Below are 69,131 nucleotides of genomic sequence, written 5' to 3'. Positions count from 1 at the left end.
TCTCTCATCCTTTCTTTCTCTCTCCTTTAGTGTTAGAACGTCCTTTATCTGAAGAAATGGCGTATTTTTTCCTTACTTGGAAACAAAGCTAGCTACACAACATCTCTCCCCACTATTAGAAAACTGCCTCAAATATCCTATGTAGGCTGCTACTTTTTTCCCTTTGGCAGAGGGCTGACCCCAGGACTTCTGCATCAGAGGGGCAAAGGTGGTGGTTTGGTTGGGAGGAGGAGGGTGGGAGAATTGCCTTGAAGCTGGTTGCGTAACTATTAGCCTTGGTTTGGAAGCATTCACGGAGATTTTAGAGAAATGAGAGCCCCACCCATCCACGTGCCGCCGCAGCACACCAGCACAATGTCTTCTGAGAAGGAACCCCGAAGTGCTTGGACAGGCAGCACCCTCCCCATGTGGTCCTTCCCTGGCCAGTTAGAAAGTCGTCTCTGCCTTTTCTCTCTAAATGGTTTCCAGCAAGTCTCATGGGGAAATTTTTGGGTTTGAATGAGGAGTGTAAAAAATGTGGTCAGCATATTGGCTCTGGTATTTTTTTCCCCATGCAACCAGCCCCAGGAGGTGACTGACAAGCTGGGCCAAGTGCACTGAAGACCTTGTCTCTGGTCACCCATAACTCCTGAGCCTTCCAGACCCCGCAGGACCCCGCAGGACGGCAGAGAGCCATAAATCCAGCAAGCTGGGGCTGGGAGCTCTCTAATTGCACTGGGGGAAACGCGGCCGATCTGATTGTTGAAAATACGACCACTTCGGAACAAAATGAAGCAACAGAGGAATGGCAGGAGGGATTGTGCGTTTTTTCGTCTGTACAACAAAAGGGCTGGATTACACATTGATGAAATTCTGCGTTCCACTTTGTAACTAAGGTCAAGCCTGATCAAGCAGATATGGGAGATGTCAGGGCAGGAAAGCAGAATTAGGGGACCCAGGGAAGCTGCTGTTCCACACTGAGCTTGTTCCCCTCAGACTAGGGCGGCTGTGGGAGGCACACTGGAGGGCCAAGGACAGGGCTCTCCGCTGTCATCAATCTGTCCAGAGCCACTAGCTTTGCGGACTCGGCCAGTGCATCCGAAGGCCCTGGGTTTTGTTCCTCGTCCTCTGACATTCGTCCTCTGAAACCTCAACAGCCCATTCTGGGTGGCCTGGCAGGCCCTCTTGGTGATCAAAACAGAGAGGTGTCTACACGGCTGCGCTCCCCGCTCCCCTAGCAGGTGATTGGGTGGACAGGGCAGCGGAGGACAAGGGACCAGCAGGGGTCCCGCGACTGCCAGGTCCAAGTGCACCTCCTGCTCACCTACTCAGCCCCTCTGTCCTGTCTCTCCCCCTCCCCGGTTCACTGCCCCATCTCGCCCCCTCCCTCACAATCCCTTCTCTCTTGGTGGGAGCAGGGTCAGTGACGCTAGTCTCTTCTTTGGCTATTTCCCTGACCCTGGTCTGAGCATCAGTCTCCTACACAGGCAAGGTCAAGACACACAGTAGGCTTTCAACATCAAGGAGGGCAGAGACTGGATGCTTAATCCTTAGTATCACATCGGTGGTTTTTTAAGAATACTGAGCATGGGGACACCTGGGTGGTTCAGTCAGGTAAGCTTCCGCCTCTTGATTTCAGCGCAGGTCATGACCTCAGGGTCGTGAGACTGAACCCCACATCGGGCTCTACGCTCAGCAAGGAGTCTGCTTGAGATTCTCTCTCCCTTTCCCTCTGCCTTTCCCCCCACTTGCACTCACTCTCTTGCTTGCGTGCACTCTCTCTTAAATAAGTTTAAAAATACTGAGTAGAGAATTACCTGGGGAGCTTGTTAAAATGCAGATTCCCGGCCCCCACCCGAGTCCACTTGAAATACAGTCTCCTGGGTGGATAGCTGGAAATGTCATTTATAACCAGCTCCAGCAGCTGCTGGTGCATGCAGGTGGTCTGGGTGGACATTTTGAGAAACAGTGCTCTGATTGGGGATTCCTGTCTCTATTCCTACTGCATACCTGGACTTGTGGGAAAACCACAGGAAGCTTACAAAATGCCCCACCCTCGGGGCACCTGGCTGGCTCAGTCAGTGCAGCATGTGACTCTTGATCTCCTGGTTGCGAGTTTGAGCCCCGAGTTGGGTGTAGAGATGACTTAAAAAAAAAAAATCCTAAAAAAAAAAAAAAGAAGAATTTACAAAATGCCCCACCCTCAAAGGGTTCACAGTCCAGCAGGAGAAAGAAGATACCACAGGAGCAATTAGTGCTCAGGTCCTGACAGATGCCGTGTGCTGTGAGAGTCTAGCAAAGGGCTGGCTGAGTCGGAGGCAGCTCTGGGAGGGAGGCGAAGTCCAGGCAGGGTGAGGCCAGTCAAGAGGACAGTTTTCTTCCCCAGGCAGCCAGGATAGGCTCCATCGTGGAGGTGCTCAATTAGCCACACTCATGAATCCAGCCCGGTTAACTGGCTTTCGTCCACCCCCACCTCCTCCTTCCAGATGGAGCCCTCTGCTTCGCGGGACATAATTACACTCTCTGGCCTGTTTTAATGAAGGCAAACATATTCAGTATTTGTATGTGGCTTCTCCTGTGCCGGAGAGGGTTGGAGCGGGCAAGGGAGGGAGGCGGTTCTTGGGGAGAATGAGAGAGTAATAATAACCTTGCTGCTCACTTGCACAGCCTCTTCTTTCTCAGCAGTTCTGCCCCCTAGCGCTGGGGCCATGCACTATTTTATTTTATTTTATTTATCTTATTTTATTTATTTGACAGAGCAAGAGAGAGAGAGAGCACAAGCAGGGGGAGGGGCAGGCAGAGGGAGAAGCAGCCTCCCCACTGAGCAGGAAGCCCGATGTGGGGCTCGATCCCAGGACCCTGGGATCATGAACTGAGCTGAAAGCAGACATTTAACTGACTGAGCCACCCAGGTGCCCCTGGGGCCATGCATTTTAGAACTGTGTGTGCCAGCAAGGTGTGCCTGCATGGCTTTACGATGATGTTGACATTGTGTCAGTTCAAGTCAGTCAGTAATTCCATCTCGGCCGACTCATTTAGCTGGGAGTTCACATACCAGGACACGGGTTAGCTCACACCATCCCACCATCAGAAATGTTTTATTAGGGAATCAGTTTTTATTTCTCCTATGGTTCGTAGTGATAGTCACTAAACTGTGCCTAACATGTTACACAAACCTCGGACCATACGATAAAAGCACAATTATTTTACAAACCACCAAGAAAATGAAGAGCTTTGCCAATTACTATGCAACTACCAGTTGTATGCTGTGTGCCGATTTCAAAGATACTAAAATGTGAAAAATAACGCATATTAAGATCAGCGAGATGGTATAAATGACAGAGAACACAACACGACACATCAGTCCACCTGGCTTTGGCATTTGAATCTTTTTATTGAATATTTATCCCAAATTCAATAGCAAATGGGAAAAGAGAGTACAGAAAGAGAGAGGGGAGAGGCTGTTTCCAATTTCTCTGATGCTCTCAAAGGGCAGTAGAGACTTAAAACGTTATAGTTTCATTGTGCAAGTGAAATAGTCAAGGTTCAAAGACATTACATGGCTCCCGAAGGCCACAGAGGTGGAGGTGGTATGGGGCATAACGCTAGGACTTCTGTCTCAAAATCCAGTGCCTAAGCTACCCAAGTGTCCATCAACGGACGGATGGATAAACAAGATGTGGTATAACCACACAGTGGAATATTATTCAGCCAGAAAATGGAGCAAGGTACAAATACGTGCTATAACATGGATGAACCTGGAAACCATTGTTAAGTTAAAGAAGTCAGACATAAAAAGCCACATATTGCATGATTCCACTTACATGAAATGTTCAGAATAGGAAAACGTATAGACATGGAAAGTAGATGAATGGTTGCTAGGGGCTGGGGGCTGAGCGGGGAATAACTGTTCATGAGTATAGAGCTTCCTTCTGGAGTGATGAAATTTCTGGAACTAAAAAGTGGCAATGGTGCACAATCTTGCGAATATACTAAATGCCACTAATGGTAAATTTTATGTTATGCGTATTTTACCACAATTAGGAAGAAAGACAGATACAATGTGGGGGGGGGGAAATTCCATTCCTTTTCCTCTGTGATACTACAATAGCAGCAAGGGGGGCGCAGGGGAGAAGGAGAGAGCATGGGGGTACCAGAGCAGAGGGCACCCAGGCACTTGGCAAGCCCTGCCCCCATACCTACCACATACCCCGTCGTGACTTTCCCTTCTCCAGCAGGAAGATGAGCAGAGCTGGCCTGGGATCATCCGTCTTCATTACACCATCTCTACCAGCTCCGTCACTTCTTGCCAGAAAACGCATCAATATTCCCCTGTGGCTTGGCAGACCCAGCCCCCCTCCCTACCCTACCCCCACCCTGGTTCTTCTTCCTCTTCCCAGGTTATGGGCCTGGACCAGCTGATGCACACAGCCCCAGCCCTCCACTCTGGGGTCCCTGCTCTTCTTTCTCTCCTCTGGAGATCCAGTCATGCCCTCCCTCCCGGGCTGCAGGGGTCCCTGGATACACGCCCTGGAGGTGTGGAGGGGGCTCTGGGAGCCAGCCAGGCTGAGAGGTGCTGAGCGTTGTCAGCCTCTTCTAGAAGCCATCCTCACCCCTCTACTTGGAATTTCTAAGCACCTCCTCACACTCTTGGACTCCCTGTGTCTACTTCATTTTTCTCTAGTCTAAAGCATTGATCATTTTCTAATATGAGTTACATATTAATAGCCTATAGTACATTCTTACGCTGTTTACTCATCCCCCATTAGAATGGATGCTCTGTGAGGGCAGGGCTCCAACCCACGCGTTCACTGGGGCATACCCAGAGCCCAGACAGGTGCCGGAACTAATAAGTAGAATGAATGGATGTCTGGGGACTGGGTCTGGATGCCCAGCAACAGTGTGTTAGCAACTTCTGGTTTTATCTCTGTTCTTTCCTTCTCTCTGCCTCAGTCACTCTTCCAAAGCTACCCTGGACTTCTCGAAGTTCCTCCAGCTTACTACCAAGGTTATTGCCACTCCGGGTCTTAGCGCTTGCTGTTTCCACAGCCCTGATTCCAGTGCTGTTCTCCATTCCCCATTCAACCGGCCTTCAGATGGCCTGTCTCTCACTTCATTTGGGTCTCAGCCGAAATGTCATCTCCTCCAAGAGATGCCTGCCCTGACCTCCTGAGCTAACACAGCCTCTCTCATCCCCCTCCACCTTCTTACCCAGATGCAACCTGGCTATGTACTACGGATCTTCTTCGTTTACATCTCTCTCATTAGACTGTAAGCTCCATGCAGGCAGGAACTTTGGTTCTCCCAAGGTAGCAGGTGCTGTTGGTGCCCCAGCTCATCTCCTTTGCCCTACCACAGTCAGTGCACAGCAAATTTGACTCCAGCTGTGAGCATCTGCATTTCTTTGCATGATGGCTTTCTCCTGCTGTGCCTGCTTAGCTTGCACCTGCATCAAGCAAAAGGGAATTAACAGGAAATTAACACACAGATGCAGACACACACAGAAGACTCAAACAAGGCTGCTGGCAACTGGTTTATACATGCCCCTGCCCCCTTCTCCTCTGGTAGGATGGCTCAAGGTACAAGTCCTTCACGGACTCCCAGTTAGGCAGTGGCCTTAAGCTTCAATTACTCTCAGTGGTAATTTGCTTGACAATAATCCCTTATTGGCTGCCTTCCCTTCTCTTTCTCCCTCCCCTATGCTCCTACTGGTGTTTCCTGGGATCACTTCCCAAATAGAATCCTACAGTTAAAATCTTATCTAGAGTTGGAACACTCATGCCTTGCTAGTGGGGATGTAAAATGGCCCAGCTGCTTCAGAAAACAGTTTGGCAGTTTCTCAAAATGTCAAACATGGAGTCACCATATGACACAGTAATCCCATTCCTAGGTATAGACCCCAAAAGAATTGAAACCATATGTCCACACAGGTTCATAGCAGCAAAATGTATAATAGAACATGAAACAACCTCAGTGACCACTAATTGATGAACGGAGAAGCAAAGTGTGGCAGATACATACAGTGGAATACTATTCAGCCAGAAACACGAAGGAAATACTGGCATATGCTGCAGCGTGGCTGGGTCTGCAAACACTGTGCTCAGTGAAAGAAGCCAGTCACGAAAGGCCACATGGTGTATGATTCCTTTCATAGTGGTTGTCCAGAAGAAGTGTTTGTCTAGACAAAGCACATTCGTGGCTGCCGGTGGCGGGGGGTGGGGGTGGAGGGGTGGGGGGGGCAGGGAGAGAGCACAGCAGGGAAAGACTGCTAAGGGGTGCGGGGTTTCTTTAGGGGTTATGAAAATGTTCTAAAATTGAGTGCGCCGATGGTTGCACAACTCCGTAAATATACTAAGAATCGCCAAAGTACACGCTGCAAATGAGTGAATTGTATAGTAAATGAATGATATCTCAATAAAGCTTTTTAGTTTTTTTAAAGCCCTTTCTTTCCTCAAGGCCCCCTTCTAAAGGAACCCAAAGTAAGGTCATCAGAACCTGGGATTGTGCCTGGCACATAGCAGGTGTTCGATCAATAGCAATACACGTGAATAACTGAACGAGTGGGAAAGAGCTGCAAGCGAAGCCTTGATGACAATCACACAACTTCAAACAGAGCCACAACTCTTCCCCCGAGCTCGTCCTCAGCCATCCCCTCGTGTGCCACTGGGAACAAATTGCAAATCTCACAGGCACGTCGGTTTGGGATTATCTCTGCCTGAGAAGGGAACAGAGTGGTGTGGGTATGTGTGTCCATGAAATGGTGAGGGTGGAAAGGGGTGTGTGTGTGTGTGCGTGTGTGTGCAAGTATGTGTGTGAGGGTGTGCCCATGTGTGAGTGTGGACACGTGCGTGAGCGTGTGTTTGCGTGTATGGGGTGTGTGTGTGTGTGTGTGTGTGTGGTGATGCAAGGGTCAGTGTGGGAGCTGGCAGGAATCTAAGAAGGGAATCACTGGTTGTTGGGGAGGGAAGGCTCTGAGCAGCAGGGACTACCTCCTGCGAGCTGAGAGCCAGTGAGTGCCTCCCCCCAACTCCCCGCGGGTGTCCTCTGGGCCCATGAAGTGGACACTGTCACTTTAGCAGGATGTTCCTACCTGCAAGGGCTTGGCCAGCATTCTCAGTGGCTCATTGCTGGGTGGGACCCCTGTACAGGGGTGGAGGGCTGAGAGGGGAAAGAGGAGCCCAACTCTGAGCAGACTGAGAGAGCAGAGGGAGCCCTCCACACCCGTAATCCAATATTTCAGACCTTTCCTCGTCCATTAACAGTAAGACCAGTTCTTGATCAACTTAGAGCACAATCCCCGTAAGAATGCGCTTCCGATTATCTGTCACTCATCATTCCACTCGACAGAGTCCCCTGCCCCAGCCGCCCGGGGCTCTGCCAAGCTTCGGGGCCTAACATGCAAGGCGCCGCGCCGTGTCTCCTGTGAGGCTGCGTGATGGGTGGGAAACCCACGGGTGACAAGAGTGTGAGCCCTGGGAGGCGCTGGGCAGGTCTCCCCAGTGTGGCGAGGGCACGGGGCCGGGAGTCTGCTGACACTGACATTCCAAGTCCTGTGCGGCACAGGACAGCCTCCACCTCTCGCCACCTTGGCAGCCACTGGGACCACCCGCTCCTTCTTCCCAGCCTCGGCGGTCCCAGGGGTGCCTGACCAGCTGCCCCGTCACATTCGGCAGGGCCATGTGGACTCTCCCTCTAGCTGTCCCCGGTCCAGGAGCTCAGTGGCTGAAGACTAAATCCTCTAGGCTGGCTCTGGACTCTACCTCCCTGGGCACCTGCCCTTCCCGCCCCAGCAGATGGCCACAGCACCCTGGGGAGCTGAGAGCAGGAAAAGAAGAAGCATGGCGCCCGGACCAGGTGTGCCCTGACGTTGCCTCCCGTGACCCCGGCATCTTCCGTCAGACCCCTCCCCCAACAGAGAGCCCTGCTCCTGTCCGGACAGGGCTGGCTCTCGGCCCCAGCCCATCCCAGTGCTCCTACTGACCGTTTAGTCAGTCGGCACTCAACAAACATTCTTGGCCTGTCTGCTCTGAGCCAGGCACTGTGCCAGGTCCCGAGGAGACCAAGATGAGGGAGGGAGCCGGAGGGTCCCTGCCCTCAAGGACCTCGGGAGAAGCAGACAGGTAACACAGAACATGTCGTGGTAAGAGCAAGGAAAGTGCTCCTAAAACACTGTATGAGAGCTCGCTGCGCGCAAGCACTGTGCACAATTACTGTGCGCAATTACTGTTTCAGGCACGCCCATATTAAGTCACAAAATCTCACAACAACGCCCTAGCATGGCGATTCCAAGTGGAAGCTGAGGCTCAGAGAGGTTAGGTAAACTGTCCAAGGTCATCCGCTAGTACAGGGAGTGAGGAGGGATTCAAACCCACGCCATCCACCTCCAGAGTGGAACTTTTATTTATGTATTTATTTAGTTTTTAGAGGGGGAGGGGCAGAGGGAGAAGGAGAGAGAGAATCTTAAGCAGGCTCCATACCCAGCACAGAGCCCGATGCAGGGCTCGATCCCCCGACCCTGAGATCATGACCTGAACTGAAATCAAGAGTCGGACACTCAACTGACTGAACCACCAGGCACCCCTAGAGTGTAACTTTTAAAGAATGTTAGATTGCTTCCAGATGAGTACAGGAGAGAGACACACAGGGGCCAGGCCAGCTCAGCTGCCCGAAGGAGTAGGGAGGGACTACTGGATACTGTGAACAACCTTAAACTTGGCTTTAAACACAAGGGTGGAGGGCACCTGGCTGGCTCTGTCAGAGGAAGAGCATGCAACTCTTGACCTCAGGGTCCTGAGTTCAAGCCCCACGTTGGGTGCAGAGATCACTTAAATAAATAAATAAAGGGGACTTTGAGCCTCCCAATATTAAGCCCTTAATGGTCAAAGACTTTTCATGAACTGAAGGGCAGCAACGTGGTCCTTGGTATAGGAGAGCAGGGAGGGGGCAGGGTCATGGTGCCAGGACTTTGCGACCATGAGAGACCACAAGACACCATGTCTTTGGCAGCCGGTACCACTGCATGAGCAGAGGGCAGTCCTGGGACCCCAGCAAGGATTTCCTTCGCTCCCATTATACTCTACACTTTCTTGGTCATCATTCACCACACTTGAACTTCACTGTTTCATTGCCTGTCTATCTTGTAATTCTCCAAATTCCCTGGGAGCAGGGGCTATGTGTGTCTTACTCCAGGTCATGCCCCCTGCTCCCAGCACCCTTGCCTCGTATGGAAGACACACAGTAAAGTTATTGAATGGATGGGTGGGTGGGTGGATGTTGGGTGAGTGAATGAATTTGAGCCTTATAATCACTCTAGGAAGGTAGAGTAGGTATTATTCTCCCCATCTTACGGGGTTCGGAGTGGAGGCAGGGCAGAACTGCTGGACCATAGTGTGGGTCTGACTCCAGCCCGGGGAACTTCTTTAGGTCACACCGGGGGCAGATCCCCAGTGTTACAAGAATCAGGCGACAGCAGACTTCTTGCCACCCCAGGCCCCATTTTCCTTCCTCTTTGTCTCCTCCCTCTGTTGGTTCCTCCAGCAGCGCGTCCACAGACCCCAAAATGTTGCAGTCCCTTCCCTTGGCCTGGCTCATCATTGTGTTCTTGATGCCCATTGTAGTGGACCGGACATGAGTCTGGTGGAGGGACACGGATATTAACATGGATCCCTGAGGCCATGGTGACACCAGCAAAATCCTCCTATGAGCCCCTTCACTGCAGTGAAGACCCATGTCCCATACTCTCAGGGAAATCGTTTCACTCATTCATTCATTCACTCAACACGTATTTATTAAGGGCACACGGTGTACCATGCACAGTTCTAGGCACCAGGGACCCAGGCCCGACCTCAAGGGACTCCCAGTCTAGCAGGAGAGACGGACAGGCAGTCACAAGCCAATGGGCAACAAGCACTGGGGTGGGTGTACTGAGGAGCGTAAGAGGAAGTCACCTCTTGGAGGGGCCCAGACACAGAGATGAGAAATAACACAATTTGCAGGGTGTGTGTGCGCGTGTGTGTATGGGGTGGGGAGGTGGGCGGCACGGGGAATTATAGGAAAAGCTAAGCAGCTGAAGCAAATGAGTGAGGCAGGAAGGGGCAGGAGAGGAAGCCGGAGGAGGAGATGGTAACGATCCCAGTTGTCGGAAAAACTCATTTAGTTCTCACAAGTCTATGAAGCAGGTACTCTTAAAATTCTGATTTCGGAGATGAGGAAACGGTAGCACAGAGAGGTTCAGTAACTTGCCCTTGGTCACACAGCCGGCAGGATGTGAACCCAGGAAGTCAGGCTCCAGCATCCGTGCCTCTGATCACACTGCACGGCCTTGGCCACTCCGATCACACTGCACGGCCTTGGCCAGCAGGAGGCAAACCCTAGGCACCTTTGTGGTCATGCTAAGGAGCCCAAGATGATCCCCCAAGGGATGGGGAGACCCTGCAGATTTAAATGGGACAGAGGGCTGCTCAGCATGGCCCTTTGGGGGATGAGCCTGGAGGCCACGTGGAGGATCGGTTTGGGGGTGAGACAGAGAGAGCCGGTAGGAGGTGAGGAGAGGGAAATGGGTTGGTGGGAGAGGGGCGCTGGGTTGAGATAGGTTGAGAAGGTAAACTTGGCGCAATGTGGTGCCTGGCAGGAAGTGAAGAGTCGGAAAAGAGGAGGTGGGGGGAGGATCTCCTGATTTCTGGCTGGGGCCTGGGGGCTCATGCTCCTCCAGGCAGGAAACAGAACCCAGGAGAAAGGTGGGGAGTGCCAGAGCTCAGGCAGGGACACGTTATCCCTGAAGAGCCTTTAGGACACCCAGGTGGTGATGTCCCACCGTCCCGCTGCTGCCTGCCAGGCCCTACTTCCTCCCACCCCCCCTGCCCTCTCCCCCAGCCAACCGCCATCCCCTGTCCAGTCTTGCAGAGCGCCCCAGAGCCACCAGCTTGTTGGAAAGCCCCTTCCAGGGCCCTGCGGTTCCCAGGGCCCCTCCTTGCCTCCTATGGATGGGGGCACTGCGGACCTTCCCCCACTTCCTGCCTGCCCTCTGATGGTGGGATGGGACTTTTCCGCTCTGGTTTCCCCTGGCAGCTGCAGAACAGTATCTTCCTTTATGGGACCCCACCCCCGATAACTGAACCAGTGCCAAAGTGAGGAAGACCCCGCACCAGGGTGCCCAGGGGAGTGCCCACAGGGCTCCTAGAGGGTAGCCCCCTGGTCTGTGCTGGGAGATGGGGAAGAGCGGAGTCTAGCAGGCTGTGCTTGGAGGGGACCCGAGGTGCACAGCGGGCACCTCTCACTGGGGATCTGGAGACCTAGAGGCTCTCCTAGCCCTTCTGCACACTCGTCATGCGACCTTGGGCAGCACAGTCACTTGCACAGGTCTCTTCTGTACCACTGAGGCTGCATGACATGAGCTCTGGGCCCTACACCTCTGCCCTCACCTCCCTGTGGGGAGCCTCTCCCACCATTAGGAGACGGGGAGCCCAGAGGGCCACACGGTGCTGTTCCAGAGGGAGGCAGGGCACTTGGCAGAAAACTCGGCAACGTGTTTTAGCAACAAGCCGGACAATAGAGCGGCTTAGAGCTGGGAGCTTATTCTGCTATTTCCCCCGTCTGAGTGTTGGGACATGCCAGGGTTGGGTGTCTGCATTTCGGTAAGCCTCTTGCTACAATAGCATTCTCTGCAGCTTCAGTCACTTAGACCACAAGGGTAATCCGCTCAGGAAGAGCCCGGCCCCGCCCGCAGCGCAGCGCAGCGCAGCGCAGCCCAGCCCAGGGGCCGCGTTTGAGGCAGGGAGCCCGCCTGGGGTGCAGCCACTCCTACTTCTCCGCCTCCGTCTCTCCCTTCTCCCCTCGCCCAGTGTGTCACCTCTAGATTCCCTACATGCCCAGCAGCAAGCGCCTGTCAGTGGGAGGGCGGCCAGGTCACTCTCAACTGAAAGGAATCAGACAGTAGGAAGAACTGTCCCAGTGTTGGGGTGGTTGAGTAAGGAGCAATGTGGTCTCTCTTTGTCTAAAGAGTTTTAAAAGCATGAGATGTTGGGGCGCCTGGGTGGCTCAGTTGGTTAAGCAACTGCCTTCGGCTCAGGTCATGATCCTGGAGTCCTGGGATCGAGCCCCGCATCGGGCTCCCTGTTCAGCAGGGAGTCTGCTTCTCCCTCTGACCCTCCCCCACCTTGTGCTCTCTCTCTTTCATTCTCTCTCTCAAATAAATAAATAAAATTAAAAAAAAAAAAGCATGAGATGTTTTCTTGCCTGAGGTACAAGTTAGCTGAGTGGAGGTTTGGCAAGGGAGCAAGGAGATGGCCATTAAGCCTTCAGAATTTCCGGAAAGGAGTCAAGTGGGGGTTTGGGGTGGGGGCTATATCAAAACTGTGGATGAGGAATAACCCCAGGCATAGCTCTCCAAGACTCAGCTCCTCCCCTTTGCCCCTTGAGGTAATGAACTTGAGTGTGAGTCCTGAGTCCTGGGTGTGAGTTTGACTACAGGAACCTCTCTGGCCCACTGTTTCCTCTTCTGTCACACAATTGTTGGATGGAAAAACATCTCTGACCTGACACCTTCAGCATTTGATACTATTCATTCTCCCTCCATTTTTTAAAAAATATTTTTATTTATTTATTTGACAGAGAGAGAGAGCAAAAGAGGGGACACAAGCAGGGGGAGTGGGAGAGGGAGAAGCAGGCTTCCCGCCGAGCATGGAGCCCGATGCGGGGATCAATCCCAGGACACTGGGACCATGATCTGAGCTGAAGGCAGACGCTTAACGACTGAGCCACCCTGGCGCCCCCTCTCCCTCCATTTTGAAATATTCTCCCTTGATTACCAAAAAGTGGCATTCTTTAGGTTCTCCTCCTTCTTCTGTGTGAATTAGGGATCTTGCATTTGCAGGAAACAGAAAACTCTATCTTACTGGCTTATACCACAACGGACATTTATTCATTCACCAATGGTTCAGGCAAGGATCGATGGGACAACTCCAGAACGTCACCAAGGGCCAAGTTTCTTTCCATCTCCCGCTGTCTTCCTCAGCCTAAGGCTGGCTCCCCTGGGGGGTCCCAGATGGGGGTCAAGTTCTCTTGGTCTGACATGGCTCTTTGTTCATGTACTGATGGAAAGAGCTTCTTTGTTCCACTGTCCATCAAAGTGCTGTCCTTCTCTGATTGGCCTGACTTAGGACAAATGTTCCCCCTGGACCACTCATGGTTGCTAGAGGGGCTCTATGCGCTCTGCTCAGGAGCTGCTGGAATGAGGAAGGGGGCTGACTGTTGGGGAGACCCATACACACACCCTGTCCATGGGCCCTCCCCTTCTCGCCCCTCTCCCTGCCAGGCCTCAGCCTCCCCCCCCCAACACTGCCCACCTGGCATCCGTACTCCCTCTCACAGCTCCAGAGATCAGGTCCATGTGGCCGATTCCCTCCTACCCATGTCTCGAGCCCTCTCTTCCAGTATCCATGGGGGATACATCCCCAGACCCTCACCGGATGCCTGAAACCACAGAGAGTACTGACCCCTAAGTATGCTGTGTTTTTTCCCGTATGTACATACCTATGATCAAGTTTAACTTACAAATTAGGCACAGTAGGAGATTAACAACAACAATAACAGAATAGGACAATTATAACAGTAGACGGTAATCAAAGTTATGCGAATGGGGTCTCTCTCTCAAGATCTCTTACTGTACTGTACTCACCCTTCCTAGGATGGTGTAAGATGATAAACTGCCTACGTGATGAGCCGAAGCGCGGGAATGACGCAGGCTTTGGGACGTCGCGTGAGCAGCTACTGACCTGCTGATGATACTCAGAAGGAGGGTCTTGTACTCTCGGACCCGCGGATAAGGGGGGCTACTGTATCCTGAGGTATTCACAGAGCATCTCTATGTCCTCAAATTCATCCTCATATAAGAAGAATTATTATATTATATAAGAAGAATCTTTCCCCCTCCATTGACCCTTCACTCATATACACCACCTGACTGTCCAGTTGGTCCTAATTTGGGCTGGTCCTTCTCCTGCCCATATCCTATTAGGCTCGACACCCTGGCAGTTCGTCTGGACCCCGTGCCTTCTCCACTGTGTCCATAGTCACCTTAAGCCTGTACCATAGAAACACCCTCCTCTGCTTCCTTCCTAATGTGCCCCCTCTCCTCATCACTTTCGTCTCAGCCTTCCTGAAACACCATTGCTTCTCCAGAGCCTTCTCTGTCCTCCCCCGCGCCCACACAACCAAATCCGCCCCCCCTTAGCCTGGCATTCAAGGCTCTTCGCCAAGCAGCCTCCTCTAACTTCATGGGCTCCTATTTTGCCCTCCAGTCTGCAGTCTGTTCTAGGCCCCGTCTCGTTCGCTGCAGACCCTGAAAGACCATGAGCCTTTCTGCCTCTTCACCTCCTTTCTGCAGCTTCCCGAAGGCCATCCTCCTGACAGCCTTCCCTGACCAGACTCTGTCGCAGTCTGCTGCTGAGCCTCCCGTCTGCATGCGTATGTGTCAGCCTGTCCCCATCTTCCCAACTGCATCCATAGCCCCCGCACAGAACAGGTGCTGCCTCAAATCCCTGGGGAGAGCCTGGTCTCAGCTGAAACGAGCTCACGTGTGTGGAAGCACCTGAAACGTTCCCGAGCCCCACAGAGGAGTGGCCTGCGGTTTGACCAGCAAGAGCAGGACACGGAGAGAAGCTGCAGCAGGTGAAGCCTCTGGGAGAGCATGGCCATGAAGGACACCCGCTGACCAGGAAAGAGCCCCACCTGGCATTGGAAGACATGCTATGAGCTGCAATCCCAGCCACCCCGCTAACAACCGAGGAGAGCTTGGGCAAGTCACTCCACTCTCTGAGCTTCAGTTCCCTCACTGGGATGACATTATCCCATCTGCTCTGCCTGCATCCAGGGGCACTAGAGGATGACATGAGGTGGGAGGAGTGTTTACCCAGCAGTCTGGTCTCAGCCCAGCCTGCCCGAGAAAGAGCAAGAACGAAGCCTGACTTGCCCCCATTAGGAAGCTCTGTGCCAGTCTGGCCCTCAGCAGGCTGTGGGGAGAGCAGGAACTGATCAAAGGCCAGGCTTGTAAACAGCGGGGAGAGCACCTCTCCCCACGCAGGGAAGCTGCAGACCGACTCCATCTGACACCTGCCTGGCAGCCAGCAGGGCCCTCCCGCCCTCTAGTGGGCACAGTTGGGAGGTGCACCCGCTCCTACCCTAACGGCAGCAAGGTCTACGGACTGCAGGATGCCACCGTGCACGGGGAGCTGTGCTGTGAGATCTGTCACCTTATAGAATCCTCCACAGTCTTCCAAGGTCTGTGTTATCATCCCCTTCTTACAAAATCCTAGGGTTTAGAGGTTATGGAATTGCGTAAGCCCCGCAGTTCATAATGGTGGAGCCGGGATTTCCAGACTGGAGACTGTGTGGAGGGGTCCAGGTCACTTTAGGATTCCCCTAGGGAGCTAACTAGGAGCTGGCAAGATGCAGGTTCATCATCGGGGAGTTTTGTCACGGGAGAATCAGGGCAGCTGGTTCTGGCAAAGGCCTCCCAAGAGCCCACCTCCTTCTTCAGCTCCTTGGTCCTACCCACCCCTCTCCTGCGGTCTGCAGCCTGAACATGCCACCATCCTTTACCCCTGACCCCATCCGCCACCCCCACCCCAGCCCCCACCCAGCAGCCAGGCTGCTTCCCCTCCAACATGGGGGCAGATCCTGTGGCTCAAGGCCCTTTTTCTCTAAGGTTGGGATCCCCAAACTTTTCTACAAAGGGCCAAATAGTAACTATTTGAAGCTTTGTGGCCATACGGTCTGTGCTAGAATTTAAGCCTCCACTGTAGCAGGAAGCAGTCATAGAGAATACATGAGTGAATGAGCACGCCTGTGTTTCAATAAAACTTTATCTCCAGACATTGGGATTTGAATTTCATTTAATTTGGGGTGTCATGAAATATTCTTCTTTTGAATGTGTTCAACCATTTAAAGATGTAAAAGCTCTGAGGGTTGGCCAGCCCTCCAGCTTACATGATACTCCCTTACCTGTGCATTTTAGAAGGCATTTCCCTTCTCCAAACCCCCAGCAGCGATGTGGCATGCTGCAGAAAGCGCGCCGGTGTTGCTGCCCTCTGAGTGGGGTCTAAATCCTGACTCTGGCACCAGCTAGCATGTGATACCGATCTTGTCCTTCTCAGGGGCTCTCATTGTGTCCGTGTCCCATGTTTCGTCGTTGGAGAAGCAGTGCGGTGCTGAGACATGAGAACTGAGTTAGGAGCCAGCACACCGGGCATCTGGTCTCGGCTCTGAACTTGAGGGAATTACGGGGTGCTGGGGTGTTAAAGCCATTTGCATGGGGACACACAGACGTGGCTCTCAGAAGAGATGAAGATTTGGGCCGAGAATAGATCTTAAGTGTTCTCACTCTCCCCATTCAAAACCTAACTATGCGAGGCCATGGATGTGTTAGCTGACCTTATTGTGGTCATCATTTTTCAATATATACATATATCACATCGTCATGTGCGTACACCATGAGTTTACACAATATTATATGTCAACTACATCTCAATAAAGATTGGAAAACAAAACCTGGAATAATTATATATATATATATATATATATTTGAGAGTCAGCAGCATATAGATGGTCACATAGCCCTGGGAGAGGATGACATCCCTGGAGGGAAAGTAGAGGAAAAGAGAAAAATCCTGAGAAACACCCAAAAGGCCAGTCTTAACACTTTGTGGCCAGGAGGTGGCAGCATAGGCCATTAAGGAGCCTTCTGAGGGGCAGGAAAGGGGCTGAGGAGAGAGAGGTAGGCCCCCCAAACTTTAGATTTGCCTACTGGTTGGGCAAGTGCCTGGCACCCAGGTATGAGAGGGGAGGGGAGCTGAATCAGAAGGTATATGTATATGTTAGGTAGAAAGTATAGGTAGCTTTTTCTAACTAAAAACTCACTGGATGGGATCAAGCAGGTATTATATTGCCAGCAGCACGGACCTAGGAACCCAAAGGGCAGCTCTCATTTGGAGAGGGCTGGGGGAGCACGAGTTACCCACTCCCAAGCTGCCTAGGTTCAAATCCCAGCTCTGGTGTTGACTAGCTGTGTGATCTTGGGCAAGTTACTTAACTTCTCTGTTTCAGCTTCAGCTATAAAGTAGGAACAATGATAGTATCTGTATCCATAGGGCTATGTAAGTATTGGATGAATTGATACGTGAAAAGCTCTTAGGATTGTGCTTGGCACACAGAAAATGCTTAAACATGAGCAATTAATGTCATTAACTTTAAGATTCCACTCCGAATGGGAACCCCCAGGTCCCCACGAAGATGCCCCACAGTCTCAGCCTGGGGACTCAGAAAGGTAGCAGCCATGTCAGATCAGCCCCTGGGAGAAGGGTCCCGGCAGAAGCATAGCACGGCCTACCAGCTCAGGAGCCTCAGATTTCAGAGGCCATGTGCATAGGAGGGTCAGAGGGCACATCCCTCCAGACCCTGATCACTTTTTACCTGACCTGGGTCCCCACCAGTCTCCAGGAGGAATTAGAGCTAGACTAGAACAGAGGGGTGTGTGTGTGTGTGTGTGTGTGTGTGTGTGTGTAAGGATGGGGTCGGGGGGGAAGACAGTGTCTCCACCCCTCACTTCCCCTGCTACCCCACTTTGTCGCTGATCCTGAAGTCAAATGATGAGGTAGAAAGACCCCTGGGCTGGGCATTAGTGACCCCGGTTCCAATCCTGGCTCTGTGACTTTGGGTGACTTACCTTCCCTCTCTGATCTGTTTCTCAAAGGTCCCTCCTGGCTCTGGTATCTCATGGTCTTTGGGTGGGCTTATGCTTCCTCTCCCCCAGTCCTGCAGCTCTATCCCAGACTCCTCTTCCACTGTCTTCTCCCTCAACCTCCCCCACCCGGCGTCCTTGCAAAAGGCTCCTAGGTCTAGAGATGGGATAAGTCTTTTTTTGAGAGCGAATAAGGGGAGACAGACAGCCTCCCAGCCAATCAGTTTCCATCTCCCCCGCAGCAATACTTCTCAGGGGTCAGTAGGTGGGTCCAGACTGCCAATTTAGCAAACACTGGGCCCCTGGGAACAGGAGTCTAAAAACAGCTAAGGGGCAGACGCTGTGGAGGTCAGATGCCTCAGAGCAGTCGGCATCCAAGGGAGGGAGGGCTGGCTCCAGCTCAGGCTCCACCTCGGGTTCCAGTCCTGGGACATCAGTGTCTGGAGTGCCTACCCTGGCCGTTATTTCCTGACCTTATTGCTCAGAGCTCTGTCTCTGCCCCAGCCTGCAGCCCTCACCCCAGTGGGTACCGAGGGGGCCACAACCCTGCCGAGCCCCAGGGAGGAAGTGAGTTGGGGGAGGTAGAGGCTCCCAACCTGGTGGGGTATTTGATACGTCACGGGGCTGGTGGCATCAGGGAGAGTACCCTTGCTTGCCAGAAGTCAGGACTCCAGGTTCTCCCCCAAAAGGCCCTCTTGTCAGAACACGCAAGAGTGTGACCTTCTCCCTCCACCACGGAGGTGCTAGAAGTGGAAGAAGAGAGTGGTTCTGTCTGGCTTTCTCTGATTTCTTGTGAGCCAGAGCAAGATGGGGAGAGAAGAGGCCAAGAAACTTCGCAGGCATGGAAAATCATGAAATGATGCAGCAGTAGCTTGCTCCAGTTTGGGGCACAGTCAGTCCCTTCTGGATTCAGGGAACTGAACCCAAACCAATAAGCAGGATTGGCTAGATAATTTGCCAAAACAAAACGAAAATGCAGGGTCCCTTGTTCAAAAAGCATGAAGAATTTCAAGGCAACAACATGGGGCACCTGAGTGGCTCAGTCGGTTAAGCGTCTGCCCTTCAGCTCACGTCATGATCTTGGGGTCCTGGGATCAAGCCTTATGTCTGGCTCTCTGATCAGTGGGGAACCTACTTCTCCCTCTGCCTTCTGCTCCCCCTGCTTGTGCTCTTTTGCTCTTGTCAAATAAAATCTTTAAAGAAGAAAGAAGAAGAAGAAGAAGAAGAAGAAGAAGAGGAAGAGGAAGAGGAAGAGGAAGAGGAAGAGGAAGAGGAAGAAGAAGAAGAAGAAGAAGAAGAAGAAGAAGAAGAAGAAGAAGAGGAGGAGGAGGAGGAGGAGGAGGAGGAAGAAGAAGAAGAAGAAGGCAACAATAAAGCATTAAACCAGGTGTGGGGCCTTCTGTGTGTGGGACCCCCTGGGCACTGCATGAATGCATGTCTGTGAAGCCAACCATGCCAAGAACTATCATGTATTAAGCACCTACTGTGTATTAGACGTTTTATTTACATTCTCTCATTTGATCCTCCAACGACCCTATGGAGTAAGCACGATTAGGTTCTCTTTATGGATGAGACAATTTAGAGAAGTTAAACCACTTGCCTAAGCTCACACATGCTAGTGAGTGGTAACTGCATCCAGATTCTTCCAAGGCCAGAGCCTGTGTCTTTTCTTGAGTAGTGCTGCCCCTGATCCGCAGCATCGAGGGGCTGCCAGGATCACGGAGTTCGAGTGTGGGCGCCCTGAGGTGGGGGCAGAGACTCCCTGCCCCAGTGTGGCCTGCCCCATGCCAGGCTGCTGGAGTCTGCAGGGGGCCCGGAGCCAAGCTGGAGCATCAGGGCCCTGCTGATGGTACACGGGCCCTGACTCAGACCTGGATTTGTAGTCAGCTCTGCCTTGCAGTATGTGACTAGTAAAGTCACTTAGCTGCTTACAGCCTCAGTCTCCTCATCCGTCAAATGGGATAACACTATCTAGTTCATGTTATCATGAGAACTAACTGTGATTTAGATAAAGTGCCTGACACATAATAGACCCCCAGGAAAATAAACACATTGACGGTCTCCCCCCACACACACCCCCCCCCCGTTTCCTCTATCTTCTGAAAGCCCCACTCTCCACCTGTTCCCTCTCCTTCCAAGAAGCAGCCCCAATTCCCTCTATCCCTAGGGCTTTTCCTCCGGGCCTGGCTGGCCAGGGAGATCCCCTCAACTACTTTTCTCCTAAATAACCTGGTGGCAGTGTGCATTGGTTTATTGCTAATCATGCCAGGGACAATCAGAACATAAACGTAGGTAAATGACCAAGTTTCGGGATTCTTACAGAGTCATGGCGGGTCCAACTCCTCTTGGGGGTGGCAGCTGCTGGTCCTGACGCTTGTGCCTGCCTGCTTTCCTTCCTCAGTGGGGTCTCAGTCCAGGGCACCTCCTTTCCTTGTCCCCATCCCCTTCCAGGGAAAGTGAGCTGTCCCCTTCCTGCAGGAAGGCCTCCTGCCCTGGAAGCCTCCAACTGGGTACCAGGGCAGGATCTGGCTGCCTTCTTGTTCTCAGGGAGGGGCTTGGAGTTCTGGCAACTCCTGGCTTAGGCCCCTCAACTCCTTGACTTCGGGAGTCCCTCCCAGCCCGCGGCAGCAAGAGGAGGTAGGTGGTTGGGTTAGGAGATACCTAAGGTCTGAGAAACACTCTAGGAACAGTTGCTCTGGGAACACAGAGCAACTTCTCCCTTCCTCTCCCCTCCCCTCCCCCAGAACCCAGCCAACTGCAGCCTCAGGCTGCCTGGGGTAATGCCTGCCCCTTTGCCCTCTCTCCAGGAGTAAATATTGGATCAGCTTCAGTCACCAGCTGTTTAACTAAGGGCGAAGTCGTGGGTTCACAAATGGCTGGGATCCTGGGGAAGAAGTGCTGGGCAGTATTAACATCCCAGAAGAACGGTGGGCCAGCTCCCTGGGACAGACAGTAGGCCTGGGGGTTCCAGACTGTTCACAATTCCTTTCCGTCTCCCCCCACCCCCACCTCTGCCAGGCACTGCTAGATACCAGCCTGCAAGTGGGGCTGTCACCTGGAGCAGCCAGTGCCCTGGAATGGGTCTTTCTTGCCAGGTCATTTGGTACTCCAGTCTAATTTGGGGCAGCCTGATGGTTCCAGATATTGTGCCTGGTCATACCTGTTCACTCGGCTTGACTTATCACCTCTGCCTGGCCGCTCAGGTGCATTTTCACCTGGTAGTACCTGACATAGTCAGATGTATTTTGATGGGACATACCTGTTCATTCAGGTAGAGGGCCCCCCCTGACGCCGGCTGATCATTCAGGTGTGTCTGTCCAGAGCAGGCCCGGTATCTGCTCCATCACTCACAATCACTCACACAGGGTGTGTTCCTGGGAATCCCTGGTAATCACACCACTCAGGTCACAGGCTCACCCCAGAGACAGAGGATGGTGAGTAAATCCTTCCTCACTCCACCCGTTGTAGCCCCAACCCTGGGCCCATCCAGATTCCTTCTGGTTCCTGACCCCTCCTGACCCCTCCCGTCTGCCAGGCCCCACTCTCATCCCCCGGGCCACACCTCGCGGTTCTGGGGCCTCCACCCATCCCCAGGCAGCAGGAAAAGGGGAAGTGGGTCTGGGAGGAGCCCCCAGGAAATAAGCTGTGACTCCAGGGCTGGGTTCACACGGTGCGGTGTGGTGGCCCAGGGCTCCCTGCTGATCCCAGCGGGCCACAGGCACATCCTGCCCAGGCCTTTCTCAGGGCCATGCTAGCCTCAGAGGCCAGCGTGTGAGTCACCACTGTAAGGCTGTCCTGGCCTCTACCCCTTTCCCCAGGCTGGGGGTGGCAGTGTTGACCTGGGGTCAATCAGAGTCAGGATAACCACAGGGAAGAGGGGGCAGGGGCCAGAGGGGTTTCTGGGCGCTTTTCTGACTGTGGGCAGAGTTAGTTCTCTGGGCTATAGCTGGGCACTGGCCATCCACCCAACTGCTCTGTTTTAACAATTAATGCCTTGCAAATGTATGCCAAACAGCACGCACGTCTTCTATCCGTGCCTTGGTTTCAGAGGCTCTGGCCTCTGGGTCTCCCAGTCTCTGCCCGCCGTGAACTTGTCTTCTGGCTTGTGTAGAATGATTTGCTCGGTGGCTCTGTCCTCCATCAGGATCCAGCTGCTGGAGCCAGAGCTTGGAGCTTGGAGCTTGGAGCCTCGAGTCATTGAGGCCCAAACCACTCCAGCAGGGGACCAGCTAACTCTGGAGGGGTGTAGGCACCCCATCCCCAGACCCCAGCCAGCTGCCTTCTCTCCCACCTCCTTTCTCCCTTAGCTCCATCCTCACAGTAGGCCCCTCCCCCCGGTAGCCACACTTGGTAGGGTGCGCTGTCTCTGCCCTTCAGCTGGAGATCATGTTTGACTAGAGACTTACGGGTGCCCAGGATACCTTTTCAGTATTTATTCAAAGTGGATTTAGCAGAGAGGACAAGCGCTTGGTGGGGGTGGGCACAGAAGACCTCTGGCTTTCCCAATCAGTGTGTGCTCCCCACTGAGCAAAGCCAAAACACTGCGGTCCGCCAACCCCACCATCTTGTCACTAGAGCAGACTTGACCATGAGGCGAGCTCACCTCTACCCTAAGAGGGCTTGTCAAATGATTTCTCCTACACACGTCTTGTTATATTTCCAGAGGTGGTCTGGGCACCTGCCAACCAGTCCACTCCCTCCTCCGGTTTTGGATACAAAAGTCTCTGGGGGCTGTCTTGTCCAACCTCTTCTCCCAGAATCCATCCCTGTCAACCCCCTTCTGGTTACAAACCAATGGTGTGTGTGTGTGTGTGTGTGTGTGTGTGTGTGTGTGTGTGTGTGTGTGTGTGTGTGTGTGGTGTGGGGTGTGTGTGTGGGGGCTATATGGTGTGCATGTCTCTGTGTGTGTATGTGGGGTGTGTGTGTGTGTGTGTGTGTATGTGTGTGTGGTGGGAACATGTGTGCGGTGTGTGGGTGCTTAGATGTTCTCAAACAAACCTGGAGCAAAGACTTTCCAACACCCCTCTTTCCAGGACCTCACTTCCTCGTGCCCAGCTCAGAAGTCTCTATAGAAGCCAGTGTGGCACATCTGCCCTCTGTGGGTCCTGGGGGTCCGGGTGGGAAGAAGACCCGGTCCCTCCTCTCATTCCATGCTCTTTCACTTCCTTTCCCTGAGAACTTCACAAAACTCTTCCCCAGCTCAGGGGAGGGTCCTGGGGACCCCCACTCATAACTCACAGCCCTCCGTTCCCCTTCCCCCAGCAGGGTCAGAGCAAGGCCTCACCCTTCCCCAGCCCCTCCCCCCTGCCCCCCTATCCCCCACAGGAGGGGCAGGCCGCCCCTTGAAGAGCCGGGGATTTTGTGTTTAATTATGGAGCAGGCACTTGGCAAGGAGGCAGCTCCCAGCAGGCCGTGCGGCGGCGACTCAGCACCCTGGCTAATGAGACGGTGCCCCGCCAGCTGACGGAGGCAGGCTCTGTGATCATTGCTGTGGGGGCTATTGCTTTCCCATGCAATCAAGAGCAACGTCCTCCTTTTCCTCTCTCTTTAATCTTCCTGACTGGGAGAAATGGAGTTCTGGTCTCTCCTAACGTGTTATACCAACCCGGACATACCATTCGATGGCACTGGGATCCGTTCAAATGTCTCTACTGCATATGATGTTATGGGTGTTCACAGACCCCCTGAAGCCCTGCGTGGACTCCGCGCGCCACCCCCCCTCAGCTGCTCAGGGGTATGAAGTTCTCCACGTGTAGGAGGCCTGAACCCAGATGGAGATACCTGAGGGTAGGAACTGTGCCTGTCACCTTGACCACCGGATAAACAGTGCTTAATTAGTGTTTACTGAAGGAAGGAAGGAAAGAAGGAAGCAAGGGACGCAGGGAGGGAGGGCATGACCCCTGCCTTTAAGAATTTCAGAATCTAATTAGTTCGACAAGAAACACAAACTAAAGATTTTAAATAACAGCTCAGGAGAAGAGTCCACCAGGAGCTGGATCCATTGCGCTTGCCGGACAAATTATTACAGACACAGGGGATGGAGGGCCGCTGGTGCTGTGGGCACTGGGGTGGTGGGGAAGGTCAGTCGGGTGACAGCGGTGGGGGCCTTGGAGCCCTCTGGGAAGATGTCGTAAAGGTGTACACGATGCTCCTGTCACCAGCCTTGTTTGCTTTCTCTGCGGGGCAGTGGGATCGGGACAGATGGGCCGGGAGGCTGGTGCCATCACAGGCTCCTGCGGCTCCCCCCAGCCCCGGCCCAGCCCACCGGCTCGGCAGTTACCAGTTCGCCCAGTTGCCCCCCAGCCTGCCGCATGCGGGCTTCTGCCCCAATCCCGCTTCCAGAACTGACCTCATAGGGTCAGTGATCCAGGCTGACCCACCACCTCCATTTGCCTGGGGCTTCCAATTCCAGAATTTGGAGACTCTCAGGCAAACTGGGATAGTTGGTTACCCCACCAATGGCTTCCTAGTTGCCAAATTCAATGATGCCTCTCAGTCCTTAACCATCTTGACCTCCTCCCGATACCTCGTTCCCCCTTGATACCCTCTCCTCCTGGCTCCTGTTCTAACTCCAGGCCTGCACATTCTTCTCCTCCTTTGTCAGCTGTTTCCTCTGCCAATTCGGTCCTGCCATTTGGGTTCTACAGACCTATTACATGCTAGGTACTAGGGATATAAAGACTGAAGATGTGGCATCTGGCCTCGGGAAAGCCCAGTAAAGAAGATAGACATGGATCCCCCATGTACTGGGAGACACGCAGTGAGAGGAGTTCTTCACACTAAGGAGTGATCAAGCCTGTCCGGCCAGCATCAAAGACTATGAGGTATTGACTCCTGAACAGGGTTTTGAAGACTAAACAGGCGTTTACCAGGTAACAGGTGAAAGGAAGAACCCTCTCCAGTTGGTGGGAATGACATGCTCAAAGGCATGAAGCAGTGAAGTGCGGAGGTGCGTGCAAGGGGAGTGCACAGAGTTCATGTGGCCCGGCACGTACCAATGATGGGGGTGGGGAGGCTATAAAGCGAGCTGATGAGGGAGGCAGAAGCCAGCCACATGGGGCTTCCTATGCCATGCCTCTTGGAGCAAGTCCATGAATGAACTTCGAGAGGCCCATAGCTCCCAAAAATGAATGGAAAACACTGGGCATGTATGTTTTTGATTCTAGGAAGGGAATCTCTCAGCTTTCTTCAGATTCTGAAGGAGGGGACCCAAGGCCCACTGTTGGGGAGTCATGAGAAGGAGCAGCTGGGCAGAGGAGCCCTTTGTCAAATTTTCATTTTGGATTAAGATCTCTCTGGTAGCTGACCAAAGGGAGGATGATGAGGTATGGAAGCCAGAAGCCAGTTTGCCAGGGAGGCCCGCACGGTCTGAGCTTCAGCCCTCTTCCCTGGCCCTGAGCAAAGTCTCTTCAAGGCAGTCTGCCACCCCTATAAGCACCTGTTCCAGACCTATCCAACAGACCTCCCCAGCATTTCCAGATGTTTCCACCAACATGTTCTGCAGGCCCCTCATAGTCCACCTGGCCACAGCTGAAGCCAGCATCAGCGCCTGGCACATGGTAAATACCAAGGAAATGTTTTCAAACTGAATTGAGGTCCACCTCTACAATGAGCTCATGAGCTGGATTTTAGGGTCTTTCTGGGGATCAGCCAATTTTCTTTTACCCAGAAGTTTCAAAATTCTTAAGCTTTTCTGAAAATATAAGCTATAGTTCCTATCCTTATTGAGCAACTGAAAGGAATTTCTTTATTATAATACAAGCCCATTCTGTAATACACATGCTGAGCATGTCTTCGACCCCATCTTACAGGTGAGCAAACTGAGGCCCAGGGCTAACAAATGGACTTAGGAAGCCCAGATGAACCAACTCTCTTTTCCTCCCCTCCCTGCATGGGGACCCTCTCCCCATAGTGACCTAATGCTAGCCAGTTGTTGCCTGCCTGCTCACCCCAGTGGCTGGTCCGGTCATGTTGCTAAGGGCCACTTCCCATTTTCCCTGCTTTGTGGGACGGTTTCGTTGCCATGGCAATGCAGGTTGTGTCTGTGTGTGTGTCTGTGGTGTGTTTGGGAGGCGCTGCTGGACTCAGGGGTGGGGCTCTAATTGGTTTGACGGTTGCTAGGGTCAACAGGGCTGTGATTGGCTTACTCTGTTTATGTGCCCACCCTCTCCTGGAACCCTCCGCGGATGTAGATTTTGCTCCCTCTGAAGTCTGGCGCGGTTGTACACAGCGCATACAAGCGCACACGCGTGTGTGTGTGTGTACTCACACATGCACAAGGACATGCATGCCTGTACATTTAGCACAAGCAGTGAGGAGAGGATGTGATGCTCGGCGCAGTGACAAAGTGGCAACTTCTGGTCTCTGTCGTGGAATCACACTGGAACCAGGTAAATGACATTTGTCTCCTAATCGTCCCCACTCTCCAGAAGTCACTGGAAAACAATGGCCTGGATTTATTCAGAGGAGGAGGAAGAACTGGCTGGGTCCAGCGACGTCCTGCTGTCCTGACTGACTAGCACGCTTGGAAGGAGCTAGGCCACTGGGGTTTGGTCCATGGGCTAAGGTCCCTGCTGCCAATCTCGCTCCCGAGGTTCTTGGGGAGAGCGTCCCTGTGTTCTTACTTCGTTTCTCATTTCTCTGGTCTTCACTTGTCTCCTAAGAACCCTAAGAAGGTCTCTTTGGCCAAACACTAATGACCTCATATGCATGCAGATCTTCTTAGAGTTTACAAAGTACCTTCACATTCACCCTCTCATTGAACCCTCCTGAGAGGCAGCATTCACATCATTCCCATTTTTCAGAGGAGGAAAATGGAGGCCCAGATCAATGAAATGGACTCTTGCACCTTAGGGGCAGAGTCAGATCTCTGGGCCTCCCAAGTGTCCCCGCGGTGCTTTTGAAGACTGTGCTGCCTGTGTGTGGACAGGGCCAGAAGGGAGGAGAGCCTGCAGCAATGTGCAGAAAGGAGATTCTCTGTTGGCTGAACTCTTCCTGTCTGGATGCTGTGCCTCCCCGGGGAAAGTGGGGCGGGCTTGAACTTTGGTTTTTCAGAAGCTATTCGAATGCACTGCCCACACAGTCTGTGAGGGAGAGCTGTTTCCACAGCTTCCCCACTCAGCCCTCGGGCGTCTGGGGACGCCTGTCCTATCTGCAGGGCAGTGGCATGTCATTGGCAGCAAGGATTGGAGTGGGGGAGTAGGCTGGGCTGCGGCTGGGCCCCCGTTGTCATCCTGCCAGCACTGCCCTGGTGACCAGGGTCACCCCGATGCCATTTAAGCTAGCAGAGGGGAAGGGGTCTGCAGGAACTATAGGGGAGGGGCCCCGGAAGCCGGTGTGCCAGGGGACATCCCTAGCTGAGAGTCTCTTGTCAGACCCTCTGCAAGGAGGCTGTTATCGAGCAGAGAAGAGAAACAAGCATTGATTGGGCGCCAAGTTTACATCACATTGGAACCTCACAACAGCCCCAAGAGAAAGGGACTATTGCTATCTCCACGTTACAGACTGGAAAATCAGAGAGGTCACAGACTATGTGGCTGTAAAGCCCAAGGTCTTGCTCGGTGGGGCAGGAGGGCAGGAGTCCTTCCTTAGTGGAGGACCAGGTAGGGCTGCTTCTACTAAGCTGGGCTCCTTGAGAGATATATGGAAAGAAAATCGGCATGGGAGTCATGGCGAGGGACACCAAATGGTTTTGCAGGGAATTTTTAGAAGGGCACAGACAGGGAGCAGAAAAATTAGGATGGCCCAAAGAGCACACACACGTAGGCTCCCTATCCAGCTAGCAAGCTCTGCCCACATGGCCATGTTCGCTCTTCTCTCGTTCCCCTTTTTTTTTTAAGATTTTATTTATTTGTTTGAGAGAGAGAGAGAGAATGAGAGATAGAGAGCACGAGAGGGAAGAGGGTCAGAGGGAGAAGCAGACTCCCTGCTGAGCAGGGAGCCCGATGTGGGACTCGATCCTGGGACTCCAGGATCATGACCTGAGCCGAAGGCAGTTGCTTAACCAACTGAGCCACCCAGGCGCCCCCTCGTTCCCTTCTTCTAACTGCCCATCTGCTCATGCCCTTCCCTGGGGCTGCTGAGGTTCTGCAAACCATTCCCTGGGTTCCATATAGACACCCATCTGCAGTCCATCCCCTTCTCCCAACCCCAAGGAATATGACAAATGCCTTCAAAACTGAACATTTCAGATTGTGAAACTCAACCCCATGTCAGGTAGCGGGGGGTTGGGGGGGCGTGATGTGACAATCTCTGAGCAGACAGCTGGCCCTACATTGCTTAAGCTGTCACTTCTCCTCTGTGAAGTTGTCCCTGAGTCTTTGGGCACAGTTTCCTCCCCTGCCCCAGTCCCTATTGCTTTGCTATATGACTGTTTCTCTGCATATCTCTTCCCTACTGGATGGGGAGCTACATGAGAATAGGGACTGAGACTTAAGTCCCAAAGATCAAGGACAATCGGTGGCACGTGTCAGGTCCTCAACAAATGCTTGTGGCAAGGACAAACAACAGTAATTGCATCTACTATTTATCGAATTCCTATTATGAATTAAGCCCATGCTTTGGCATACATTATCTTTTTTTTTTTAAAGATTTTATTTATTTATTAGAGAGAATGAGAGAGAGAGAGCATGAGAGCGAGGAGGGTCAGAAGGAGAAGCAGACTCCTTGCCGAGCAGGGAGCCCAATGTGGGACTCGATCGCGAGACTCCAGGATCATGACCTGAGCTGAAGGCAGTTGCTTAACCAACTGAGCCACCCAGGCGCCCTGGCATACATTATCTTTAATATATACAACAACCACACAAGATGAATTTTAGTATCTTTGTATTACAGATTGCAAAACTGGGCTCTGAAAGGTTAAGTCATTTGCCCAAGGTCACACAACAAATAAAAGGAGGTTCTATGAATCAAAGCATCCCTAAGAAGCTTCCAGCTTGGTCTATCACTCCAGAGGTTGCTCCCTTATCTTCCAGACTCAAACAGACACAAAGTTCCGTGATCCTGGCTCCAAACTATCTCTCGAGTCAGTCCCCTCCCCTTTCCCTGCTGCCACTGCTCCAGCCTAAGCCTGCATCATCCTTCACTGGAGGCAACCTGCAAACTGGGGTTCCTGTCTCCAGATGTGCCCCACCCCCAATCCCCCTCTTGGCTGGGGGATCATCCTACACCAAAGACCTGATGATTTCTCTTTCCCCTGAAATATTCCACACTGCCCTGTAGTTCCCAGATAGAGCAAATATTAGAAGGGTCTTCAGAACCCAACACCTGCCTCCCTCTATGTGTCACCTCTGGTCCCAGCCCCTCTAAGCTCTGGCCTCTCATCCCTGAATTCTGCAAAGGTGTTACCTAGGCTTCCTGGGAAAACAGAAACCCCTTCCTGCCCTCCACTGTCCTCTCATCCCAAGACCCTCAGCGCAAGCAGCAGAAGGCAGCCCCAGGTCTAAGCTGGGTCCTACAACATCCCGACTCTTGTTCCCTGTCCCATTAGACCGTGAGCTCCCAAGGGACTGTGTTCGGTCTATCCTTTGTGCCCAGCATCCTGGCTATTGTTGGGCATATAAGACATGCTCAGAAAAGTTTTGTTGAAACCTCTTGACCTCATCCATTCCCCTCGTTCCTTGAAGCTCTACCCTTTGGCCCCGTTCTCTCGAATCCTCTAGTACCCACAGTTTCTTAGCCATAACCCTCTCCCCTGCCCTCCCTGTCCCTTCCTGCCTCTGCCCAGCCTCTCTGCCCCCCTGTGTTATTATCATACACGTAGATTATGGAGCCCGGCAGCCTACTATCCCCAAAGTCTGGAGGCTCTGGATCCATCCACTCTTTGCACCTCTTCAGCACTAGGCAGATTTCTTTTTCTAGAGGGCATGTGCCCAGGAAATCTGCATGCCCTGGCAGAGAAAACAGAGGTAGCAGAGTTGGGAGGCCCTTTGTAGGGTGCCCCTGCTGACTACCCACAAGTCACTCACCTGCAAGCGCCTGGGGTCTTCCTTCTTTCTGCATCTCCAGCCCTCCTGGAGTCTGGAGTGATCCCGTGTTGTAAGCTGGATGCGGGCTGGCGGTGGAGGGCAGATGGTGGTACTGAGAGATGAACCTCAGGCCCATGGCTTCCAGAAAGGAAACACATCCACACTGTGGACCACCCTCCTCAAGACACACTCTCCCACACACCGTGAGGACCCCCAGACTGCAGAGGTCATGCCCACCAGCAAGGCAGAGGACACAGACCTCTTTGGTTTGGTGCCCATACGATCTGAGATACCACCCCCTCTCCTCACAGCCTTCAGGAGGAAGCAGGGCTGGGCGGGGCCCAGGTGGGGCCACTGTGCCCTTCACTGCTTCCCCATCTTCCTCGGATCTCTGAAGTTAGATGGCATGGCCATTAGCCTGGGTCCTAATTGTGGTTTGCCACTAACTCTTTGTGGGAAGTTGGGCCAGCCCGATCTCCTTCCTGGGCCTCAGTTTCCCCTTCTGTAAAATGAAAGCTGGACCAGCGCTAGCTATTCTGTAAGGTCTCTTGGATGATTCTCAGTTGGCCTGTGGGGTTTAATTCCAAAAGACAAACTGAATTACCCTTCAGGGTAGGAAATGGGGGTGATGGCTAATGGTGAAGCTTCACTGAAGCCCCAGAGAGGTGGGGTCAACCAGGTGGGAGCTTGGTCCCAAAAGGTAAGTGACAAGTCCCACTGGACAGGGCAGAGGGAGAACCCCAGGGCTACTGTTGCAAGAACACTAAAGGTAATTATGGCTAACAGGATAGGCCTGTGGGCATTAGCTCCTGGGGTGCCCGGTGCTGGGATCCAGGATCAGACTCAGAAGGTGGGAAAGCTACCTTTAGAGAAAGGCACTGTCAGCAAATCACCCCTGGTGGTCTGGCCCCAGTCCTGGGGTGCTCCGATCCAGAGGGGCTCATCATCGCCTAGTCAAGGCTCTCCGGGCCAGCCCCAGAGGGCTGGCAGAGGCCAGGCCTAGGAACAAAACCGGAAGAGGCACTTGGACCCTGGTTCCCAGAGTGGGAGAAAGGGGTGGGCACCCGGGCAGAGGGAGCCCTGGGGATTGGCAGAGGCTGTGGGCAGGGCGGGAGGGACGGGGGAGGAGTCAACTTGTACACGTGAAAAACTCTGGCGGGGGCTGGGTTTTTCCCTTCCTCCTCCTCCTCCTCCCCCTCCCTCCTCTTCCCCACCTTCCTCCACCCTCCCTTCCACTCCCCTTCTCCCTCCTCCTCCTCCTCCTCCTCCTCCTCCTCCTCCTCTTCCTCCCCCTCCTCCTCCTCCTCCTCCTCCTCCTCCTCCTCCTCCTCCTCCTCCTCCAGCTCAGGTTGCAGCTTCTCTGGGGAGCCGCTCACCTTTCCGGAGCTGGGGAAGCAGCCCCGAGCCCGGGCAGGGACCCCAGCAGGGCGCAGGGCACGGCGCCCAGCCCCGCGGCACCCCGGCTGTCGCGGGCGGGAGCCGGCGCGCCGCGGCCCCCAGGACACGCGCGGTGAGTCCCGCGGGCGACGCGCAGTGTCCGGAGGGCTGGGCGGGCGGCGCGCCGGGGGAGGAAGGGGGCGGTCGGAGGAGGGGGCACCGCGGCGCCGGGTAAACCGAGCAAAGGTAAGCGGAGCGGCTCTTAAAGGCGCCGGTCTGCTTTTGCCCTGGGGCGGGAGGTTGGAGGGAAATGCCGGAGCGCTGCGGGGAGATCGGAGATCACTAGGCGTGCGGGCTCGCGTGCTGGGGGTGGGTGAGGCCCCGAGCAGGCCCCTCCCCAGTTCCAGGTGCGCCGGTTTGCCTTCGCAGATCCCTCCCTCCCCCGGCGAGTGTCCGCCGGGACTCCCTCCGGCCCCCGGGCTCCGGTCTGAACCCGAGGAAGCAAAGTTTTCCACCCAGGTTCAGACCAGGCGCTTTCCAATCGCCCTTCCTTCTGGGAAGGGCAAGGGTCGGGAGTCTCCGGTGACGGGAGAACCCGCGCGAGTGTGCGGCCAGATCGCGCCTTGAAGGGCTTTCTGGGCTCCGGTGAACTTTCCAGAGTGACAGCCTGGAGGGTGGGAGACCAGAGCCCCGGGGTGAAGGTGGAAGGACACGCGAAGCCCTGCAGGTTCCAGCGTGGGGGCGGTGGAGGCGGACTGGGGCCTCTGGGATTGCGGCCTCTGCTCTGACCCCCCAGGAGACCACAGGGGCCGCGGCCCCTACCCCGCAGCGGCAGGAGGCCAAGGGTTAATAGAGCGGTGGGGGGGGGGCGGCGGGTGGCCTGTTGCGCTGTGTGGCTTGAGGATTCTGCTGTATGGGGGCGGGGGGGGGGGGGGCGGACAGGATCAGGAATCTGGAATCTGGAATCTGAAATCGGTCCGGGCTGGAGGCCTCTCTTCTCTCCCTGTTGGTGGCCGGAGTTGTCTGCAGGCCCTGTGGGCGTCGGGCTGTTGAAACAGTGACCGATTTTCTGTGCTGTGGGGTCAGCACCCTCCTAGGCACCAGTGGCCTCTTTAATGCTCTCTGAACCCTTTCCTGACAGCAGGGGTAGGAAAGTTAGGGCTGTGTGAGGAGTGAGGGTCAGCACCCCAGAATCTCATCCCCACCCCCAGCCCATCCCTCTGCAGTTCCTCAGCTGCAGCCTGGGCACTGTGACTCACTGCCAGCTCCAGCTATCGCCCCCTGGCCAGGACCCTGTGAGATGCAGGTGGCATTTTCCACTGGGCATGGGCACACAGCACATTGGGACACTGGGCTGGGGGACCAGAATCCTTGAGGATGCTGGGAGGACTGGCTGACAGGCTCGCCTGCCCACAGAGATCCCCTACCTTTAGTCTAGCCTTGGGAGGGGGCTGGGACACATGGCTTAGGGTTGAGGGGAGGCAGGGTTGGTCCCAGGCAACAGTGGCTTCTGGGTTTGGGTCTGCATCTTGAAGGCGGTCTGGAGAGAGGGGCACCTTGCCACAGCAAAGCTACTGGCTCAGATTACTCTGCCCCAGTCACCTCCTGTGCAGCTGATGAGCCTGTGAGGCTGACCTCCCCCACCCCTGCAAACTCACCGCCCCGTTAGGTTCCTAGGACTCTCCCCACTGGCCACCCATGCCCCTCCAGGAGAATAGAGCCCCCATTCTTCCCATATGTATGGGGGTTTCCAGAGCCAGAGTGGACTCAGTCAGTTACATCTGAATTCTGAATGCCTGGGTGGCTACCAGTTATAGAATATCTGCTGGGTGCCCAGCAGTGTGTCCCACAGCTTCATAAAGTAGGCATTGCTGTCCCATTTTATAGGCAAGGAAACAGAGGCTCTAAGAGACCAGCTTTCCACAAGTCTCATGTAAGTGGGATCCAGCCCACTTCCATCTGACCCTGAGCTCCCTGCTCACAGTCCCTGCCCCATCAGGGGAGATCCTGGCCCGCTCTGGAGTTCTCTGGTTCGACATCAGTCCTCAGGAGAAGGAAGGATGGGTGTGGTGCTCCGGGTAAGGAGGCTCCGGCTTGTTCTGTGCCAGGCAGAGCCAGGCTTCTCCGTGGGTCGCAAGAGAGGAGACACCAGATCCGGGGAACAAGTAGGTTCTTGGTCTGAGATCTCATGGGATCCAGCTGCCTGCCCAGGAAGCCACCCCCTGAGTCCCAGGGGACATGATGCTGCCTTTCGGGCTGCACTTGTTTTCTCTGTAGACCCAGACTCTGTCGTCTGCTGACATGCCCCATGCTATAGGGCAGAGCCTGGCTTGGTCTTCCCAGCTTCTACCCCAACCATGCCTCTTCTTTCTGGGGTCACCTGTTTGGGACTTTCGTCCATCATCTCTATCCATCCCTCCCGATTCCTTTCCTTCCCTGAGTTTGAGACCTAAAGGGGAGGGCGAACCAGGGTTTTGCTGGAATCCAGGTCCAGAACGTACTAGCTGACCTCCTCTCCCCAGCAGACTCCTGAGCTTCTCCGAGCCTCAGTTTCCTGATCTGTGAAATGGGAGTCATCGTAGGGCGGGTTGTTAGAGGAACTAAATGAAATAACACATAGTGCCTGGCATGTAGCAGATGCCCAATGATTAGCTGAATCGTGCACGGTTATTTGGGAAGGAAATTTCCCAGTTATGACACCATGCCTGGCTCTGAGGTAGAGAAAAAAGCCGGCTTTCTTAACCCCAGCAGGCTGGGCCCTGAGCATCTTTCCTGCTCTTCCAGCTAGGGGAAGAAGGGATGGATGGAAACCTGCCAGGAGGGGACCAGGAATCTATGTTGTGGGGACTCTGCCCTCTAGTTTCTCGCATGAGCGAAGGTGGGCACTGGAAGCTGGAAGACCTGCAGCCTCTGGCTCCAAGGGGCCTCCGGCCAGGCCTCCTTGCCCTGGGGTAAGAAGACCCTCGCTTATGACTTACCTAATCGCAGTCCCTTTTCTGCTCTGTTGTCTGTGAGGGAGTAGCTGGCGTGGGTCCAAACTCACCTGATTAGCTTCACCTCATTTTTGGGGAACAAGTCACATTTCTCTTTTGTAGCCCCGTGTCCTGCCCTCATCTCTCCTCTCCCCAACCCTGGACCCTTTGCCTTTGCCCCGCTGGCTTCAGCTGCCGAGTGGGCGCTTTGCCATCTCCAAGGGATGGGAGCTCCCCAGCAGTAGGCTTGTCTTGTCCTGGTCTCCACAGCTGCGTACATACCCCTAGAACCCAACTCTAAGGCCGGGACTAACAGTGGTTCGGGCCAAGGGCCTGGGGCCCAGGATCACCATGGAGCTGGGGGCTGGGCCCGGCGGGATCTGGCCAGTGGTGCTGGCGGATCAAGAAGAGGGAAAGCTGTAGGCGCATCTCAGCCAGGACTCCTGTCTGAAGGAGAGCCCATCTGCTTCTGAAATCTTCACAGTTTCATGTGCAGGGGAGGAGGGATCGGGAGGCAAGTATGAGGTTTGACTCACAACCAGAAAGGGTCTTAAAGCTCCTTGCAGGCATGGGTGTCCCTGGTGAGGCAGGGCACCCTGGGTAAGGAGACGTTGGCCAGAACTTTTGGAGGGACAGTGGTGAGACCCTCTTTCTTGGAACGGTGGACCAGGCTCCCACCCTGTGCTCCCACCCCACCTACTGACATTAAATCAAATCTTCCCTGGAATTGGCGGGGTGGGGACAGACAAGGTGACTCTATAATGGCCACCCCGGTGCATTCATTCATTCTTTACATGCGAGCACCCGCCTTCTGTCCAGCATGGGGGGCGGTTTACCAACTTGGGGTTTGGCTCCAATCCTGCCCCTGCGGCTGAGTGAGGTGCCTCGGGCGCAGGACCTTGCCCACCCAAGCCTCAGATTCGTCAGTGAGAAAATGGGGAGAGTGGGAGTGTTACACGTGCCGGAAGGATGTCAGTAAAGGCAGCGGCCACCACACTCCCGGCTTCTTGCCTCACCTCGTGTCATTAGCAAGGGGCAGTAGCCCCCCGCGTCACTGGGCTGCACGTGGCAGTTCTCAGTAACCTGGCTTCTGCTTGGTCCCTGTAGAAACCATGGCTTAGGCCTCAAAAGGGGGAAGGGAACTATTCTTAAAACGTTTCTAGTCTCCCTCATGCCAAGGACCTTCTGCATTTTATTGTTATTGTGGTAAGTTCTGACAAAATCCCAGAATGATTTCTGTCTTTACACCCTTGCTTCCCTAAAGGAGCCTACCCTTCCTTTCCTTTGTGGGGCAGGTGGAGGGGGGGGGTCCCTTCAGGAACCAGGGCTGCTTCTCTCCTCCGGCCCCAGGCATCCAGCAAAGGATTCAGTGCCTGAAAGCAGGTAGGAGGTAGGTCCTGTGCCCGAGGGTATCACTCATAACGTCAGCAGTGCTGGGTCTCCAGACCACCTCTGCAAGCAGGGCATGGGATGAGGCCAGACGAGGGGTCCCAGAGCCCCTCCCTGTTCCTGGCCTGGAGCCCAGCTGGCAGTACCCCTCACTGTGGCTGGGCTGGGTGCCATGCACTGGCCTGAGCCACAGCTCACGTTGCTTCTTCCCTAGGCAAGGTGGTCCTTGAGTGGGCTGCCGATTGCCCTGGTGACATCGCCCCGTGGCAGGGGTGCTATCTCTTGGCAGCCCCTTGCAGTCCCCAAAGGATCAAAGAGAGCATTGAAGTCACAGTCACAGGCCCTCAGTTCTGGTCCCAGCTCTGCCCCTTCAACCTGCGTGGCCTCGGGCAGGTCATTCCCCTTTCTGAGTCCCGCCTTCGCGTGAAAAATGAGGGCACAGACCAAGGGATTTCTAAAGCTCCATCCAAGATGACGGGTTTGTGGTTCTAACTTTTACCAATCCTGCTGCTAAGGTGAGCAGTGCTCTGAGACTCTGGGAGGGACCCTGCCCTCCGTTCTTTAAACTCTGGAGCATAGACAAGGGCTTCCCCCAGCCAAGGCCTGCGAAGCCGGTCCCTGCCACGGCTCGGATGACTGAGGAAACCCTGGAAGGCCTCCCCACTGTCAGTTAAGAGGAGAAAAAGAACCTCCCAAAGGAGTGGGTGCTGGATTCAAATGCCGTACAGACACTGGACGCTTGGGGCAAGCCTCCGTGAGTGAGGGCTCAACCACCTCCAGCCCGTTCCAGTAGGGCATGCGAGCCAAAAATGGTCAGTACAGTTTTAAATGGGGAAAATTCAAAAGAAGAAAATAATATTCTGTGGCATTGAAAACAATATAAAATTCAGATTTTTGTGTCCACGAGTAAAAGTTGATTGGCAGACAGCCCCACTCACTTGTGTCCATCTTGTCTTCGGGCACTTTCTACAAGGGGTGGGGGGGAATCGTGTGATTGCAGCAGAGACCATATGACCCCCAAAGCTGAAAATATTGACTGTCTGGCCTTTTACAGAACAAGTTTGCCAATCCCTGTTTGAGATAATTATAGTTCTCCCCAGGCTTGCACTAAAGAGTTTTGGAATCTCAATCTAAAAATACTTTCTTTTCATTTAAAAAGAAGTGTTACTTCTTTTAACATAAGCAGTGAGTGGCCATTATGGAAGTATCAGAGGATACAAGTAAGCAAGAAGAAGATATTAGAGTCACTCCCAGTTCCCCCACCCAGAGATAACTTCTGTTAGCAATTTATCTTGTGTCCTCCTGGATTATAGGTATAATGTCCGAGTTTATAAGGGTGTGTCTATGGCATGTGAATATCTAGCACACATGGAGCTTTGTGAGTTGCACACATCTGCCCTTCTCACTTAAAAACACATCTCAAACTATTTGCTCCCTCCGGTCCCAGTGAGGTTTATTCTAGTTTGTCAGCCCCCTCCCCCCCCCCCCCCCCAGGACATGTAGACAGCAGAGCAGGTAGTCAGTTGGACCTGCTCATTGCCACTCTGGGGCTTCCTGGGCCAGAGCTCTGGGTATGGGAGTCATCAGCACGTGGCTGGCGGTTTCCACCACGGGAGAGCATGAGGTCACCAGAACAGAGCTCAGAGGGGAAGAACAGAGGGCTGGAGAGGGAACTCTGGGGAGTGCCAGATTTGAGCGACAGGTAGAGGAAGTGAGTCTGGCAGATGGGGGAGGGACAAGGAAGCAGGAGGAGAGCCTGGAGGCCAAGGGAAGGGAGACAGGGCGTGGAGCCTAGGACAGTGGCCCCCCCCCCACCCCCAGCAGGTACCTGTGGAATGAGTGAGTGACTAGGAGAAACCAGTACCTCCCCCGAGGAGCCTGACTGAGCTCAGGGCAGCAAGTGACACTGAAGCGGGGCATTTAGAGAACAGCGGAACAACGGTGAGGTGTTCAGAAGTTTCTCAGAGGGGGCCTTGGAGGCAGGAGGAGCGGGAGGTGGTCCCGGCCAAGGGGGGGGGGGTACCTGGACCCAGCCTGGTGGGAGGGAAGCCATGCTAAGTGTGAGGAGGCCAGCTTGCCTTAAAGGTTGGAAGATATTGGCGGGGGTCCTGTTGGAATGTGGGCCAGACTGGAGGGGGCAGGCAGGGGGCTGCTGGGAGTGGAGTGGAGTATAAATAGGAATACAGTCAAGAGATGCCGGGAAAGCCTTTCCTCCTGCCCTCCTTGCTCCCGAGACTGAGAGGTCCCCAGGGATGCCAGTACTTGATGTTAACAAAGATCCCGTGACAGACCACCAAGAAAGCTGGGATTCTTGCATGGATGAGGGAGAGCTAGAGGGTGGGCAAACTTGACCTGCCTTATTTCTCCTCCATTTCATTGTGTGGAAGATTGTGGGCACCAGCTTCTGCGCTTAAGCAAATGGAGAGGAGACAGGTGTGAGCTGTTTCCTTTGGGACTGAAGGAAGACCTCAGAAAAGGTTCCAGACTTTGGGATTTTGAAAATGCTGGGCGAGGTGGCTGAGGGACCTTCCTTGAGGGTCTGTAATGGAGCCTGCCTAAAGGAGCAGGGAAAGGGTCTCCTCCACCTGGGAGGGGAGGCGGGCCTGGTCTGGAGGCAGGGTGATGTGGGGATGGGTCTTGCCTTTACTGCTCCTTGCTGCAGCCTCTGGTCTGGAATGTTCTGCACAGCCAGAACCAGAGCTGGCCGAAGAGCACACTGTTCCATCTTAGCACTTGCAAATCCAGAGCCTCTCCAAAGACTGCAGACCAGACTTAGCTGGGTCTCAGAAAGGGTCAGAAAGAAAAAGCAGAAGATGACGTATGGGCCTCTGTTCCTTGAGCCTTAGGAACCCACGGAGGGCAACAGTGAGTATCAGCAGGGCTGATATGGGGCTAGAAGTGGGCAGTCAGGGGGTCAGGAAGGGTCATCTGTAGGGGTCAAGGCCAAGGTCTGACCAGGGTAGTGCACCTGACCTGTGAGGCCCTGGGAATCTGCCCCAGAGGGATGGGAACACATGAGGAAGGCCCCAGGGCCCTGTCAAACCCCCTCCCCACAAGCCCCGTGGGCCCCAACTCAGTGGTGTTTGGTGGGAACCTAGCATTAAGACTTTCCCCATCCCCAGTCCATCCCTCACAGTGGGTCATCTGCCCAAGCAGAGACCTCCACAGACCTCGCTGAGGGAGTCACTGTCCGGCAGGCAGCTTCCCCCTGTGCCTCAGTGGTTCCCTGTCTCCCCACCCCGTGACTGCCATCCGAGCCAAGAGCTGGCCAGAGAAGGCAGGTTAGGTTACAGCTGAGGCTTCGAGTCTAGTGGGCAACTGACTGTCTCCTGGCTTCTCTCTTGTCTCCAAATAGCCCCTAGAACTCAGAACTCAGAACTCACGGCTGATCATTTGAGGGTTCGCTCAGTGCCAGGCCCTGGGGGTGTAATGATGAGTCAGACCCAGTCCTTGCTCTTAACATGCTCACAGGCAAACCAGGGAAGCAGACAAATGAACAGGTGCAGTCCAGGGAGCCAGACATCCTGCTTGGGGATGTCCAGGATGCCATAGGCTGGGGCCAGTGGGCTTTCAGGCCAGGGGAGAAGTGACGGTCATCACAGAAGGCCTCTTGGAAGGGGCTGTGCCTTTCTGCAGCCTTGAAGATGGAAGCACTCGACTGGCCTTCCCTAGTCCCTGGCTCACCAGTCCCGCCGATGTCCCCGTTCCCACTGAGAGTCAGAAGAACCAAGGATGTCCAGGGTCTAGGGCTGGTTCACTGGACCGTGGGCCTTGCTCTGGGTGCCCAGAAAGAGGGCCAGGCCCACCCCGGGTATACTCAAGGCCCACCTTCTCAGTATGGACCTGGCCTCATGAGATAAACCTAGAAACAGGGCCTTGGCCAGACTGAAAGGAGGAAGAGAACCAGCGTATACTGCACAAGACAGAGCACCCTGGAGGCTGAAGGGGACTAACGGTCTTTGTCCTCAGTGGGCCTCGTATGTATGTAGAGGAAAGAGCTGTAAACAAGCCTTTGGGGCGCAGTGGCCTGGTGGCCTCATTCATTCCCCGAACACTGCCCGAGCACCCTGTAGGCTCCCAGTGCTGCATAAGGTGCTGGGCAAACAGCTCACTGAGACCCCGCTCTCGTCCTGCGGGACATCACAGTCTAGTGACAAGTGTACTCAGGCTGGTCTGGAAGCGACAAGGAGGAAGCATCCCAATTTACCTAAAGGAAGGAGGTGTGGTCATGTGTGGCTCTCCAGAGGAAGCGAGACTTGAGTTGAGTTTGGAAGTCATCTTACCAAGGGAACAATGAGGAAGGGCATCCTGGGCCGAATGAACGGCACGTGCAAAGTTGTGGGGCATGGGTGTGGTTTACTCTGGGAACACCAAGTACACCCCATAAAACTGGACCCTCCAGGGAGCGGTGAGAGCCGAGACTCAAGAAGGAGACAGATCAAAACACAAGAGGCCTAGTCCGCTGGGCTCTGGAGTTTGGACTTCTGTCTGAGGGCAGTGTTATGTTGAAGGATTTTAAAGAGGGGAGTGACATCGTCAGAAAGCAACCAAGAAAGTTAAATCCTGTAGCCTCTTAGCAGTTGGATCGGGGATTAGATATTCTCCCCATTTAGCAGACAGTGAAACTGAGGCATGGGGCGTTTTCCCAGGTCATGGTACTGTTAAGTGGCAAAGCTGGGATTTCTTTCATAGTCCAAGCAGCAGAGAATTTTGGAGAGCCAGCCTGGCCAGCATGTGGCCCTCACTCTAGGACACTTCCGACAGGTAGGACCCCACAGGGGTAAATGGTACATCTGCCCAAAGAGCAGGGGCAGCCCCGAGCCCCAGACATTTCACCTCCTGACCACGCTTCCTGCAGGTTAGCCCTGCATGCTCCTGGAAGGCCTTCACCGCCTGCTTCCTGCGTTCCCAACAGAGGCGGTGGGAAGCATCTGCTTACTGGCAGGCCGGCTGCAGGCCTCTCTGTGCTCCTCGATTCTGGCCACCTTGAAGGCCCCAGGCTCCCAGCCTCTCCTCCAGGCCGGAGCTGGGGCGGAGCGAGGTCAACGAAGAGGGCTCTGGGCCACTGCTGACTGACTGCCCCTGAGGTTTGTCGCAAGCCAGGGAAACCGAAGCCCCACGCTGTGCAGGGCCGGCTCAGCTGGAGGATGGAGGAAGAGATGCTATCTAAAGGGGTCCCTGAGGCACAGATCTCACTGGGAGGAGGGAGTGGCTCTGAAGTCCCAGCTCATGACGTCTGCAAACTTGGTCAGCCGTGGCCGCTTGTTCTGAAACCCGCCCAAAGTGGCAGAGTGACTGAGGTCGGGGGGCAGGGAGAGGGCGGCCGAGGGTGTCCTGGCCAGTGATCAGCCTTCGACACCGAGGCTCAGAACTTCTGGGCTTCAGAGAGTGGGCAGTTGCGAGTTGTAGCCTTCAAGCCCTGTTCCTGGGCCCTCAGAGACTGAGATCTAAAAGAAAAGAAAACAGAACGAAAGCAGAGGAGGAACTTGGAGAAGCCCCTGACTTGTTCCTGGAGCCTAGTAGGTGCTCCCTGTGTGCCTGTCAGCTGTCCGTCACCAACACCAGGCAGAGGGGGCAGAGTGCCCCTGGTGAGAGGGGTGCTTGAAAAGTCCCCACTGGGGCCCCGGGAGAGGATGCGCTTTCTCGGACGGTGCCCATCCGAGGGCCGCCCTGTGGCCCTGGGGGGTCGGGGAAGCCTCGCCAGACCCCAGGCCTGGACTGGCCTGAACTGTGGACCAGGGTACAGGTGCTGGAGCCGAGCTTGGGTTGTGGAGAGAGGGGAGACCAAAGCCATTGGAGGCAGGGGGCCGGATTGAAGGACCTTGGGTGAAGGCTGTGAATTGGGGCTTCATTCAGGGAGGAGGGAAAGGGCTTCTCAGAGGGGTTTGCTAAGAGGAATCTCCAAGCCTGGCTCCCTGGAGATGCAGGGAGGAAGCCGCCCTCCGCCCTTCACACCAGCCTCACTTCCGTGGGGTAGACACTGCTGCCCAGCTTCCCTGGATGCTCTGCCAAGCTCCTTCTCTGCCTCTGTAGTCTCCCAGTCAGGGCCCGGCAGGTGGCCCAGGCCCGGGGCAGGTGGCGGGTCTGGGGCCTGGCAGGGGCTGTCCTGGGGGCAGCAGGCTGTGTCTGCTCTCCCTGGACACTGGGCCTGGGGGCCCGGCCGGCCTGCCGTGGGGAGCTTTCTCCCCTCCGAGGACCGGGGCTGAGAGCGGTCAGCCAGGAGGCCGGGGTCCTCTGCCCCGCGTGGCCCTGGCGAGTTGTGTCATCTAAGTCAGGGGGACCCTGCCTGCCTGGCCTTTCCCTCTCAGTCAGGTGCCTCAGGCCTGCGGGTAGCTGACCACGGCCCTGCGTCCTGCCTCTTTTCCGTCAGGGGTCTCAGAGCGCTTCGTAGGCTGTCAGGAATCTCTGAGGGACGTGTCTCGTGTCTCGTGAGCTTTATCTGGGGCTCTTTTCCGGCACATCTTTGCATCAGAGCAGGAGCTTGAGGGAAGAGGAGGGAAGCGCTAACATCCCCTGGCGGCCTCCCTGTGCTGGTGCCGCGTCGTGTTAGCTCACCCAGCATCCGCACTCAGACATCTGCTGGACGTGAAACACTTGCCCCAACCCTAGTTTCTGTTCTTCCCTCCCAGACCTCTGCTCCAGCATTCCTCGTGTCTAGCGGTGGCCACTCCATCCTCCCAGTTGCTCCAACCAGAGCCCTTCAGAGTCTTGCTTGACTCCTCTCGGACACCCCCTCTGCAAATCCCTTGGGCTCCACCCGCAAAATCTGTCCAGAAGCCAGCCGCTTCCGCTGCTGCCATACTGGTCTTGGCCACCACCACCATCTGTCGCCTGGATCTCTACAGTAGCCTCCTGAGGAGGCTCCCTGCTTCCTTCCTTGCCCACACAGGCTGCTCTCAACACAGTAGCCAGAGGGAGCCTATTGAAATCTAAGTGGGATCACATCACTCAGCTGCTGAAACCCTCCTGTTCCCTGTGGGGGCTGACACTCTGCTCTTTGTTCCCCTATGGCCTCCTCTGCAGCCACACTGCTGTTCCTAGAGCATACCAAACTCACTTCTGCCTCAGGACCTTTGCACCGCCTGTTCCTGCACTGATCTGCTTCCCCTAGATTCCACATGACTAGCTCCTTTGCTTACACTACTTCTTGGAATTCTTCCTGAGATGTCACTTTCCCACAGAGACCTTCCTGACTACCCTGTTTAAAATTGCAACACCCCAGCCCCCTCAGCCCCCATCCTTCTCTGCTACTTTCTTTTGCTCCATTGCACCTGTCACCAGCTAACATCCTGTGCATTTTATGTATTTATTTTCTTGTTTGTGCTGCTCCCCACCATTAAAATGTAAGTGCCGTGAGGGCAGAGATTATGTCTGTTTCTTTCATAAGTGGATTCTCAGGGTCTACAACAGTGCCTGGCATGTGTAGCTGTTAATAAACACTTGTCAAGTGAAGGACTAGAGCCAAAGCTAAGAGAGATTATATAACTGAAGTGCCACCCTCCAGCCCTGCTGGGGGTGGCACCAGAATGTGAATTTGGCTTTTAATTCGGGGTGGGGGTGGAGGAAACCTGGAGGAGACCTCAAACAGGAAACGGCTCCTACAGCCCGGGTCCCAGGGAGGGGCAGCATGGTGAGGGCTCCCATTAGGAGAAGCAGGGAGCAATGTGGTCAGAGTTTGTGCATTTAGTAACAAGCAGGAAATTGCTGCATGATTTCGAGCAAGTCAGGTCTCATCCTGAAGCCTCGGTGTCCTCCACGGGCCAGCAAGGGGATGTGAATGGTGGGTCTCTAAGGGCTTCTCCTGCTACCGTTCCCAAAGTTCGGCCCTTTCTCACTGGGCATATGGCGGCCTCTGGGCGAGTGTCCGCTTCCTTCCAGCCTGGCTCCTCCCTCCCCCTGTACCACTCGCTGTTTTGGCACCAGCAGGAAGTTCTGGGCTGGTTGGTGTGTGCCCGGGAGGAAATGACAGGAGGTAGGCTGAGAACTTTAGGCTCACCTGGCAGGTGGGCAGGAGGGGAGGGAGGCCTGGTTGTGGGGAGTCCACGCCCACAGTTCCTGAGGGGGACTCTTCTCCAACATCCCCCAGCCCAGCATCCCTGGGTGCCCAGCTCCCTCTTGCCCTGGCACCAGTTGCACGAGGACAGCCCCAGATGGCTCCCTGGCCCCGGGGACAAAGGCCACACTGTGCCCGGCCTTGGGCTGGCCTCGGGCTGGGTCACACTGAGCCCTTCTGTCCCCGGATGGGGGTGAGGGGCAGACAGCAACAAGGTGACAGGCCTTTTTCCTGTCCCCCTTCCCCCTTGACCCCCCAAATCTGAAGAGCTGATTCTCTCAAGGGAAAAGTGACAGAGGCATTTTATGTCTTGAGCGAGGGAACAACAGGGAGCATTCACTACTCGGTCTGCCCTGTCACACCCAAGACCCTGCAGGGTTCAATGCCCCGATTGTCCCCAGCAGAGCGAGGCATCCACTCTCTGCTGTGGTCACCACCCCTGCCGCCTGCCTCGCTGTCACCACCAGTAAGTCCATCCTTACATCTGACCTCCGTCCTCCTGCTCAGTGACAACCACTTCCTCCGGGTCTCTCTCGCGTGGTGGAGGACAGCCCGTCCCCATCCCTCGGCATCGCCTGGCCCTGCGTTCCTGCTTGAGAAGCCATACTCTGCTTTACCTTCCTTCTAGCTCCCCAGGCCACCCTCCATCCCACCCCAGACCCAAGCTGGTGGCTCCTAGCTCCTAACTGAACGGAGGGGACAGCACTAGCAGGCGCCACTCAGGGCTGGTTCTCTTTTGTTTTGCAGAAACCGGGGGCCTCCCTCCTAGAAGGCTTCTAATGAGCCCCCCTCCCCGACAGGCAAGAGCAAGGGCGTAAGATTTATGGCAGCTACTGGTGGATTCCTGAGCACAAACCCAACATGCCATCCCATAAATCCCAGACTGCTGGATGGCTTTATGGGGGAGCCCTGTTTTTAGAAAGGGGCGTGACCAGTCCCTCTTGGCAGAGCTCAGACCTGAAGGAGCCAAGTGCCTGGCTCCCCCCTACAGCCCTAGACTAACCGTGACCGAGCCTGGGGCATCAGTCTGCAGGGCAGACATTTCTTCCCCTGTGTGGTGGTTGGGGGTGGGTATGGTGGGGGTTCTGCTGCTCCACTCGGCCTGCCTTCTGTCTTCTGCCTCCCTGCACCTCCCCAGCTCAGAGGATTCCCTGTCTCAGCACAGTAGGACAACCTGGAATCCTGGGTGGATTACCATCCCTTACCTAGACCTCAGATGCTTCTCACCGTGGCTCCATGTCCAGATCACTGGGGATGCTTTTTTTTTTTTTAAAGATTTTATTTATTTGTCAGAGAGGGTGGGGGGCACAAGCAGGGGGAGCGGCAGGCAGAGGGAGAAGCAGGCTCCTTGCTTAGCAGGAAGCCTGACGCGGGACTCGATCCCAGGACCCTGGGATCATGACCTGAACCAAAGGCAGATGCTTAACCAACTGAGCCACCCAGGTGCCCTGGGGATGCTTTTTTTAAAAATTCATTTTCCCAGTCACCATCCTCAGTTCCAGACTCTGAGAGTGAGACGCAGGAATCTGAAATTTTTAAAAATACTCCCTGGTGCTACTGATGTTCAGCCAACTTTGTAAACAACTGACCTGTCCAATGGGGACATCTCCACTCTCCTGTCCTGCTGGGAAATGTGAGGCAACAGGTAGGACACATCTAGGTCCTCCTGTCCCTGGAACCCATATGCTGCCACTGTCACGAAGCTTCCATTATGGGACAGGCTCTGGCCCCTGGCTGGCTGCACACTCCAGGGTAAGGCGGGGTGACTGCCCGCTGGGAGCTTCGCGTCCACCTGTGCCTCCTACAGACGGCGGCCCCAGAGCGCAGGGGGCCAGGGAGGAGCGGCGGAGGTTGGAGGGCAGGAATGAGCTTAGGGCCGGGGAATCCGGAAAGTCCGAGGTGCTGGGCTTTGCCAAGGAAGCTGGAAGAACAGCTTCTGGTACCTTCTCCTCAGAGGAGGCATCAGCAGCCCCTGAGTTCCTGGAGAATAGGGACCGCACTTCACTTCCCCCCCCCGCCCCGTGACCCCAGCACATAGGAGCTACTTGGTGCTCACCTGTCGACTGAATGAACCAAGTGAGACTCCAGGGCCCAGTGGACAGAGATGGGCTCAGCTGGCGGCAGCCGGAGGAAAGAGGACCTGGCCGCCCCCCGACCCCCATCCCATCCACTTCACCGCCCCCTCAGCTCTGGGCTCAGGAGCCCGCTGGCCCAGGGAAGGGACCCTCTCCAGGCTGGCTGAGGAAAGAAGGATGACCAGGAAGCAAAGCAAACATGTTATGACCCAGAATCCCTTAAACCAGGGGGATTCGGGAGGGGTCTTTGGCAACAGGGAACTGGCTAGTGATTGAGAATGGGCTGTGCCGGGTGCTCGGGTAAAAGCTGGGAGAGGGTGCAGGGTGGCCCTCTCCCATCACAGGACCGGCCCTTGGCAGGCGTCGGTGGGGCGCTTGGGAGGCCTCCTGGTCCCTGCTCCACCAGGGAGGACGGGGGGGCAGCCACACCCGGGAACTTACGAAATCATGGAGGGGAGTGGCGGGGCGGGGGGTTGTTTCAGGGCAAGATACAGAAGGAAGGGTCTGCAGGAAGAAACAGTCTCACTGCGTGGCCAGCAGGGTACCCCCTCAGAGGGCACAAGGGCTGGGGAGCCCCAGGGAGGGAACCCTTTCTGGCTCGGGGAGGGGCCTTGAGGTGAACAGAGCAGCCCACCCTTCTCCCCCACTGCGTTCTCTGCGGTGTGGACACCCTGCCCCCTCGGGGCTCTGGTGTGAGAGGAGCCCAGCCTCCTGTCCCTGAGGCCCTCGTTTTCTGGCAAGCTTCTGTGTATCCCCTGAGACCTTCAGCTGCTCCCGACCTCCCACATTTCAGCTGGAGAGATGGGGTGGGGCCCACTCAGAGGCACACGTCCCCTCCCTTGTCCCTTCTCCTTTTCTGGGCCCCAGGGACCTAGGACAAGCCAGAGGGGGACCTCCAGGTGTCAGTATGAGGATGAAGTGGGGTTTGGACCAGACTCTGTAACAGGGCCGCAGGCCAAGCTGATGTTCAGCTTCTGGGCGTTAGTCAGTGAGGCTTACTGGCTGTTGACATATTCAAGCTCTTACACACAAGTTGGTGAAGAGCTATTGGCCCGAGTTCTGGTCCCCTCCCTGCCATTCCAGGCCTCTTGAGAATTCTGTAGACCTCCAGGAGCCCAAAGGTTACCGTCTGGCCTGCTGAGGCCCCCAGGACCCTGCCAGCACGCCACACTGCTATTATGAGCAGCACTTCGCTATACTGCTTACTTAGTACATAGTGTGACTACCTCCCCAGGGCAGGGGCGGGGTGGGGGTGGGGGGTTCTGGGGGGCCGGGGGAGCGGGATTCACAGGGAGGAAGAGGGCTAGGTCCTGGAACCTTGGTGAAGAAGATGCAACCCGGGCTCCCAAATGCGGGGCCCCAGAGCTCGATGGGCAGACGGAGACCAAGACCCAGAATTCGCATCTGCTGTCAGCCCGGCCTGGTGCCTGGTTCTCACCCGCGCTGCCCCCCTCTCCCGTCTCAGGCCCCACTGCCTGGTCCCCGCTGACCATGAACAAGATGAAGAACTTTAAGCGCCGCCTCTCCCTGTCCGTACCGCGCACCGAGACCATCGAGGAGTCCTTGGCCGAGTTCACAGAGCAGTTCAACCAGCTCCACAACAGGCGCAATGAGGGTGAGGGGTCTGGCCGCCCCCCGCCCCACCCTTGACGCCCCCCACAGCCCCTCCTGGCCCTCCCTGACCCGGCCCACACTGCTGGGGGAGGACAGAGGTGGGGCGGCAGACTCCCTGCCCCCCCCTCCCTCCTCCTCCCTCCCTGGGGCAGAGGGACAGGGTGGGCAGCTGACGCCTCTCCCTCTCAGACCTGCAGCTCGGGCCTCTTGGCAGAGACCCCCAGCCAGAGTCCAGCACCGTCTCCCCGACAGACAGCGGGGAGGACCCTGGGCAGCCGTCCCCTGGCATGCAGTACCGGCGGCAGAACCAGCGCCGCTTCTCCATGGAGGTGAGGGGCTCTGGGCTCTCCCCTGTGGGCACGGCAGGACACACCGGACAGTGTGTGCCCAAGGAGGGTGGCGGCCTGGGAGCCAGACTTCATGGGTTCAGATCCCAGCTCTGCTGTTGATCAGATCTGTGACCTTGAGCAAGTGTCTCAACCTCTGTATAGCAGTCTCCTTGTGTTAAAATGGTCATCGTGAAGATTAAACAAGTTAATATATGCCAAGTGTCTAGAACAGTCCTGGTACAAAACGAAGCCAGACGATTTGACTACTGTTCTTATGACTCGTCTGCATGGGTCCACGTGTAAGAAAAATAGGCTTCCATCCGTTGGAATCTCATTCTATAGATGGTTATGCTGCAGCCCAGAGAGGGAAAGGGACCTCCTGAGGTCACACAGCAACCCCTGCATGTTCACATATGTCTCTGAGCACATCTTTGAAGCAGCTGCGAGCCTGGGGTCACAGCCCGTGGTTTGGCCCTGCTGGGGTTGCTCTACAGGGAAAGCCAGGCCCTGGGTGAAAAGTGAGGGTCCCACAGCACGAGGTAACATGGAGCAAACACGGGCGTCCCTGTCTCATCCCGGCCACTGCAGGACATCAGTAAGAGGCTGTCTCTGCCCATGGACATCCGCCTGCCCCAGGAATTCCTGCAGAAGCTACAGCTGGAGAGTCCAGACCTGCCCAAACCGCTCAGCCGCATGTCCCGCCGAGCATCCCTGGTGAGTCCCAACAGGGTCAGAGGTCACCAGGGAAGACCCTCCTCCCCCAGCCTGGACACATCAGTTGGGGTTTGCCTGTACGGCGGGCGCCTGCAGCAGTTTGTGGGCCTCTGGCGCCACCTGCTGGCTTCGGCCAATTCGCAAGCTTCTAGTCCTTGGTCAACGTCCACTCCCCTAGGTGAGTCCCACCAGGGCTGGAGCTGAGCCCCAAGCCCTCTCTGGGCCCCCACAGTTTCCACTGCGGTGAGACCCATAGACCAGCTGACATGTGCTTTCCGGTCATGGCTGCTTATCCATATTTCCTTGGGAGCATCTTGCAAAACGTGGACTCTGGCCCCCACTCCAGATACCTACAGAATCAGACTCTGGGTGGTGGGGCCCAGGAATCTATATTGTTAAGGGTCGGGTACCACTGAGCTAGAGGAAGTATGCTGATGAGAGAGACTGCGGGGAGGCTGGTTCTGAACTTGAAGTACAGTTGAGAACAAGACACAGTTTCTGCCCACGAGGAGCTAGTAGTCTGAGCAAGGTAGAGACAGACAGGTGTTGAAGGTGTGCGGCAATCCCAGGTGCCCCAGCCCTGGCTCCGCCCCCTCCACTCCAGGGGAGGAAGAAACTCATACCTCCTAGGGTTCCTTCCTTTATCCTGGGGTTAGAGGGGAGAGGCCAAGAGGCAGGACTTGTGGCCGCCCTCGTCCCTGCTAGGCTCTGTTGTTGCCTCTCCCTGATGGGGGTCTCATTCGCTTCCCTCCTGGAGGCTGTCTGTGGGGCATCATGTATGTGGGGCTGTGGGGCCTTCAGGCTCACAGGACCCTATGTCTCTCCCTCTCAGTCAGATATCGGCTTTGGGAAACTGGAAACATACGTGAAACTGGACAAACTGGGGGAGGTAAGAGGCTGGGCGGGACAGTGAGGAGCAGGGACAGGGACTCCCCTGCCCACCCTGTCCTGCCTTCCCATCGCCCCTGCCCCCTGGAGGCGTACTGTCTTGGCTGTCCAATCTGGCCCAGCCTTTTGCAGTGTTGAGGGAGGCCCAGGTCTTGGAGGCGGGCATGAGGATGGAGTGGGGCCCGTGGACTCTGGGCATAATCCAGTTTGTCTGTCTGTCTGTTTTTCCTGCAAGTGTTTCTCTGGATTCAAATCCCGTCTCTGCCATTTACTAGCTGTGTGGCCTTGGGCAAATGAGGGGACCTCTCTGTGCCTTAGTTTCTTGCTCTGTCAAATGCAGGTGTAATGGCTGTGTCTCCTAGGGCTGTCGTGAGGATGGACTAGGTTACTCTAAGAAGCTTGCGTACACGCTTAGACTGCACCTGCCGCAGAGTAAGCGCTGTGGGCCGTTAGCTATTTCTGTTCCCACTGCGCCACGCTTTGTGTCAGGGCCCTGGGGCGGCCGAAGGTTTCCAGACAGGAGGAAGACACGGCCCTCTCCCTCCAGGAACCCAAAGAGGAGACCTACCTGTAAACATCAACATAAGGAAGAACAAAACTGTTATAATAGAAGGGCCCCTCGCCTGCTGGGGGCTCGGGGGAGGACAATTCATTGTGAACAGGGAGGAGTGAGGGACAGAGTCAGAGAGAGATGGGCCTTGGAGCAAACACAGAACCTCAGTGAAAGGAAAAGAAGGGGGAAGGGCACAGCGCAAGCAGAGGCACAGAGAGGAGGGCGCTGGACAGAGGGTCGTGGGCCCTGAGTGTGGCTGGTGCTGCCGGGGTTCTTGTCCCCAGGGTACCTATGCCACAGTCTTCAAAGGGCGCAGCAAGCTGACGGAGAACCTCGTGGCCCTGAAGGAGATCCGGCTGGAGCATGAGGAGGGGGCGCCTTGCACTGCCATCCGAGAGGGTACAATACCCTAGGGTCCTGAGCTCCTGGGGCTCCCGGGAGGAGGGCTTCATTGACCTGAGCCCCAGTGGGAGCCTAGGGGCAGAGGGTCATTGCTGGAGTGGCGGCTCCTAGGGCTGATCCCAGGAAGAGAGGGTATGAGGGGTGTGTGGGGCCCCAGGGACCCAGGTGGGCCTGTCGCCCCCTACAGTGTCTCTTCTGAAGAACCTAAAGCACGCCAATATTGTGACCCTGCATGACCTCATCCATACGGAGCGGTCTCTCACCCTGGTGTTTGAGTACCTGGTGAGTTGGGCTGGGGCTAGCAGATTCTTCCCTCTGTGGTGGGGGTGGGGGCAGGGTGGGGGGCAGCTCGGGCCTTGTTCTAGAATCAGGTTCTCAGATGCTCCCATGAAGGAGTGGGCCCAGGGGTTTTAAAGGCAGCTCAGACCTTGGGCCCTGCCTGGGGAGGGGCTTCCAGCCAGGGGTCAAGACAGGTCGGGGCTGAGCCAGGCTCTGTGTTCCAGGACAGTGACCTGAAGCAGTATCTGGATCACTGTGGAAACCTCATGAGCATGCACAATGTCAAGGTGAGGGCCTCCGTAAGGACCGCCTACCCTCAGGGGCCCCATCTCAGTCCCCATCTGTTCTCAAGCCCAGCATGGGAACCCACTCTCACCACCAGGGTCCCAGTTGCTGAGGTTGCTCAGACCTGCAAAGGTATGAGGGTGTGCAAGGTCACTGTCATTCAGGGAATACCGGGAACTGTGCTAAGCGCCCTGCCCCACCGATGCAGACACACACCCTCTGCCACCGTCTAGCTGATGATATAAAATCCCCTCTCCAACTCTGAGCATCAGTTTTCCCAGGTGTCAAATGGGTACATGGATGAAAGTAGGCTTCTGAAGAAGCTTGAAGGGATGAATGACCCCTTCTGGTCGTTGTAAAAGAACCAAGTGCATAGCTCCCCACCCCGGTGGGCTTCCCTCAGCTCCCAGACCGGAGAACGCTCTGGCCTCCAGCACCCTGCTGCCTCTGCTGCACACCTGGTGCCCTCCCCTGTGGATGGGATTCCCCGGGATGGATGGAGCCCAGGATGGAGCGCAGCATGGGTGGAGAACGGGTAGCTCCCCAACGACCTCGCCGCCCCTCCCAGCCATGGGGCAGAAACACAGGGTCTCCCAGGTGGGACACACCCTCACCTTCCCCTGCTCACCTCTCTCGTCCCATCCTCCCTCAGATTTTCATGTTTCAGCTGCTCCGGGGCCTTGCCTACTGCCACCGCCGAAAGATCCTGCACCGGGACCTGAAACCGCAGAACCTGCTCATTAGTGAGAGGGGGGAGCTGAAGCTGGCTGACTTTGGTGAGGGCCGGAGCCCACCGGGGCCAGGGGGCGGGTCTGGCACGGTCTCCTAAGGAGGTGGGTGCTGTGGGAGAGGGAGCTGGGAGGCTCAGTAACATGTCTGTCCCCAGGACTGGCCCGGGCCAAGTCAGTGCCCACGAAGACCTACTCCAATGAGGTGGTGACCCTGTGGTACAGGCCCCCTGATGTGCTGTTGGGGTCCACGGAGTACTCCACCCCCATTGATATGTGGTGAGTAAGCGCCATGGGACCAGGGTGAGGGGGGTTTCCACACCCCCACCTTCCCTTTTGCTGCCTCAAGGCCCTCTGCAAAGAACTGCCTAACCTCCTGCCTAACTAGAAGCCAGGTGACATCCTCCTGCAGTAACTGGATGGGAAAGAATTAAGTCTGGAGTACGTTAGAGTTCCCCTGGCTCTAAATAGACCCTCCAAGGCTCTGCTTCTGAAATCCTCCCCCAGGGATCCCGAGGAGGTTACCAGAGGGTACAGGAGGACTGCCACAGTAAATATGATGAATCTTCCCCAAGCATCATTTCTACTGAAAATTTTGGAAAGGATTTATTACTTTTGTGTTAAAATTAACATGCATATGATTTGCTATAGAACGAAAAATATCAGCCCAATTTTTAAGCAGAAACCCAGGTTTCTGATGAATGATCACTGTGTTCTGTGCTAGGGGGTCCCCAAGAGAATGGATTTATGGACTTCCCTCTTCCTGTGGGGGCAGAGTTTGAGATAGCGCTGCTTGAGGAACTGGCACATGGGTGCAGACCCAAACTCTACGGCGTGAGGGGAGAGGCTAAAGCGCCCTAGAGCCCAGAGGAGCCCCAGAGAGAGGCCCCAGTGGCGGACTGGGCTGTGCTAGTCTCCCCTGTCCTGGGCCACCCCACCCGGGGCCAGGACCCTTGCAGCCACCACGGCCGGGGCATCACTGGTGCCCTGGTGGAGCAGTCCTAGGAAGGGCGGGTGCGAGGAGGCCCAGCCTGACGCCGCCCCTGCGCATTGCTCCCCGCAGGGGCGTGGGCTGCATCCACTACGAGATGGCCACGGGGAGGCCCCTCTTCCCCGGCTCCACGGTCAAGGAGGAGCTGCACCTCATCTTCCGACTCCTGGGTTAGTCTCCGGCCGTTCCCTCCCGTTCGCCACCAGGAGGCGCCAGAACTCCGTCCAGCCCAGGCGCAGACAGGGCCTGGGAAGAGGGGCTCCCACTCGCTCTCAACGGGGCGGCGACCCCTGTGGCCTCCGCCATTCTCTGCCCCCACCCTCTTCACTGCATCCTTCCCAAGTCGCCCGTGGCCCTGGCCCCTCACTCTGCCCTTCCCACGCCCTCTCATCTCCCCAGGGACCCCTACGGACGAGATGTGGCCCGGCGTGACCGCCCTGTCGGAGTTCAGAGCCTACAATTTCCCGCGGTACCTCCCCCAGCCGCTCATCAGCCACGCTCCCAGGTAGCCCTGGCGCCCCACACCTCCTCGCCTGCTCACGGTCCCCGCTGTCCCTCCTGGAGGTGGCCACGCACACCCCTGGCCCCTGGCCCTCCCACCCAGGCCAGGCCTGAGTCAGCTCCTTCCTCCTGCAGGTTGGACACTGAGGGCATCCACCTCCTGACCAGCCTCCTCCTGGTGAGTGTGCCCCCAGCTGGGCCCAGGGACAGGCAGCCGGAGAGCCAACAGCGCTGAAGCCCCAAGACCCCACCTGGGCCCTCCACCCACATCTGTGCTCACAGCTCATGCTCTCCCCCATATTCCTCCCCGTCGCCCCACCCCCGGGCCCAGGAGGAGCGCTGGTTTCCACGCAGCCGTGGGAGCGGGCACACTCTGAGCTCAAACCCCAGTTCAGGCCCACTTACTAGCTGTGTAGCCTTGGGCAAGTTATAGAACTTTCCTGGGCTTCCGTTTCCTCCACTGCAAAGAGGAATTAATAATTCGTATTTTATAAACGGGTCACGAGGACAAATTGAGATTATGGAACACAGTATGGTGCCTGTCTTGAAGGAAGCGCACAGGGGAGTCGCTGGCATGACATGTTACTGTTGTTAATGTTATGGCCATGGTGGCTTCAGCCTCTGTATTTCCATCCCAAGAGGAGGTCACTCTCTGGAAGTCCCAGTTTGGGTTTTCTCTCAGTGGCTGGAGGCCTGGGAGCCGAGCCCACAGTCGGCCTCGGGCTGGCTTGGAGGTGGGGGCTGGCAGCGGCCCCCGCAGGCTCCTGGGTTAGACTCGGGTCCCTCTCGTTCTGGCCGTCTAACTCAGTGTAGGGGTCGCACCGCGCACAGGGGTCCCCAGAGTCCCCCAGCCACGGCCCCATAGCCCACCCCGTACCTTTCAGTACGAATCCAAGAGCCGTATGGCTGCAGAGGCAGCCCTGAGCCACCCCTACTTCCGGTCTCTGGGAGAGCGCGTGCACCAGCTTGAAGATAGTGAGTATCCAGGGAGGCTGGGGGAGGGGCCGGGGTCACCCCGAACCGAAGACGGGGGCGGCCGCTGCGGGGGAGGGGGGGAAGAGCTGGGACGAGGGGCCCAGCAGCGTGGGGGCCTCCCCTCCCCGCCTCGGGTTCCCGTCTGTGCCTCAGCGGCAAAACTGTGGGACCTGGGAAGCCGCCAGCAAGGCCCAGCTAGGGGGCTCCTGGGCCAGCCCTGAATGAAGGGGTTCCCCCGGCCAGCGGGCGCTCTGTGGGCGTGGGGGCCCCCGTGGGCTTGGCTCTCTCCCCACCTTTCTCCTCTCTCCCCACAGCGGCGTCCATCTTCTCCCTGAAGGAGATCCAGCTCCAGAAGGACCCGGGCTACCGGGGCCTGGCCTTCCAGCAGCCAGGTAGGGGCTCGTGCCTCCGCCACCCCCTCCCCTAATTAGGGGAGACCAGGGCAGGCTGCTCCTCCCTCTTGAAGAACGGAGTGAGCCGTTCTTCAGCATGCCGCCCTCCCTCAGCATGCCGCCCTCCCCGACATTGGCCTCCCTGGGCGGGGCATGGGGAGCAGGGAAGGAGCTGGGTTCCCTATCTCCTGCCCAGGCTTCCTCCCTCCAGTGTGCCCCTTGTCAGCCCCCAGCCCAGACACCACGCTGCATCTGACAGAGCCCCGAGGAAGGGGCACATCTCTGGGCTACATTCTGTCTGCAAACCCTGAATTCTCTTGCCTCCATTCCGGGGGAACCATACCTTGACTCTAGAACAGCTGAAGGCCTCAGATGTGACAAGTGTGTTATTTCATATAATCCTAAAACACCCCTTGAAGAAGTTGGTACCTTGTGTGTGTGTGTGTGTGTGTGTGTGTATTTTCAGTAATCTCTACACCCAATGTGGGGCTCAGACTCAGGACCCCAAGATCAAGCATCACAGGCTCTACTGACGGAGCCAGCCAGGTGCCCCGAAATAGGTACTATGCAGGCTCTGCATTTCGTATTCAATGGATCTGAGGCACAGGGGAGGTTAGGTCACAATTTCACACAGCTGGTAAGTAACCGAGTTGTGATTCGAACCCAGGACCGACTGGCTTCCGGGAGCAGAATAGCCCTGGAGGACGCCCTTCGCTCCTGGTCCCCGGGGCACCCTGCTGCCCAGCCTCCTCTCTGCAGCCCCACCCCTTCCCCTCCGTTCTCCAGGCCGAGGGAAGAGCCGGAGGCAGAGCATCTTCTGAGCCGCGCCCACCCTGCTGCGGCCCCAGGAGCCCCAGGGACAAGAGGTCACAGCGAGCACAACGGCACAACGGCGGGCAGGACGGGGCCTGCGTGGCCCTGGGGGGACTGAGGAACAAGGGCTAATGGTTGGCCCAGAAGACCTCTTGGCAGCCATGCTGGCCACGGCTGTTTCCTCTTCCTGCTTCCCACAAGTCTCCCCAGTGGCCTTCACCTCGACACCAACCCCTCTGTCGTCAGCCCTGGAGCTGGGCTTGAGCTGCTTTCCTTGGGGGGAGATGAGGAGGAGGGGAGGGGGGACCGCAGACCCTTTCCCACCCTGAGGTGCTTGGGCACCAGCGTGGGACCCACACAGACGGGAGAATCCTGGCGTCAGGCTGAGCACTGTGCCCCGAACATGGGCACCACCGTACCTCCCCGCCAGGGGCTGCCTGCCCACACGTCACTCACTTGCTTCCCCTCTGAGAGCAGGAAGCTCGGGCCACCTTGTCTAGGACCCTGGAATCCTGGGTGCCCACGTGTGTGCCAAAGCCCACCCCCCACCTGAAGGGCAGGTGTCCCTAGAGCGGCAGAGAAGGGGAGCCCAGCCCACTTCTCCACATCCTCACCCTGTCCCCATTCCCCTCTCCTGGCCAGAGGCCCCGTATGCTGCTGGATGCTCAGCTGAGTCCAGAGGTGGCCAGTCCCACCAGCTGCACTCCTGCCACCTCAGCTGGCTCCTGTCCATCCCCCCATTCTGAACGGGATTGCCTTAAATTGGCAGGTGATAGAGCACTCACTGCCCTTGGAGCTCTAACCCAAGCTCCTACCTGTCCACCCTTTCCCGAAAGTAGCTCCTGCTTATCATGCCTGGGTCCTGATAAGCCAGCCCGGGGCCGGGGTCCGGGGGACGACACCCAGATAGGCAGGGTCACCCTGATGCTGGTGCCAGGCCAGCCTCAGCTCCTTGGGGCTCGCACAGCCTCCCCTGTTCCCTCCTTCCCGGCCCCTAGGGCCCGGTCCCATGCTCCACCCCATCCTGGCACCAGCCTCCCCATGCCCCCGGGCTCCCAGAGGGCAGGGTGTAAATGCCTCAGTCTAAGGTGACGGAAGGTGGGCTAGGACACACAGGCTTTGATCCCCACCCTAGGGGGCTGGGAGTTGGAAGGCCCGCAGCCCTGAAGAAGGCCCCCCCTCACCACCCCTTCCAAGCACGCCTGTTGTATTCCCAAGGTCTCAACACTTGGCTGAATCTCCAATGGCAACGCCAAGGGGAGGCCAGGCCCAGCTTCTCTACGAAAGCCCCCTGCCCAGCCCCACCCCTCAGCCCGAGGAGCAGCCCTGGAGGGTCTTGGCCTCCCCACAAGTCCCTCCCCTCCTCCCCGCACTGTACTGTGAATGTCCCGTGACTCAGCACAAAGACAGATAATATATTTAATTCATGTTGCACAGAAAAGCTGATTTTGACAGATTGATGCCAAAGATGGAGGATGGAAGGCCCTTCTCAAGGCCTCATGAGTGTGGGTGGGGCCTGCTTGTATATGTATATATATAAAGTGGACAGAGAGTTTGGTTCATGTGCATCTCTGAACCCACCCTGGGCATGGGAGGGGTGCCCTGCACCCTTCCTGCTGTATTCCGGATGTTGCTGCCTCCAGAGCCGGAAGTCAGCTCTGGGCCTTGTGGGGAGGAGCTGAGGAGGCCTTTGCTCGGGGACGGGGCCTGAGGGGTGGGGCCGGCCAGGAGAGCACAGAGGGGGCCCCGGGGAGGGGTCTGGGAGCCAGCTGCTGTGGCTGCCCCTCTCGTTCCCCCAACCCAACGGCTCCCCGACCTCTTGGGAGGGAAGGAGAGGAGGTTTAAGAGAGGGTTGACATGGGGGATGGCCAAGGTCAGGGCACAGAAGGAGGGTGCACATGTCACTAATCCAATCCAGCAGCGATTTCTACAAACTTTGAATCCACCTTCTGTTGCCCAGATCGCCTTTTACCTTGGGGGCCCACAGCCTCCTTTCTCTCTCCCAAAGCTCTCCACATCCTGCTCTGCTTTCCAGTTCAGTGTCCAGGTTTGCTTTCCCAAGAGCACTGTGAGAATGCCAGGCCCCAAACGATACCTCCTGACCCTACCTGTCCAGCAGCCTCGGTCCCCACTGGCCTTTCCCTTCACCACGCCCACCTGGCCTTGGCGGGGGCATTTGTGGTTTGCAATAGCCCGCAGCTGCCTGACAAAAGGTCCTAATCAGTGATGGCTGCAGGGGTGGGCCCTGGGGCTGACTCTCCCCTGCCCCACCCTTCCCTTCCTGTGGGCTCCCCGTCATCCTGCCCCTACTGTATGGTCCAGTGGTCGGGGCTGATGTCCCACAGGCCACTACTGCCTTCGCCCTACCGGGCCGCCTGGCCCAGCTAAATGGTAGGCCAGGCCTCCTTCTTTTCTTCCTTGAAGCAACTCAGCCCCTTGCGGCCCATCTTTCCACCTCCATCTGCTTGGACCCCTCCTTCCCGTCTCGACGCTCCACAGCATTCCACCAGCCCTTCGGTCTCTAGAGCAAATCATCAGCACCATGAATTGGTCACGGACTGGTTGGTCCTGTGCTGGGCGCCAGGACACCCAGGTGCATGTGTCCGCCTTCACCTTCCAGGAGCTCAGGCCTGTGGGCAGAAAGGGCCTTTCTTTACCCAGATTTTGGTCAAGCACCCATTGTGTGCCAGGCACTGTGTTGGGCCCTGAGGGTGGGGCAGTGAATAAACCAGCAACGTCCCTGCTGTCATAGAGCTTAGAGAGACGTCACCCACATAACCACAAGGCACATCAAGGGTCAGCAGTGTGATAAAGCAAAATCAAGCAGGGTCAGGGGAGATGTGATGGCCTGGGGTGGAGGCGCTCTGATAAGATCAGCGGGGAGCAGTGACTTGTGAGGGGGAGCCATGTGCACCCCCAAGGACAGAGCATTCCAGCAAAGGCCCTGAAGGGCCTGTGTGTGTGTGTGTGTGTGTGTGTGTGTGTGTGTGTGTGTATGAGCAAGGAGGAGGCAGGCTGGGGCACCAAGGCCCGGCGGGCTGGTGAGGTCGCCAGGAAGCAAGGAGGAAGCGAGGATGCCCCACTCCAGCTCAGATTCATTCGCTCAGATCTGCTGGTGGTGGGGCCAGGCATCAGCACTTCTGAAAAAGTTCCCCAGATGACCCTAATGTGTAGCCAGGGTTGTGAACCACTCATATGGGGTCTTGTGGGGCATGAAGGGGTGAAGCTCTGGGTTTCATTGTGAAATGGGAAGTCACTGACCTCTGTTTTCCAAGGCTCAGAGAGGCCCCGTGAGGAGGGTGCTGTGAGAGGGGGAGGGGAAGGACACCCCCACCCTACAGGCCCAAGGAGGGAGCCCAGAGCAAAAGGAGGAGGGAGGGGCCTCTTTCATGCGGGTGCTGTGAGGCGGGGGCTGCCATCACATTTCCCAGGTGAGGTGGCTGAAGCTTTGGGGTGAGCCTGGCCACGCTGAGAGTAAGCGGTCTGGTCAGAATTTGAACCCAGGTCTGCCCACCGGAGCAGCACCACGCTCTGCGCCGCACCACCTGCCTCCCAGGTAGATGTGGGCTGCTAGCACGGAGGCTTCACCTCACTTGTCTGCACAGAGGGTACACTTCGGGGATCCTGGAAACTGGGAGCAGCACCGTCGCCCTCCGGCCACCTACAAGCGTAGGTGACCATAGGCACCAGAGGGTTAGCCGCCAGTCACTGTCCCCCACCCCCGCCCCCCCACGCACCCCCCAGCTCCTCCTCCGGACCCTGTGGACCTTCCACCATCCATAAATCGACAGGGCAGCGTAGGGCCCCAGCCGAGTCCTGCTCCTGCGCTCTGGCTACTGCCCTTTCTGATGCTCAGCGCTGGGCTCCAGGGAGGGTCACGCCCTCCTCGGACAGAAGGGCACCTCCTCAGACACCTGCCCATCAGCCCTTTCTCCTCTCCCTTCCTCCCTTCTTAGGACCTCTCTCTGCCCTTTTCCCTCTACCGCCCCCGCTTCCTGCCCCTGCCCTCCTTCCTCTTCCTGGTGGGGGGAGTACTTACACCTGGGGAGCGGCCATCAGCCCTGGCCTCCTCCCTAAGGAACAAGATTCTGCAGCCTCCCCGGGCCTCCAACCCCTGAGAAGCTCTCTGGGTGCCAAGTGTCATCCTGTCTCTCGCCCTCATGGGTTTTCTGGTGAGGCCAACACGGGGCATGGGGTGCCGTGGCCGCGGCTGTGTGGGCAGGCAGGCTTCAGCCGGAAAGTGGCACACACGTGGCTCTGCCCTCCCGGCTGCGGTCAGCGCTCCTCCCTGCTTGGAGCTCCCAGCCCCGTCCCCATCTTCCTGACGCCTCCTTCCCTCATTCTTTATTCATCTGAGGGCTCCTGACTCTATGCCAGGCTGTTTCCAGTACCCGGGATACAAACTTGACCCTGACTTAGACCCTACTTGGGGGAGCTCAGAGTCTCAGAGTCAGTTAGGATGTGGTCTTGGCTTCCTCTCACGAGATCTCAGTTACTTGGGGGGAAGGGGAGTTGTCTTTTAGTCCTTTTAAAATTTACCGAGATCTTTTTTTTTTTTTCCTTTTACATTTCAGAGACAACAAAACCTTTTTATGCCATCCACGTTTTCCCTGGAGAAGGAGTCCGCCGGGCCCTGGGTTCTCGAGGAGGAGTCTCGCATACCCAGGGCTCCAGAATACATGGACTTGGATTCAAACCCCACCTCTGCTGCTTGCAAGCTGGGTCACCTTGGGCATGTTCCTTAACCTCTCTGTGTCTCAGTTTCCTTCTCTGTAAAACAGAGATAGCAGCAACACCCCTTTTCTCAGGATCGTGAGGATTCATGCAAGGGGCTGGGCACCGAGTGCTCGTTAAATGGTAGCATGGATGCACTGCACACGCACACCCCCTTCTCTGATAGGAGGAATTCCAGCTCCTTCCCTCCCCTAGGGATCCCAGTCCTGGCATTAAAACTGGGCACTTTTTCTTTTCTTGCTTTCTTGACCCTTGATAAGATCTCAGTCGTTAGTAAGAATGTATTCAGCACATTCTCCCTAAAAGATTTTGCAAGACTTTTAGAAGATGACCTCAACCCAGTGTTTTGTCTCCATGGAGATTTAAATGTAGCTGGGGAAGTCATCATGGAAGAGAGTCTGCAATAAAAGCATTGGGTCAAGGTGTCACTCAAAGTGGGTCGGCTGCCTTTGGAAGTAGTGAGTGCTCTGTCTCTAGAAGCACTGAGGCAGACGCTGGGGCAGCACCCATTGGGAATCCCAGGGACAGGCACTGTCTCTGCTCAGTCTGACCAGCTTACAGAGGAAGGCGCCATCTTGGGGTCGGCCGGATCTGTACCTGGTCTGACTGTATTCTTTGGGTCTCTACTTTGCCAGGCGGGGCAGCAAGGGATGGCCCACAGGTGAGAAGCATTGCTCAGAGGAGCTGAAGAAAACGTGGCCCACAGTGGTGGTGGTGTACAAACCCCCTTCCCCCCTGGATTCCAGGAGGCTGGGCCACCCTCCCAGTGAAGTAAGTCACTCACTTTACCACAAGACTACCTTGGCCTTTCAAGAGCAGGGAGTGACTCTGGGGTGCGGTAATGAACAAACCCAGGATTCCTTCTTAGGACCTCTAGGAGCCGATGAGTGGGAGCATTGCCTTGGGAAGAGGAGATGGGCCCAGGGGTTCAGGGCAGGACCATTTCCTGCCGTGGGCACCTACCTTGAGAGGTTATCCTCAGCCACCTCTGATTGTGCACCTCTGGCCAAGAGTTCCGCTTGGTAATGGAGTTGACTGCCCAGCTTCACCCTACGAGGCAGTGGGGAAGGCTGGGGTGGACGAGCAACGGAGCAGTGCAGTGTGGAGGTCAACAGCCTGGCTGCCTCCATGTGGATGCTGCTCCATCACTTCTTGTTGTGGGACCACATCACATGGCTGCTCTGGGCCTCAGTTTCCCCATCTGTAAAATAGGCTGATTGTAGGATGAATGTGGAGATGAATGAGTTAACACACGGAAAGCACTCAGAGTGTAGTGGCCACATGGAAAGCTCCACATAAGTGCTGCGTAAGTGCTAGCCTTGCTATCTGTCTCCCAGAATGGCGACAGGCAACCTCATTCTTCTGTTTTCACTGAGACTGCTGTGACCAGAGGCCAGAGGTTTCCCACTAGAGGGAGGAAGGGTTGTGTGGGGGCACAGGAATGAATAAAACCCCTTCTGTCTGTGGGGAACACCCGTCCTCCCAAACTGCCATCAGAATTTGAGAACTGCCATGTCCCTCATCCTAACACATCCCTGTGTTATGCAAAGTGCTGTAAGCTTGACACACTACCTAAATTTAAAAAATACTTTAACAGACAGTTATTAAAAATCTCCTTGGCCCAAGCAAGTCTGTGAAACACTAAAGATTTGGAAATAAGTAAAGTGCTCTCTCCTCAAGGAACTCCCATCTGGTCAGGGAAAGATAAGCCAATTGCATAAACTACAATAATGGCTTCGAAGTGGGCTTGGTTATCCGCACCTCACATATGCCCCTGTGATAAGCCCAGAGGCCTTGCCCCTGTCAGCCTCCCGGCCCTCCCCTTCCTCAGCCTCTGCGGTACCTGTGAGTTTTTCAAGCCTCATAAAGTGAGTGGCACCTGCACCCTCAGTTCAGTTCGTGGTGGTGAATAAAAATGAATTAACATAAAAATGAAACCCCTGATATATCGGGAAACTGCTGGAATCCCCTCTTCCCCAGTTCTTCCTTCCCTTCCCAGCAGCAGGGAGCCCCCCCACCCCATGCTACCCCTGCCTTGAGCTCAGACTTCCTTAGGCTTAAGTGCCCATTTACAGTCACAGGGTAAAGCCAGTCTTGTTTCTAGGTGTTTCCAGACCCTACTCCCTCCGCCCCCGCCCCCAGGATGCTCAGAGGAACGTGGCCCCAGGTGCAGAGGGGGTCCAACAAGCCATCAACTGTCTACTGTCATCTCCCCCGCAAGGTTCCCAAGCCCTTTGTACCCCGGCTCTGGGCCTCCCAAGGGCAAGGTTCCCAAGCCCTTTGTATCCCTTTGTACCCCAGCTCTGACCCTCCTTCTCGGGCTTGTGTCTGACCATCCATGGCATGCTCTGCACTCTTGCTGCTGGGCCAAGGACCCACCTTGCCCTGAGGCGCTTCCTCCCTCAAGCCTTTGCACCCCCAGAGTCCATCTGTCCGTGTTCCCTCTGTCTGGACTTCTTCCACCTCCTCAGCAGCTCCAGCTCGGTCAGACTCACTGGGCCTTGGGCAGGTGGCTTCCCCTTGCTGGGACTCAGTGTCCCAGTCCTTATCATGAAGGGGGGCCCCAGATGCCCTGGAGCATCCTCCCTGCTCCAGATTCTACACTGACCTGTTTTCACTTTAGTGTTTTGTAAGAGTCATTTCCCTCTCTCCTCCTTTCAAGCTTGCCTCAAACTCTCCTCTTCCAGGAAGCCTTCCTTATTCAACTCCTTGAACACTTTTTATGTGCTCAGTTCTGGTGGCACCTGGTTGGGCTACACCCATGCTGATGCAAGGACTTAGGGGCTTTCAGTCCTTCATAAGCCCCATCGCCCAAAAGCTCACCCAAATATACACAACCTGAGTAAAAACGGAGCTTAGTATGGAAATGTGACCTCTAGGTAAGTCCTCCAACACCCCCCATCTCCAACCAGTCCTACCCCCAAGCCCAATTATCTAGAAAGTCTAACAGCCTGTAATCTTTTTTTTTTTTTTAAGACTTTATTCATTTGAGAGAAAGAAAGCATGCATGAGAGGGGAGGGGCAGAGGGAGAGGGAGAAGCAGACTCCCCACTGAGCAGGGAGACTGGGGCTCGATTCCAGGACCCTGGGATCATGACCTGAGCCGAAGACAGACGCTTAACGGACTGAGCCACCCAACCACCCCTCACAGCCTGTATTCAGTACTCAGGTTCCCAACGTCTGTCAGGTCTCTTCCCAGGGTTCAGATCCTCAACTCCCCGGGTGGTCTTCAGTGTGATCTCCCCCAGGTGTGCCAGCCCACTCCAGCTGCTTTGTTAAGGTCATGACACCAGTTGGTGACCAAGTAATCCCTTGGCAACGATGGTGGCACCTTCACGCCCAGAAGCCCATTTTGCTCTGACAACATCCTGTGAGGTAGACAGGGCAGCAGGATGACCCCATTCCATGGATGAGGAAACTGAGAGCCTAGAGGTTTAACACCTTGCACACGGTTATTTAAATGACAAAGTAAGGCCTCTCACCAGGTACGCCTACCTGCCTCACTGCCCTCTAAACTGCTTTTTTTGCCAGCCAGGATTTTAATTCATTCCAGCGTGGAGCTCTTGAGACCTTGGCCCCTAGCCCTGGCAAGAGAGCCAGAATAAGCAGATTTGACCTCTAATCTGACTCGCCCAGCTGGTTCAGAATGCAGCCACTCCTCACCTTCCCTCATCCACAGCTGCTCTGGGCCCCCTCTCTGCACCCCTCCTTCTCCTCCTCCGGCCCTCCCACTAGCTCTGGGAGCCCTGGGGTGGGCGTGGGGTGGGGTCCCAGGAGGATGTGAGCCTAAGGACAGGCGGGATGTTTTCCCTACTCCACATTGTTCTGCCTGTGCCCATTGTGTGGGCTGAGAGCTGGACGTCACCAAGTTGCCTGGCAGGCTTTCAGCAGAGCTGGGGAATATTTCCGGAGGGAACTGACCCGTTAGGAATGACTGAAGCTTCTCAAAAGCCTTGGTATTTCTTTGGATCAGCCAGACTGGGGCAGCCGAGGCAAGGAAGACTAGATGACTCCCTGCCCCTGGCCCACCTGCCGTTTGCCAAGAGGGCCTTGTCCCACAGAGCGAGGGGTTTGGGAATGTCAAGTGGCGGGGAAACGGGGCGGGGTGGGGGGTAGAGGTGGACACAGAGGGCTTGCACGGAGGGGGAGCCACATTGAATGGCTGTTTTGTTTACATCACCTGGCTCCAACTTGGAGTTCCCACACCTGAGGATGGGAACCCATCTAGACAACTTTGAAAAGCCTCATTGAGCTCACCCCACAGGAAATGCAAGGTTAGAAATGTGTTAAAGCAGCTCAGGGTTTGGATGAGTAATGCTGGGTGTCCACTCCCAGGGAAGGCATTTATTAATGCATCCCTCTCTCTACCTCAGGGCTGGGTGTGCTCCAGAGGGGACCCGGTGCCGGCAGCTGTGTATCCGTGTCCCCTCACGGTTTGAGCTAATCCTCACAGCAAGACCAATGGGCAGGGGCGCCTGGGTGGCTCAGTTGTTAAGCGTCTGCCTTCGGCTCAGGTCATGGTCCCGAGTCCTGGGATCGAGCCCCGCATCGAGCCCCACATCGAGCCCCGCATCGGGCTCCCTGCTCCGCAGGAAGCCTGCTTCTCCCTCTCCCTCTGCCGGCTGCTCTCCCTGCTTGTGTTCTCTCGCTCTGTCAAATAAATACATAAAATCTTAAAAAAAAAAAAAAAAAAACAATGGCAGGCATAGTAACCCACTTTTCATAGATGAGGAAATGGAGTCTCGCAAAAGTTAAGGAATTAGTTCCAACCCCCTCCCCCAACACACACACACAGCTATTTCTCGGCAGAGGTCAGATTTGAACCCATGTCTGTGATACTGTGAAGTCCACGTTCTATAGCAGGATTTCTCATTCACATGCCTAAGAATTGGCTGGGGAGGGGCGCCTGGGTGGCTCAGATGGTTAAGCGTCTGCCTTCTGCTCAGGTCATGATCCCAGGGTCCTGGGATCGAGCCCCACATCAGGTTCCTGGCTCAGCAAGGAGCCTGCTTCTTCCTCTCCCTCTGCCTCTCTCCCGGCTCATTCTATCTCTCCCTCTCTCTCTCTCTCTCTGTATCTCTGTGTCTCAAATGAATAAATAAAATCTTAAAAAAAAAAAAGAATTGGCTGGGGTGCTCGCTAAGAATGCAGAGTTCTGGGCCCTGTCCCCACGCTACCCCCCTCCCACCGTCCCCCATTCTCATTCAATAAAGCAGGGTTGGGTGGCAGGAATCTGCATCTTTGCCAAATAACACAGGTGATTCTGAAGTGGTTGGGCCATAGGTTGAGAAACACTGCCTTGGGGTCTGGGCTCCATTCTATGACTTTAGCCAAAGGGAGCCCCAACCTGGTCTGGAAACATGGGTGCAGTGGTAGGCCCCTGCCAAGACCTCAAGGGGTGCTGTCTCACCTCACACGTCCCTTGCCTGACCAGGGAAACCCGGGAGAGGCAGCCTGGAACATAAGAAGACAACCAAACTGCAGCCTAGAAAAGTCTCCCATTACCCACAAGATGAACCCGCGTGACGGACTCAGGGATAAAGGGGTCCTCGTTCAACCCCAGGGTGTTTGTGGACCCCTGCCATGGATAAAAGCTTGGCACAGACACCTGGGAGATCCTGGATGGCAAGGGGTACAGGTTGCTCAGAGCTGGGTGCAAGCAGGAACTTCCTGCTTTAGAATTATTTGGGGTTTGGGGATGCCTGGGTAGCTCAGTCTGTTAAGCTGCTGCCTTCCGCTCAGGTCATGATCCTGGGATCCCAGGGTCCTGGAATGGAGTCCCACAACCGGCTCCCTGCTCGGCAGGGAGGCTGCTTCTCTGTCTGCAGCTCCCCCTGCTTGTGCGCTTTCTCTCTCTCTCTCTGACAAGTAAGTAAATAAAATCTTAATTAAAAAAAAAAAAGGAATTATTTGGGCTTTGCTAAGAATTCAGAGTCCCGAGCCCCAACACAGATCTCCATAGTCAGAAGCTGTGGGGGGTAAACTCTAGGGATCTGCATCTAAAACACACTCCCCAGGCAATTCTGAAGCAAATAGAAGTTTGGGAAGCTGTGCTTAGAGTGTCTGGAAGGCAAGGAACTGCTGAGGCACGGGGACCCCAAGAAGGCCCCAAAGCTACAGCCTGGGCTGGAAACCCCGGGCTGCAGCTGTGGGTGAGCAGAAGAAGTATCACACTCGGTGTGTGCAATTCTGGGTTTGAATCCTGGGCAAGTGATAACCTCCCCGAGCTCAAGTCCTCACAGGCCAGATGAGGTTCATCTAGACCACCTCCCCACGTTGCTGTGACGACCCAGGGAGCGTGCTGTGGGCACTGAATGGGCAGCAGCAGGTGTGTGGTGGAAGAAGCTTATTCTAGGTTTTTAGGCGATGCCAACAGAAGGCTCCTGGCAGCATCCAGTATCCAGCAGGCACAGACCCACTTCATTCCATTGGAGAGCCAAGAGCTGGATTGGGTGTGGGGGTTTGGAATTCAGACCTGTGACTCTGGACTCTGAGGGAGTGGCCTGGGGCATCCTGGGAGGGTCAGGGCTCAGGCTGTGGCCCACAGGACTCCGAAGCCCCACTCAGGCCTGGAGGGCCGTTGCCACCACTCCACTCCCCTGTCCGTCTCTCCACTCCCCTGTCCATCCATTCTCAAGTCCCTTCACTCCACTTCAGGAGGTCATACCAAAAGCATGGGCTCTGAGGGTCAGCTTGAGCCCTTCCCCATTCTACCCTCACTGTTCCTCATCTTGTTTCCCTGCTGTTGTCCCCGCTGAGCTGGGGGCCCTCACTGCTCCCCCTCTCCTCCCCACCACCCTCAGGCAACTCCAAGGACCCTCTCCTCTCTTCCTTGACCCTCACACCCTCTTTAGAGGCTCCTTTCCCCACCCACCCCGCAAGAAACTCAGGGGCCATCCTCAGGCCCGTAGCCAGCTCCTTCCTGGGGAAGGATCTACTAAGCCAATTCATAGCCAGGAGGTGAACTAGGCATACCCAGGCCCTCCCCGGGAATATGTGCACTTCACAAGAAGCTGCAAATAAGAGGCACAGTCAGCCTGGAGGAGGGCCTCTCCCCTGGCAGTTTAGCCTTGTGGTTAGAGGCACAGGCTCTGGAGCTGGAGGGTTCAAATCCTGGCTAGACCATCCACTAGCCAAGTGACCTGGGCCACCTGCTTTGCCTCTCCATGTCTCAGTTTCCTTGTGTGCAAAACAGAGACGTCGTCAATGTACCCATTTCCTTAATTCAGGGAAAGCACTCAGAACACATCGGGCACATACTAAGGTCTAGGTAAACGTTAGCCAGTAGTGCTTATTAATGGAAGGATTTCGAACACCGGGCTTCATAGGTGACTGCCCACGTCTGCCCAGGGCCATGTGCCTGCCACATCCAGCCTTAGCCCTGGTGCTGTTGTCAGAGGGTTGTGCTGCAAAGGATGCCAGTGTCCAGGCTCTCAGGCTGGGACTGATCCTCTCCGGCAATCTCCTTGGGAATAAGGGTGAGAGCGACAGTGGCTGGATAAGGGGCAAGTCTGTAAGAGTATCCCTTAAGCCAGGGCATAAATGGAGAGGAAAGGAACTTGACCTCCACCCTCCGCCATTTCCTTTAAGTTCAGCTCCCCTGTGAACCAGGGGCGGAGTTTGGTGTGAGAGATGCTGGGCACGGGGACTGTTGGTGAATCACGGGTCTATGCATTCTGGGAAACTGGGAACGAGCGGGATTCTCCGGCAGCAGGTTTCTTCTGCATGAATCTGCAAAATGGCAAGAAGACTCAAGTCCTCCAGGCAAGGAGATGGGCAGTGGGGCCCTGCTCTGGTCACTCCTCCTGCTCCCATCTCCTCCCCTCTGGCCAGTGTCCCTCCAGGAAGGGGCGGGCAGGAAGACTGGAAGGTTCCTGGAGTGGGCAAGTCTCTGCCCCAAATGTCACCTCCTCTCCCAGCCCCACTTTCTCCAAGGACATGAGAAAAGGGCCTCCCCTGCCTCCTGCAGACCCGTCATCCTGGGAGAGCCCTTTCTTCTCACATGGGACCACCGCGGCTTGGTCCAGGACCCACCGTTGGCATGGAAGCTGCGGCCCTATCTGAGAATGCGGCTCACGAGGAGGGGACCTCGGACTGCAGCCAGATCAGGCAGAACACCGAGTTCACACCCCAGAAACTCTGATACACAGAAAGGAGACACCAAAGTGAAGGGGGGCGGACCGCAGCCAACAGTACCTCTCTTAGCACCTCCGTGGTGCTGAAGGTTGAAGGAGCCGTGAGGGAGTAGCTGTGAGGCCCTGAACTTCCCTGGCCCTCCCGGTGAGCCAGGGGCTGGGCTACACCTGGAAGCACGGTGACTCATAAGACAAAGGCCACACACGTGAAGAATGCAGTGCAGAGGGAGACAGTGGGTTTCGGGGCACAGAGGAGGGCGCCCCCGATTCTATCTGGGAGGGGGGACATTTGAGCTGGACAGACTGGGTCACGTTACTGAAGGACAGGGGAGAACAGCCAAGGGGCCTTGCTCAGGGGTCATAGATCCTGGGTGGGGGGATGGGGAGCAATAGAGGAGTACGGAAATGCAGGCAGGGGCCTCGACAGGCCTCTAGAAAGGGACTGAGCTTTATCCTGCAAACAGTGCGGTGGAGGAACGTACATGACTTTGTCCTGATTATTGGAAGCCGTACATCTTTATCATAAAAAAACTGGAGAAAAAATAGCAAAAGGAGAAAGAAGAAAATTAAAATCATTCGGATGCCAACTACCCAGAAATAACCACTGTTAACATTTTGATGTTTTCCCTGCAGATTCTTTTTTATAAAGAGAATTTTAAAAAGAGGATATGTATGATAAATATAATATGTAACATACAGGCATATTAATTATAGCGAAATGCATAGTTCATATTAAAAAATTATGTTATATTAGAACATCTTCTGAATTCAGAGACTATAGATTAACATACAAGTTGTTTTATAATAATTTATTTTTTTAAAGATTATTTATTTCTTATTTGACAGAGAGCACAAGCAGGGGGAGAAGCAGACTTCCCACTGAGCAGGGAGCCCGACGTGGGGCTCGATCCCAGGACCCTGGGATCATGACCTGAGCCAAAGGCAGATGCTTAACCAACTGAGCCACCCAGGTGCCCCATTTTATAATTTAGTATAATATGTATGCTTTTTACTTTTAATTTTTTTGGTTTCTTTAAAGATTTTACTTTTAAGTCATCTCTACACCCAACACAGGGCCAGACCTCATGACCATGAGATCAAGGGCCACATGCTCCACCAAAACAGAGCCAGCCAGGTGCCCCTATGTGTGCTTTTAAAAAAACTAAATTGAGGGGCGCCTGGGTGGCTCAGTCGTTAAGCGTCTGCCTTCGGCTCAGGTCATGGTCCCAGGGTCCTGGGATCGAGCCCCGCAT

The 69,131-nt window shown here is 55.6% G+C and overlaps 1 protein-coding gene and 2 long non-coding RNA genes across 6 annotated transcripts; 2 read left to right on the top strand and 1 right to left on the bottom strand.

Annotated features, from left to right (window-relative positions):
- Positions 1–10,274: 10,274 nt before the first annotated feature.
- Positions 10,275–15,849, top strand: LOC114221955 (uncharacterized). The gene is made up of 2 exons (XR_003611843.2): positions 10,275–10,520; positions 13,664–15,849. It is a non-coding gene; the product is annotated as an uncharacterized LOC114221955 (long non-coding RNA).
- A 10,082-nt stretch (positions 15,850–25,931) lies between these two features.
- Positions 25,932–56,580, top strand: CDK18 (cyclin dependent kinase 18). Of its 4 annotated transcripts, none has more exons than XM_028120265.2 (16): positions 25,932–26,103; positions 47,011–47,160; positions 47,349–47,488; positions 48,077–48,202; positions 49,035–49,091; positions 49,928–50,042; positions 50,233–50,327; positions 50,549–50,611; positions 51,277–51,385; positions 51,496–51,616; positions 52,401–52,498; positions 52,728–52,833; positions 52,965–53,007; positions 53,714–53,804; positions 54,119–54,196; positions 54,983–56,580. In XM_028120265.2, exons 1-16 carry the CDS (start codon positions 26,001–26,003, stop codon positions 55,015–55,017), a joined length of 1,530 nt encoding a protein of 509 aa, XP_027976066.1. In that variant the 5' UTR covers positions 25,932–26,000; the 3' UTR covers positions 55,018–56,580. The 4 variants fall into 4 exon arrangements, with proteins under 4 accessions (XP_027976066.1, XP_027976065.1, XP_027976069.1 ...); XM_028120264.2 differs by having other exon boundaries at positions 51,262–51,385; positions 54,983–56,579; XM_028120268.2 differs by lacking the exon at positions 25,932–26,103 and adding an exon at positions 31,029–31,189 and having other exon boundaries at positions 51,262–51,385; positions 54,983–56,579.
- LOC148162776 (uncharacterized) lies at positions 56,404–59,153 on the bottom strand. Its single transcript, XR_015766441.1, has 2 exons — positions 59,049–59,153; positions 56,404–57,639 (listed from the first exon to the last, which is right to left on the bottom strand). It is a non-coding gene; the product is annotated as an uncharacterized LOC148162776 (long non-coding RNA).
- Positions 59,154–69,131: the final 9,978 nt, after the last annotated feature.

This window comes from Eumetopias jubatus, unplaced genomic scaffold (genome assembly GCF_037043125.1).
Source record: "Eumetopias jubatus isolate StellerSeaLion01/CBP00866 unplaced genomic scaffold, mEumJub1_p1.0 scaffold_12, whole genome shotgun sequence".
NCBI classification, from domain to species: Eukaryota; Metazoa; Chordata; class Mammalia; order Carnivora; family Otariidae; genus Eumetopias; species Eumetopias jubatus.
This window is presented reverse-complemented; position numbering and strand designations above follow the sequence as displayed.

What these genes read in the sequence shown, in the direction of transcription:
- CDK18 (XM_028120264.2), top strand. Translation starts at nt 26,001, where the DNA reads ATGCCTGTACATTTAGCACAAGCAGTGAGGAGAGGATGTGATGCTCGG. An exon ending in AGCGCCGCTTCTCCATGGAG is followed by an intron (nt 47,489 to 48,076) that starts GTGAGGGGCTCT and finishes CGGCCACTGCAG; the next exon opens with GACATCAGTAAGAGGCTGTC. An exon ending in TGTCCCGCCGAGCATCCCTG is followed by an intron (nt 48,203 to 49,034) that starts GTGAGTCCCAAC and finishes TCTCCCTCTCAG; the next exon opens with TCAGATATCGGCTTTGGGAA.